At 43.0% G+C, this 61234-nt stretch overlaps 2 protein-coding genes and 1 non-coding gene across 4 annotated transcripts in view; 2 read left to right on the top strand and 1 right to left on the bottom strand.

Moving 5' to 3' along the window:
- Positions 1–3508: 3508 nt before the first annotated feature.
- On the top strand, positions 3509–53625 carry NUP133 (nucleoporin 133). Of its 2 annotated transcripts, none has more exons than XM_019754780.3 (26): positions 3509–3801; positions 6286–6404; positions 9266–9369; positions 10434–10538; positions 11968–12102; positions 12693–12863; positions 14333–14488; positions 14788–14858; positions 17834–17981; positions 19744–19891; positions 20768–20925; positions 22318–22409; positions 26771–26934; positions 27803–27900; positions 32847–33071; positions 36533–36655; positions 37810–37909; positions 38437–38688; positions 39115–39248; positions 41082–41240; positions 41858–41993; positions 45995–46113; positions 47536–47616; positions 48059–48123; positions 49358–49446; positions 53417–53625. In XM_019754780.3, exons 1-26 carry the CDS (start codon positions 3620–3622, stop codon positions 53551–53553), a joined length of 3471 nt encoding a protein of 1156 aa, XP_019610339.3. In that variant the 5' UTR covers positions 3509–3619; the 3' UTR covers positions 53554–53625. The 2 variants fall into 2 exon arrangements, with proteins under 2 accessions (XP_019610339.3, XP_019610340.3); XM_019754781.3 differs by having other exon boundaries at positions 3510–3801; positions 27806–27900.
- On the bottom strand, positions 52739–52845 carry LOC141567995 (U6 spliceosomal RNA). Its single transcript, XR_012491014.1, has one exon. It is a non-coding gene; the product is annotated as a U6 spliceosomal RNA (small nuclear RNA).
- Positions 53626–60204: 6579 nt separating the features above from the next.
- Positions 60205–61234, top strand: part of ACTA1 (actin alpha 1, skeletal muscle) — a 2802-nt gene continuing 1772 nt past the window's right edge. The window contains exons 1-2 of the mRNA XM_019754792.3: positions 60205–60333; positions 61126–61234. The exon at positions 61126–61234 is cut by the window's right edge and continues 32 nt beyond it. Coding sequence (XP_019610351.1) covers positions 61138–61234 — 97 coding nt within the window. The 5' untranslated portion in view covers positions 60205–60333; positions 61126–61137. The remainder of the gene's footprint in view (positions 60334–61125) is intronic.

Raw genomic sequence — 61234 nt, 5'->3', positions numbered from 1 at the left:
ATAGTAAAATAAGACCAGGTCTTATATTAATTTTTGCTCCATAAATCGCATAGAGCTGATTGTCCGGCTAGGTCTTATTTTGGGGGAAACACTGCTGTAACACTGGTTGACGTCACTTGTTTTTCTGAGTGTCTGCACATGTTACCACTTTTCATCTTTTGACACTCCTGTAGTTTAAACAAATACCTACTAGATCTGACAATTAAGTTTGCGAACTTGTTGCAACGATGTTGCTAACCTTTTTTGATATTAGAGGGATTATTCATTATGAATTTGTACTAACTGGACAAACAGTTAACCAAGTTTACTATTTGGAAGTGCTGAAAAGGCTGCATGAAAAAGTTAGATGAAAACGACCTGAACTTTTCACCAACAATTCATGGCTCTTGCATCACGACAATGCACCAGCTCACACGGCACTATCTGTGAGGGAGTTCTTAGCCAGTAAACAAATAACTGTATTGGAACACCCTCCCTACTCACCTGATCTGCCCCCCGCCCCCAATGACTTCTTTCTTTACCTGAAGATAAAGGAAATGTTGAAAGGAAGACATTTTGATGACATTCAGGACATCAAGGGTAATACAACACAGCTCTGATGGCCAGTCCAGAAAAAGAGTTCCAAAGTTGCTTTGAAGGGTGGGCTAGGTGCTGGGGTAGGTGCATAGCTTCCCAAGTCCCCGTCGAAGGTGACTGTAGTGATATTCAGCAGTGAGGTATGTAGCACTTTTTCTAGGATGAGTTCACGAACTTGTCAGAACTCATATATGTTCACTTAAGCAATTTAGGAAATAAGCAAAAAGACGAAAATTTAAATCATGAAAATCCTACATGTGAAGATACATTTTCACATTATGAGCTTAGCATTTTGTTGTCCACCCTCCCAGGCTCATCTTTATGTGCAAGGTCTCCTCTGACCTTGGACATGACTGGTCTGCAGGAGATAATCCCAAGTTAAACTACTATAGGCCAAACCCTTCTAAGTATACTTTTATAAAGTAGGCCTCCATTTTAGGAAGTCCATTTTATTCCATAAAAATGCCAAAGCTGTTAGAAAATAAATGAAAACAAATGTAAACATTACAAAACTTTAAGTGTATTAATAAAATACATGAAAACTACATTGTCAAAGTTCCTTTGGGGATTTTTTCTGCATGTTGTTTACATCTGAAACATTGTGATGTTTTCCTGGTAATCTCTGTTTACTCAACTCATTCAGCAAATATGTATTGTGCATCTTGTGTTTTGTTAGGTCCTGTGCTGGCTGCTGGCTCTGCCTCCCTCACAAAGCTAGTGCAGGGGTCAGCAAACTGCCACTTGCAAGTAAGGCTGGTTTTACAGCTTTAAATGGTTTTAAAAATCAAAAGCAAAATATTTCATAACACATGGAAGTTACATGAAGTTGAATTTTAGTGTCCATAAATGGAGTCACTGGAACACAGACACACTCATGAGGGCAGTGTCAAGAGGCTGCACAGCCTTCAAGCCGGGGACACTCACTCTCCGGTCCCTGACAGGTTGCTGTCCCCAGAGCTGGGATGAACAATCATCGTTCTTCAGTGTTTGGAGGAGTTTTCAACTACACTGAAATGGAGAGTTCTCTTAGGAAGTTCCATTGCCATTAGAAGAGAATGAGATGAACACCCTGGAAATGACTGGGAGTAGATAATTTCTATGAGTTCGTCATTGTCCCCTGCCTTTCGTTTCAATAATCTATTTACTGTGTTGCTGAGAATGGGATTCTAACAATTCTACCACATCTGCAGGGAATAATTTTGGCTATTTTTCTGTTGTTGATTATGGGATTAGCCCCATGTAAGTCAAAGTTTGGTCTTAACTGAAAGGGCTGTGTTTTAGGGTGTCCAGAGGGGAAGCACACCTACGAGTTCAGCATCTCACACATATCCACATGTCTATACTTGTGAGGCATTTTTATTTTAATAATACCGAAACTGCCTTTTTATTTGATAACGTAGAGAATATTTTCCTACATATTTTAAATACTCATTACACACATACATACTCTCATTAATCTACAACATTCTATGATGTGAATATGCTGTAAATCCATTGCTGGGCATTTAGCTTAGTTTCTATATTGTTTGCTACTATAAGCAATACTAGCAATATATATGATTTATTTAATGTTTTTCAAATAAACTTCCAAAAGTGAAATTGCCATTTTTAAAGAACATATACAAATTATAAATCTTTTTGATAGATTGTCATCTAAAAGATGATTAATCCCACCAGAAGCGTGTACAACAAACCTACTTCCCCACAGCCTTTCAACATGGGAAAATATTTCTGCTAATTTAACATTAGCAGAATGTTTCAAACATTACTACTGCTAATTCGATAGGCAAACAATGCCAATGGGTGATTTAATTGGCATTAATTACTAGTGAATGGAAGATCTTTTCCTGTGTTTTGGTCATTTCCAGTCTGATCTCCAGCCAGTTCACGCCTTTCAGATATTTCCATTTTTCTATTGGGGTGGCTTGCTTTGTCTTACTGATTTTCTTTAAACAGTACTGTTTCATTGGAAATATTTTTTCGTCAGCTTGCTTGCCTATTAATTTTGTGGGTTTTGACGTCCACAAATGGAGTCATATCTGTAATAACGTTATCTAATTCTCACAACTGGGTACTATTAGTAAATTTAACAGAGGTTCAAAAAGGTGACACAGTAAATAGCAGAGATGGAATTTGAAGCAAATCCCATTTAAATCCAGAGTCTAGACACTCTCAATTTCTACACCAGTGGGTATCGCAATGTGGTCCCCAGATAGCGACACAACACCTGGGAACTTGTTACAAATGCCAACTGTCCAGCCTCAGCCCCAGACACTCGGGTCCCGCTGAGCGGTGGGCTTAATAAGCCCTCCAGCCAATGCTGATGCGTACCTTTGAGAGCCTCTGCACTATGCTATCCTGTCGCCTAGATTTCTAGAGTGAGTGAATACATACAATGAGGTAGAAGATAAATACAGAAACGGCAGCCACTAGGAAAAAGTGGAACGCTGAGGGATAAAGAAGCTCTCGTACCGTCCCTAGGAACTGTTAGGAGCCTGAGGGTTTTCATCTAGATCTGGGTGGAGAGATGGACTTGTGGTCACCAGTGTGGATGAACCAGCACAGAGCTGAATGGGAAAAGGACAAACCTAGAAAAGAACGAACGTAACACTGAGCGTAGAACCAGTGTCAGCTTTACACTGTCCCTTCTCAACCTGGACCGGGGAACGACCACTTTTCATTCCCCGAGAGGCTCGGGGAAAAAGCGTGCACACAGACTCTGTGCTCCAGCGGCAGGAAAGCCAACCCCGCCGGAGAAGGCCATCAGCCTTTCCACTTCCGCTTCCCCAGGGAGCCAGGACTCGCGCAGCTCCGGACGGGGACCTGAGGCCCACGCCTCCACCGCGCCCCGCCGCTCTGCTCTACCCGTGACGTCATCACCACGCGCCCCTGATCCCCGCCTCCCGGCCACGCCCCACGGCGCTACGCTTTGACGTCGTTACAGCGCGCCTCACGCCTTTTGGGCATTCAAGTTCCGCGCGCGGGCCGAGCTCTGGTCCCACGGCCGGAACTCGCGTGCTCTTTGTCGCCTGTCTCTTCCGTCATGTTCCCGGCTGTCTCCTCTCCGCGGACTCCGGGACCCGGAGCTCGAAGGGGGCCGCTGGGCGGACTCGGGCCGGGCTCCACGCCCCGGGTGACAAGCAGGAAGGGTCTGTCCCTGGGGTCTGCAGTCAGCTCCCCAATGTTCTTCTCGCCGGTCGGCCGGCGTAGCTCGCTGAGCTCTCGGTAAGTGATGGTCCCCAGCTGGGTCTGGGAACCCACAGCGTCACGGGCCTCGGTGGGTCTGATGGGGCAGTGTCTCCAGAAGCCTCTGCCACCGGAGGCGGCGAGGGGGGTGCCAAAGTATTGGGAAAATAGACTTTCGGCGCCCTTGCGGGTTATTTCAGCCTCCTTGCATGTAATTCATCAGTTGAGGCGTCGCTTTGCACTTTTCATGGGATGCTGTTTGTTTAGACGTGAAGAACAAACTGGATTTGAGTCAGTAGTTTCCTGCGTCCCTCTTACTACCTCTGTGATCTGGTGTAAGTTACTCGTGACTCTTAATCTGCTAAATGGCGATAATATTATCTGACCTGAGCCTGCTTCGTTAATGCCAAAGAGGCAATATGAAATGCCACGATGCAGCTGTACAGTGATGGTGGGAATGAGGACCTCCAACTCTGGAAAATCATTATGGAATTACATACAGTACTAACTGCTGTTACTGTCTGCTGGTTGGAAATTATAAAAGGCTTTTAGCTAGAGAAGCTAACTTGTAGCTAAATTAGTAGGAAAAAGGCTTTCCATAAGCAGTGAGATCAGTAAGAACACTTTTGTTACCAAGTACAAGCTTGGTGCACCAGTGCACATCCAGAGCCCACCCCAACACCACTTCTAGAACTTTAGAAGAAGGTAACATGTTTCCGAGTAGTTTCCTCTGAATTCGTCTGTCAAAAATGAATTTTCCCCTGCAGGAAAATGTTAATATTGGATCTTCAACTTATTGTAAAATTTATCTAAAAAATTTTGCACTATTTTAAAGGCGAGATGATTTTTAAAGAATGCATGTATCCTTGACTTTTGCGTTTTGAAAAGTGATCTTCAAAGTGCCGATCTTGTTAGTGTTTTCTACTCCTTTGAGAAAAGACAGGAAATAAACTCGTACTTTATATAGTGTGTGTGTGTTTAAATTTCTGAACCTTCTGGTGATCATTTAAAGAAAACCTTTGTGAAAAAAAAAATGGCAGCGTGAGGTGAGCCTCTGTAAAGCTCCCCTGGAATTTACAAAGAATCAAACAACAAAAACTCCACAAAGGACTCCCTGCACAGCAGACAGGCAAGACGAAGAGGCCCACTACCGACTGAAATCACCTACAGGTTTTCACATCATACTTTTAGAAGAAAGAACAATAAGATCAGCGTCAACGGTTTAATACAAGGGAACGTTGGGCTCATCCTAAGATGGAGGTCTCTTTCCTGCATTGTTTGTTTTAGTCCATCTCTGCTCCCCTATGATGGCTGTGACCTTGGGCCATGTTGATGACAGTAATCACAGCTACAGTTCATGCAGAACCTACCTCTGGCTGCCAACAACCCTGCAAGGCAGGTGGTGGTACATTGTGCCGATGAAGAAACTGAGACGCAAAGAGGGAAAATTGTTGGCTGAAGATCACAACCCAGAAAATGGTGGAGTAAGAATTTGAACCCAGTTTGACTTACTCAGAGTGCATGCATGTAATTACCTTGGTATGCTACCCTTCAGCCTAATCAAGGTCACACAGCTGGTTGGGATCCAGACCAAGGGCTGACATACTCCAAAAGCCGCTACTCAACCTGCTTCTAGCATCGATATCCCAAAGATGCCTCTGAAACTCACCCATGTTCTCAATTAGCAAAGCAGCAGTCAGTAATACTAAGATACTTTTCAGTTTTATGTATAAAATGGGCTAGTAATGTACACTTCATATAATAGTTACCAGGATTAAAGCAGATAATAGTGTTAAAAAAAAAAAGAAAACGTTTGTTATAATACTCTGTTGGTAAACAAAGCTCTTGACCACTCTGCATGTGCATCTCCTAATTTAATCTTCATGGTAAAAGACAGAATAACTTTCATACTGGTAACTTTACATTATCTTTCTGAATGTTAAAATGAAGGTGAGAAGGAAATATAATTTCTACTGCCGTATCTACTGTTGAAGACCAGGTAATGGCAGATGCTCATGACCCATTTAATTTCTTGCTTGATTATGCAGATCTGGTAGATTCTTATAATTCTAGTGGTGATGAAGGCTTAAAGATAATCTAATTCAATGTTTGTAAAACTTTTGACCACAGTGTATGGTAAACTATTTTATATTCTATTTTGTTTTCAAAAATATCAATTGAGACCCTCAAAATGGGCTGCAATTTGAAAATCACTGAGCTACTCCAACTTTCTTATTTCATAGCTGAGGAAGCAGAGTTATAAAGACCTTAAGTGTATACATCATGCATCTAAAAACTAAAGTTTTAGGGTCTGAGGCCAAGTTTTCCTAAATCCTGTCAGTCTTTTTTCAATGAAAAATACATATACCTACACCAAATACATGAGCCAGAGTTGTTTTCATGGTTATACCTCTTCTTTCTTGTTCATCAAAGATCTTCTCTTTACTGTGAAAATATGTACATAATAATTAGGCTAAAGGAAAGTTTAAGTTGTGGTGAAGTCCTGTGGTCTCTTTTCTTTAGAGGAACGCCTACACGAATATTCCCACACCACTCTGTAACCGAGTCTATGAACTATGATGTGAAAACCTTTGGCTGTGCTCTTCCTGTTAAAGTCTTAGAAGTCCTGACATTGGCTGAAGGTGGGTGTTCTTTTCCATTTGCTTCTATTAGCAATTCACATGGAGCCTAGTTCTAGCAGGAGGTTGAAATTTGTGCTTTCTCTGATATGCCTTCACCTAAATGGAAAAAAAGAGATAACCTTTTTGGTTTTTCACTTTGAGACATATGAGGTATGATTAAACAAAACGAATGTTTAAATTAAAAAGAATTTATTACAATAAAAGAACATTGCCATTAATCCCCCTCAAAATACTCCCCCTCGCTTTGACACACTCAGTCCATTGTTCTTGCCTCTTTCTGAAGCAGTTCTGGAGTCCTCTTTCATGACAGTCTTTAGTTGCTCTGTCATGGATGCCTTGATGTCGTATATCATTTTGACTTCGGGGAAGAGCCAGAAGTCCCACAGATCCAGTAAATAAGGTGGATGAGGACACACCATAATGTTTTTATTTGACAGAAACTGCCATATACCAGAAGCGATGTGTGACACAGAGCATTGTCATGATGGAGGATGATTTACGACACACTTTAAAACACACCTCTCAACCATAGCTCACACCTGACTGACTGCACCAAACAAGTTGAAACTTGTCATACACTTACTAAGGTTCGACATGCCTCTTCCTGTGTTGAAGGTCCCTGCCTTTCCGTTGAGTGGCACTCAGCAGCAGCATTCACCATATTTTATGATCACAACGGAAAGGCTCCCTGTCACACATCGCTTCTGGTATGGCAATTGCTGTCAAATAAGGTCATTATGGTGTGTCCTCATCCACCTTATTGAACAGATCTGTCACCATGAGACTTCTGGCTCTTCCCCAAAGTCAAAATGACCATGAAAGGTAAACATTTTGAATCGATTCAGGACATCAAGGCATCCATGACAGCACAACTAAAGACATGAAAGAGGACTTCCAGAACTTCTTCAGAAAGAGGCAAGAATGATGGGATAAATGTGTTCAAAGCAAGGGGAAGTATTTTGAGGGGGATTAATGGCAATGTGTCTTATTCTGTGGTAAGTTTTGTTTTAAATTTAAACATTTACTGTATTTTTTATCACACCTTATAAAATGAATTTGAGAAGCAGAATGAGTTCATTCTAGCAAAAATTAAATCTTTGATGGTTATAAGTACTTTATATGCAACACTGTCCAATTTCAAAAGTTAATTGAGTATATGAAGTTTAGCTTCAAAAAAAACACCTAGTGCCTCACATATATTGGGTTTAATAGCACAGTACATTCAGGTCTTGGCCCCATTTCTGGGTCCTGTGCAGTGTCCCGGAGGCTGTGTGCACAATCCACAATGATATGTGGTGTGCCTTTAGAAGATTCTGGGCGGAGTTAGAGTGGAAGTTTGGAGGATGCCATCAGCATAGGTTTCAGAAAGGGGACATTAGGATGAGGGGCTGCGTGACAGGAAGAGCACAGTTCAGAGCATCCTCAGTGACCTGCCGAACTCATTTTAATGAAGGATTCAACTCTAGAGCTTTGTGATTTTCTGGAATGTTTTTCAAACTGCGGGTAGTGCCTGAAGTCAGTTTAGTGATTTATAACCAGCATTTTTTTAAAAATGGATTCAAATAGAATGCAGACTATCCGAGTGCATCTCATAGCATGTAAGTAGCGCGTTGTATTTACATTGTGTGCACACGCGTCATGACGTAGAACGTGTCTCATACTGTGAATGACAGGAAAGTGTCAAGGGCTTCGTTCTGGAAGAAGGCTCTTCCTCCCCCATCAGCTGGAACTCCGGCATCTTGCCTGTGAGTCCTTGGGAGCTTCAGCTGTGGCTCTCAACACGCGAACTTCTGCTGACCTCTGTCTCGCGTTGTCTCTGTTTGAAGTATGTGCAATACATGTTACGTTTCTTTCCCTCTAAAAACACGTGCAGTGTATAGTATACGTTAAAGTCTTTAGCATACTCCTGGGTCATGCCTGCAGGCTGTTGATCACACGTCGCACCCAGCCTCAGAGGAGAGCTCCTGGAAGTCCGGGAGTATAAACAAGCGCTGGGGAAGCTTGAAGAGCTTTCCCCACACGAAAACCTGCCAAGTGCTGTGTGTTAAGTCACAGCCCCCAAGGGCTCGGCAGTAGAGGATTTGGAGGTGCAGTAGAGGATTTGCAGTGCTTTCAGGAAAAATAAGCATATATCAGAGCAGATACTCCAACTCAGCAAAAGCCCACACTTCGCCTCGGCATGATTTGACATTTTAGCTGGTGCATTGCTCATGCCTTTTATTTTGTGCCTCTTCCCTGCCTTTAAGTAAAGAGCAAGGTCAAATTAATTAAGTGTCCTGGGCTGTTAACATGTTTGTGAAGGTTTGCCTCCAAAGCTTAAGGGAACAATATGCTAATTTAGTTTTGTCCGTATGGAATGTAACCCTGTAGATCTCCATTTAATGAAGTAATTTGTCATACTTTCAAAGAGGTCTTATTTGAAAATTGTGTTGTTTTGAAGGAATGTGATTTTTCCTTAAAATGTTTTATGTGTTTGATGACCGGGTGTGTTGTTTATGATGCTTTATCAAAATGAAATTATGAATGCTTTTAAGTATTAGAGAAAGTAAGCTATCTGTTTATAACAGAAATTAAGAAATATTAAAAAGAAGCCCAACATACACTTTTTGTCTTTAGATGTAGTTCTAAAAGTGATTTTCAAAGTTAAATGGATGTCTTCTTTTGGATAGTGATAACTCTTGGATTAGTCATGAGTATTTTTTTGTTGTGAATTAATCTGTTTCATGAGTAGTAATTTTTGTGGTGAAGAATGTGGCAGTAAAAATTTTGGTATAAGGAGATTTTAACAGTTGCTCTTGTTCATACATTAACTGTGGACCTCGTGTTTTTCTTTGTGTGTGTGTGTGTGTGTTTTTCTTTAGATGATGACACGCAGACTGTTAACATATATGGAAGTGGATGGGCTTGTCTCGTCTGCAAAGAGAAGCTCATTATTTGGAAGATTGCTCTGTCACCTATAACGAAGGTGATGGCTCTTTGGGAAGGTGGAAGGAGAGAGGACGGAAAGCCAGTTGGCTCTCATTTTACCCTGAATTTTTAGGGTTGTTGGAGGACAGTAATCTGAACCTCCTCAAGCATTATGGGTTTGCATTTTCATAGCAATGTGAAATACTGAGCGTGCATACACACTTGTGTACCGGGAAGCAGGTTTCTCCCCTTTAATGATTTTAAACAAGGTCCATGTTATTTAATAAAATTAGAGACATTGAAACTTTTAGTGACTGTCATGTTAATTGGCCTGCCTAATGAAGTCTGAGATTAAATGGTATCCACATAAGTTAATGGACTCAGTTTATGTCTAAGAAGATAGAACTGTTCTTCACTGAATCTACTGACTGATGATTAATAAAGAGCAAAAGAATGTGTCCAGTGTTTACAGTTGCTAGTTTAACTTCCATTTGTCCGTTTCTCACACAGAGGCTGTCATTTGTGTATCTAATGCCTTATCCTTGTTGCCAAGGATCAGACATACTCTCTTGCAGTCCTCACTGCTTACGGGGCCGCTGTTACGTAGGCCTCGCGACTCCTGAGTCCCTAAGCTTCTCACGTCTCCTGGCCTCGACCGCTGCCACCTAGAAAATGGGATTTGTGGTTAGGAGCACATCTGACGGCCTGATGATTCAACAGAGGGAGGCTGATACTTGACTGAGTCTAAGAAATATTTTCTAGGCAACTTGGTATAATTACTCTAGTCAGCTGATTTTAAAGGTCAAATAAACAAGACTAGGGTGGGAAAATTCAGTAGGAGCCTAGGCACTTCCCTTAACCAACAAATTGGGAAGAGATTGAGCTAGTTGATATTCAGGATGCCATCTAGCTCTTAAGGTTTCCTGATTTTAGATCTTTTACGAAAATTTTTTAGTTACTGAAAGCATAATCAAAAACGTGAGAAGAAAGAATATTTGTAGGATGATATTTCCAGCAATGAATCAAAATGTAAACTAAGCAGAGAAAGGAAATAGTGAAGTCAGATGCATTTTCAAAAAATCAGATTTGATATAAAGGTCTTGGTTTGACTTTGTTCTACAGTTACTTTGCAAAGAACTTCAGCTGCCACCTAGTGATTTCCCCTGGAGTGCTGACATGGTGGCACTCTCTTACTCTGCCACTTCAGGTGACGCACATTCTACTCAGGTAGGTGACTTAATGCTTATTGAAATAAAGTGTTTTTAAAATGAGGGAGTTGGAGTAAACGGGAAATGAGACCCTGTGGTATTGGAAAGAGGTAGACAGACAGGACAGTGGACAGAACAGAGCAGAGTACACAGGCTCTGACAGGTGCCAGAGCAACTCCATGGAGTCGGGATGGTCTTTTCAGTAAATGGCGTTGGAACCATGGGTCAACCTTCTGCAAAGAAAACAAATTTCCCTCTAAACCTCATACAGAGATAAATTCAAAATGGATCACAGATCTAAATGTAAAACATAAAACTATAAAACTTTGAGAATAAAATAGGAGAAAATTATCATGACCTGGGGTTAGGAGAAGAGTTCTCGGAAATCACCAAAAGCATGTTTCATGAAAGAGAAAAATGGATTGGACTTCATCAAAATTAAAAGCTATAGACTGGGAGAAAATATTGGTAAATTGTATATTCAACAAAAGACTTCTCCAGAACATAAGAAGAAGTCTCAATGCTAAAGTAGACAACAAACAACCCAGTTTAAAACGGCGGAGGACTGGAGCAGATGCCTTGCCAGAGAGGCCATGAGGGGTCCGATAAGCACATGAAGAGATGCCCACATCGTGCCATCAGGGAATACAACTCAGAACGGCAACGAGGGACCGCTCACACCTCTTCCAGCGGCTGAACTAGCACATACTGTCCCAGCCGAGTGCCGACATGGGTGGGGAGCCGCTGGGCTCACGCACTGCGGGCGCTCAGTGCTGCGGCCACTGCACTGGCCTGTCCTTGGGGACTTAGCTGTGTGACCCGACATTTCCCTTCCTGCCGATTTTCCTTCGAGTGGTTAAAACAGGTTCACACAGAAGCAGTACGTGAATTCATAGCAGCTTTATTTGTGATAGACAGAGGTGGTCATGCACGTCCTTCAGCAAGTGACTGGATGAACAAACTGGCTCACCCATAGGACGGGAGCCCACTCAGCAATGACAGACGGATGAAGGCCAGACATTGTGCCGAGTGAAATAATCGAGTGGCAGAGGTTGTGTTCTACACGACTGCATCTGTTTAACATTCTTGGAAAGAGGAAACGAGGACGATGGAAACGGTGGTTGCCAGGAGTTAGGGTGGGGAGGCTGTGACTATAAAGGGGTAGGTCTAGGGAGTTGGGCCAGTGGAACTGTCATGCATCCTGACTGTGTGCTGGTGGTTACATGAGTCTACATGTGGTAAAAGTCGTGGAGCTGTACAACCAAAGAGAAAAGGCAGTTTTTACTGTAGGATCATTTTTAAAACAGAATGGAATTTTTATTTCTCATTTTTCTTAATCAAATAGTAACTTTGATTTGAAACTGGTTTCTTTATATCAGTTTAATCAGACTCCCAGGTACCAGGTCCTCTGTTACTGTGATCGCTGACGGTTTTGCTCTTGTTTTGAGGCTGTTGCTGTCATGGCTGCCACCAGAGAAGGTTCCATCCGCTATTGGCCAAGTCTCGCTGGTGAAGACACCTATACAGAGACTTTCGTAGATTCAGGAGGTGATAAGACTTACAATTTCCTGACTGCAGTGCAGGTATCTATGATGGATGTTCCTTTACATTTATTGCACAGCTGTGATGTGGCCTGGAAGTGGGATTTGAGTGACTGAATGTGCAGGGTTTTGAGCAGGCCACACAGGCCACGGAGGGGTCAGCAAGGGACGGGAAGGAAGGAAGGGCCTAGGGTTTGAGGAAGTCCTTCTCCTCTCCTAGGGCCATAAAACACCAGCAATGGACAATAGCGAGTGGCAGTCACTTCTTTCAGAGCGACTTAAAAGCTCTTAACCACTGTGAAGAATGGTTTGCTAACATAGATTGCCGGTTTCCCGAAGAAATAAAACCTGATGCTTGATTTGTTGAACCTGCAATATGGTGAACTTATAATTTAAAAATCAGAATTAAAAAAATATGTAATTGAAAACCAGAACTACAACAAGAGTTTTTCTGTGTAGAATTAATTATACTAAGAGAATGGATTCATAAGTGAATTATCTTAATAAAATAGCACTGCTTTTTAATTTTAAATTTGAGGTACAGATGATTTTTCTCGGTATCAGAGCATTTTGTGTTGATTGTCTTACTGTCAGATGCTTAACTGGACTAATTTCACAATCTTTGGTCACAGGGAGGAAGCTTTATTCTGTCCTCCTCGGGAGGCCAGCTGGTTCGGCTGACACCGGAAAGCTTAGGGAAGATCCATCAGCACGCTCTGCCTCACGGCCAAGGTGTGCTTTCAGGGATCAGCCGGAAGGTGTCTTCTCTTCTGGGAATTTTATCTCCTAATAGCGACCTAATAGTAAGTTGATAAAATAACTTTGTTTTACCAGTTTGTTTCTAAGTGAAATCAATAAGTTGGATGTTTCCTAGGAAGTTGGTATTGCCTCCTACATGCGTAGTGTTTGTGAAACAAAATCTTTAATCTTTTCAGTGAAACATTTTTATTATGATCAAATGAGTTTATACTAACCCCCTCGCACTTTGCTTTCTAGATTTAGCCAAAAGTGTATCCTCCACTGCCATGACTGCAGCTGTCTGTGTGGGGCAGTCACATCTGTCTGTCACCTAGGCTTCCTCGCTGTGCTTGGGAATAGTGAAGGGACCGTTCTGGTGACGTTTACGGAGTACCCTCTCTGTCAGTGCTCCGTATTTGTTATCTCCTGTGATTTTATGACCACCCATAACTGAAAGAGCTTCCTCTCCAATGGGCAGACGAGGAGATGGCTCCCATGAGGCTCTGTGAACTGGCAAGATCCCAGAACTAGTCAGTGGCAGACCCGTGCCCAGCATGGTTGAATTGGGCGCATGTCGTCTTTACTGAGCCATCGCCCTCTCATCTGAGCTTGCTGTCAGTTTCGGGCTTTGAACCGAAACTTCACATGTCTAAAAGCACGCTGCTCAGATTCCCTCTCCTCTTCTATTGACTACACGTTAGCCTGCAAAACTCGTTTCTCTTTTACCTGTCTGTTTCTGTTAACACACTGTCACTATTTGCAGTGACCCAGGTATAAAACCTGGATTGGGGCGGGGGGGTGTCTCTACCTCCTTTAGCAGATTCGTTAGGTCCCAGATGCTGTAGGTTTCACTTCTGTCATATCTCATTTCCACCCCCATCTTTCTGCTTCCACTATATGCCCTAACCTGCACTCTGGGAATATTTCCCTGGGTTTTTGGTGCCAGTCCAGTTCCCTCACTGCTGACCCTCTATCCCATTAGTGGTTGGAGTCACAGTGCAGGAGAATCGGAAACAGTCACTTAAACACACCTGTACTTAAAAGGCAAAAGAGCATACCCACATGTAACCAAGCGCACACAAGCCTGGCACATTCGCTTTCCTGTAACACAGCTCTTGTCTTCAAAGGCCGTTGCTCATACCTCCCTTGCTTACCAGGTTTACAAACTCACATTCAGAAGAACCCTCTGCTTGTCCGTATTGAACCTTATTTCCATTTGAACCTTATTTTTGCTTTTCTACTTGTAATCTGCATTCCAATTAACAGGACTGCTTCTCATTCTTTGCAACTGCCTGAATGGTCCCCGCTCCCAGCGCTGCTCTCTGTGGGCCCAGCCTGTGTGTTCCCTCCTGAAATCCCACCTGGCCACAAGGGCTGCTTCAGGGTCATTCCCTCCTTTGAGTCCTAAATAAAGACTTCTGCTAGGGCTACTAATCAAATAGTCACCAAGTAGATGCAGGTTGAATTTCAGAAAAAACAGTTCATTAACATGAGAATTTCATCTATAAACTTGACTTTTTTCTCCTCCATACAGCTTTCAGGTGTCCTTTGGGATAAAGAGAGATCAAGCTTTTATACCCTGACAAATGTGAACATCAGTAAATGGGAATTGGATGAGTGTTCAGAGAAACAAGCGCTCAACTGGGAGATAAGCAGAGTCCTGAAGGAGAATGTTGCAGATGCCGTCTGGGTAAGGAGCGGCAACACCGTGCCCATGGCACGCTGATGGCACAGGAGGACGCTGCTGTACTCGGGAGAGCAGAGTTCAGTGTCACATAGACACACAGGTTTCAGCCACCCAAGAACAGAAACGGGGAAGTCAGTCTCTAGACTTTGGAACCTGCTGACTGACTTAATTTCTAAAATTCAGGCATTATTCGTTCAGTAACTGAGCTCCTGCAGATAAGGCCCTTTGGGCGGGGCTGGGGACACAAAGGTGAAAAATCATGCCTGTGCTCTGGAGCTGATGTTGCTGGTGTTTTCCTTCAGGGATCTGAAAGTAACTACGAAGCCATTAAGGAAGGGGTCAACGTTCGCTATTTGGATTTGAACCAAAACTGGTAAGCAGTCTATCTGTCATATAGAGCGTAGGTAGTTGTCTGAAAGAATAAACTGATGTCTGTTATAAAATGACGAGCAGTCTCGCTGTTCAGATGCCAGTATTCCCACATTAACTGAGACCTCCCTAAATGGTTTGCGTTCTGTATCCAGAGGTGCTAGTTCACTGGAGGAGTAAGGCAGTTCTCACCTCCAGCTGTTGTTCTTGCTCGTACACGTGTCCTTTGCCGCAGAGTCCCGTCCTCTCTGCTCTCAGCTGCGGCTTCTCTTCCCACTGCTAAGAGATGCCTTTCCCGCCGCCGTGGGTGCTCCATGCTGTCGTCTGTCTCCTGGGGGGACTGGCCCCACTTCTCCAGGCTGTGTGCACGACTGGATTGAGGGAAGGAAGGATGGGGCGAGGCTTTGTCTTGGCACGCCCGCTAGCACTCGAGGCTGCCTCATACTCAGTACATTTGCTCTTAGAAACGGTGTTCTGACCAGTGCCTGGGATTCCAGGGTAGTCTGACAAAGCTGACTTTTCCAGTTAGTACTTAGTTTCAATACCAACGGTGATTCAGAACTTGAAAACCATTTGTAATGTGCTTTCTGTGAAGAAGTTCAGAAGGAATGCAAGTATACGATTTGTAATCCTTCAAAACACAACTTCCCAGAAGTTGAGGACTCTTTTTAGGTGTTTTAGAGTAACTTAGTTTAATGGAGTGAGTTCTACTTATTTCTTAGAAGGACATTACAGTTCCGCTGTATAATTTTTCTCTCTTGGGCTATTGAGACTCTCAGTAGGATCCGTCTATAAACTACCAAAGAAGTAAAAATAACAGTGTCTATTTGATTTCCATAAACACGTTAAATAAATACAGTTGACCTATTTTTGTTTATTTTTACTGGACTTTCAGAAATTTCCAAGTGCTGCTAGGACACAGCCCACTGTGAGCACAGGATGAGAACATTTTCACCTTCAGTTTTCAGAACGGGTTAGAGACCCATGCTGAGGAGGTGCTCTGCTGGGCAGAGCAGGGCTGTCCTCCCCCCGTGTTGTCATGCCAACGAGGTCCATTGTCCCCTTGACCCACCTTTACTCCACATTGTCCCGCCCCCACTCCCTTACGTCCTCGATCCAGTGACCTGTACAGGGTGTTTCTTCTGAGACTGTTTGTCTTCCTGGTGCTCATTCCGGCCACGGCTTCAACCTGGGCTTGTGTTTTCAGTCGCTAGGCTTAGCAATTCTTTCACTAGATTACTCCCAACACAAAGTTGAGAGCTTCATTTTAGATGTAAAGTTTGGATTTTTTAAATCTTAAATGTATTACCTAATATATATACTCCCATAAACATTTGTCAAATTTTTACTGATGGGCAAAATTGTGATTATCTTCCTAACATCTTTACCACCTAAAATAGTTTCAAGGGTTTTCAAACATGAAGTTGTTTATAAGATGTCAAATAAATCTGGTCCTAGCACCACTCCCTCAGGAATCGTAGCTGTCAGATGGTGTCTGTGACTCCATGGGCACTTTTCAGCTCATATGCTGCAGTCTTTAGAGGGACATCAATGTAAAGGCTGACTGGAGGTGTGACCCAGTGTCCCTCCCCACTTGGCACAGAGAGGGCGCGCTCAGCGCTGCATTCTCTGGGACCTCACTCAGCTCCTCCCTATGTGTAATGTTCTTACATGTCATCTGTTAGCTCTTTAGGTCACTGCCAGGATGTCACAGATTGGGCCAGCTGCGAGAGGAGAACAGGAGAAGGAAGCTGAGAGCCATGTTGGGATTGCGTAATTGGAAATGGCATGTTAGTCATGAGCTTGGTTTCTTTCTTCTAGTTGTCAGTAGAAGGTGCTTGCCACCCTGTTATTATTTCTGAGACTTGAAGGAAAGTTGCTAATAATGCTAGTAAATGTTTTGGAAGGGCTGAGATTAGAGACCATTTAATTCATTTCATGCTTTGTGGGTACAACCACCTTGATACACTTAAGAGAAGTATAGAAGCTTTAAGATGGAAAAAGGTTTGTTTTTACATGTACAGCAGCTTAAATTTCTGTAACTGATTGTTAAAATTAAAAACAAAATGTTTTTACACTGGAAAAAAGTAAGCTTTGAAGAACAGGTTAGATCAGGGTTTGGCAGCCTTTTCAGTGAAGGGTTCAAAACTACCTTTTTTAGGCTTTGGGGGCCATGTGGTCTTCATTCCAGCTAGTCTACCCCACCAGTGGCAACATGAAAGCACCCACAGACAGTACACAGGTGGGCATGGCTGTGACCAATAAAGCTTCATTCACAAAAATTCGCCTGGGCACAGTTTGGCCTGAGGGGTGCACTTAGCCACATCCTGCAGTAGCTCATTGGTTGATCTTTTTTTAAAGTCAGATTTATTGAGTTACATTTTACATACAGTAAAATTCAATCATAAGGAAGAGAAAAATACATTTACAGTACCATCTTTATCAATACCATAAATTTTTGTCCGAGTTTTTACAAATGCAGTTATTTAACCATAACTATAATCAAGGTATGAATGGTTCCATCACCCCCCAGATTGCCTCGTTCCCTTTTGTAACCTACTTCCACCCCTGGCAGCCGCTGAAGTGTTTTCTGTCCCTACAGTTTTGCCCTTTTTGGAATACCATATAAATGGAACTATCCAGTTTAGAACCTTTTGAGTCTGCCTTCTTTCACCTAGCGTTTCATGTTTCTTCAGTAGTTTCTTCCTTTCTACTGCTTAGTCCATTGTATAGATTTATTAGAGTTTATCTGTTTAGCAGTTGAAGACTGCTCGATTGTTACCACTTTGGGGCAGTTACCAGTGAAGGCACTACAAACATTCACATGTGAGTTTTTGTGTGGACATAGTTTTTACTTCTCGTGGGTAAATATCTAGGAGTGGCATTGCTAGGTCAGACGGTAAGTGTATTTTTACCTGCATAAGAAACCACAAGGCCGTTTTCCAAAGAGACTATAGGTTTTTCTTTTGCATTGATTAGCGATGGGCTCCTGATTTTGGCGGCAGCGTGGCACCCAGCAGACACTCCATGTCTCATCTATTACTCTGTGATAACAGTGGAAGATAATGGCTCCCAAATGTCAGATGCAGTAACTGTAGAAGTTACTCAGTATAATCCACCTTTTCAGGTAAGATTTCTATCTGTAAGTTAAAACATACTGAGTTTTCTTTCCCTAACCATTGCAAGGTCAAAATCTTTGAGCACATCATTGGCAGGGTTTGGGTATACTTTTAAAAAGCTACTTTTTAAACACTGCATTATATTTGCCATCTCAGACTTGTTCCTTTGCTCAACCGTAGTTCAAGAGAAATGAGAGGCAAAGCAACTGACAGCAAGCAGTTTGTTTCTTCTGCTCTAGCTCTGTGAAGGGATTATCATTTCTACATTATTGAGTAGAAAGAAAATATTGATGAAGAGCTGCAGAGTGAAAATCAGGAAGAAACTTGATAGGAATTGGGGTTTGGTTTTGAGCCTGTATAATACAGAACAATTCCCTTTCTGCTCAAAGTAGGATTATATTTGTAGGCATTATATGCTCATCAAAGTTCATGTAAACGATTAAAAGATGTCTAATTCGAAGCTTGGTAACAATCAGATGTGTTGTTTAATAACTATAATCAGGAGGAAAAACCTGATTGTGCAAGAAAAACATGCTCTGCGTTAAAATTTCAGACAGTGCAAACGGGTATAAACAATATAATTTGACAATAAAAAAAACGGTACCACTTTTAATGTTTTATTTGTAAAATTTCTTCATTAATAAACAGTATATCATTTTCAGCATTTGCTAATTTTATTTATAGTTGACCTTTGGAACAACGTGGGAGTTGGGGGCCTCAACCCCCATTTCGGCACCCCTCCCCCATGTTAGTCATGTATAACTTTTGACTCCCAAAAACTGAACTAGTAGTAGTAGCCTACCGTTGACTGGAAGCCTTCCTGATCACAGAAATGGTCTGTTATCACATATTCTGTATGTTGTATGCATTATACACTGTATTCTTATAAAGTGAACTTCAGAAAAATGTTATTAAGAAAAATCCTAAGGAAGAGAAAATATATTCACAGTACTGTACTCTATTAATATAGTAAATTTGTTATCTGGTCGCAGGATGAATTATCTGTCAGGACCTACAAAAATATTCTTATGTGATTCAAAACCCTGTAGATGTGACACGTATTACTAACACTAGACATTGAAATGAAAAGATAATATGAAAAATAAATTCGTATTTATTTATAGGTTTATGCATTGGTAATGATGAGGCAGCAACATGATTGCTTTATGGCAGCTTAGTGTTATACAGACGATTGCTTGCTTCACGGTAGTAAGGAAATCTGCAAACGTCTTCCAATATATTTACTGAAAAAAATCCACAAATAAGTGGACCTGCAGTTCCAGCCTGTGTTATTCAAGGGTCAACTATAATTAGATCTTATTTCTATTTCTGCTTCTGATTTTATATCTGAGCAAATTGACTCAATTTTCTTGTGCTTGATATGTTGACAGTGAAATCAGAACCACAGTGTTTATCAGGGATCATTTATAAAGGTCCAGCCAATTCTAAAATAAATACAATGAATTAATCCTTGTATTTTCTAACACTTAATCGGCTTCTGGTTAAAATCTTATCACCATGGAAATGGTTTCAAAATGTGCTAATTATTTGCAGCTCAACAAATGAATTTCTCTAATTGATGTTTATAAACTGATTTTATCATATTTTGTCAGTCATCTCGTGGGTAGCATTTAGGTTTTCATAAGGACAGTCAGTGAATTATTTTATCATTTTTATGAGGTAGTGTATAAAAGTATGAATTCTGAAATCACACAAACAAGCATTTTTGTTTCAGTTCTCCTTAAATATCATGTTAAATTGAATTTTCAGTCTGAAGATTCGGTTGCATGTCGGTTGATGGTCCCCGACTTTTCAGTGCGGACCGCCTGTCTGTACACCGAAAGCGCCATCTATGTGTGCTCCACGGGGACCGGGAAGTTTTCTGTCCCTCAGGAGAAGATTGTCTTTAACTCACAAGGTACAGTGCCAGTTTCGGAAAGCAGGGTTAGTGAGCTCCTTAGTCATGCTTGTCCTGTAAGGGTTGCTTCAAGCACGATGCTGCCAGGTGTTAGAGACATTCTGTACCACACCTGTAGTAGCTGAAGTCACAACTCGACTGAAAAACCAACGGGATAATAGAATTCCCAGACTGTTACATGTATGGGCAAAAAATAGTAACGTTTTTCCCAGCAGAGGCCAAAAAGAAAGGGACTGATGCTGAGGTAAATGGCTTATTCCTAGTGGGAGTGACTTACTCTGAGCTGTCCTTAAGTAAGTGTGTCCAGACCCCTTGGGAAGAAGAATTGTCAGCGGCTGAAATAGGGGCTGGGGTGGGGAGAGCCATCCAGGAGTGACACAAAGCCACGCGGATGGTTCCGGGAGGCTGTTTACCTAAAAGTCGGGCAGCAGGCTGGCTGGAAGTAGATTTTGTAGCCCCTGCACGGGAGCCTTGCTGGGAGGTGGGTGCCAGGGCACTAAGGTACCGAGCAGGCGTGGCTTCTTCCCCCACTGGCTTTCGTAATAAGCCAAGACAGAACTGGGCCAGAGGACTGCATCAGACTGACGAAGCTGCTTTTCTGAACCGTGCAGAATGAGTTGTTTTAGTTTTCTGCTCACTAAACTTGCTGCTGTCTTGCAAGCCTAGTTTTTATTGTCCAAAAGCTAAAGGACGCAGCCTGCTGCTTCCAGTAGCAACAGGTTCTGGACGTGTGATCTGGAATCCAGAGAGGGAGTTCAAAGGAGGAGGAAAATTGTAAAGGAAAAGAAAATGTTCTCAGTCTCTCAGAATGGTTTCTGTTTAGGGTGGTAAAGCATTGATCTGTTCTGTGTAATTGTGTGTTTTCCTTTCTTTTAGGAGATAGGATTTTAGGAGCTGGTTCCTGTGGTGGTGTTCCTATCCTTTTTTCTAGAAACAGTGGGTTGGTGTCTATTACTCCACGGGAAAATGTGTCCATGTTAGCAGAAGACCTCGAAGATTCATTAGCATCATCAGTTGCTGGACCAAGCAATGAGGTAATGTGGTTCGGTATGATTTTACAGTTTTTTTCAGAGTATTTCCCACAAATGTTTTAAAAAGTCAGCCAGTTTTAAAAGAGTTGTGATGAAAACATTAGTTCTTTTATCTCCCTCACCCTCTTTGTCCTCTTTCCCAAAAGCAACTACTTTTAAGTCTTTTAGCTGTTTCTTCTGGTTTTGTCCTCTGTATTTCTAAGTAACATGCATATGTTGCTGTGTCCTAATTCACCAATATTAGACATCTGTTGATCTCCTATTACAAAAGATGAGAATTTGGGGTAACTTTATTCCTTTCTCTGCCTCGATCATCCCAGTATAATTTTTTTCCATTAGGTGATAATATGAATATTGTTTACAGCTCACTGAGTCAAGTTATGTGCTGATTACATTTACTTTATTACACAATGTCGTGTGGTCTTGGAGTGTGTAATGCACTCATTTTATATTTGCTTATGTGTATCTGGCGTAATCTTCCCACACCCACCAGCATCTCTGTAAATGCCTTTCAGTGCACTTTTCCCCAGAGTCCATTCTCTAGAAACTCTACATGTCCTGTCGTCTTGTCTCTCCTCATTGCCCTCAGCGCCCCAGCAGGATCTGTCCTCACACCACAGACAGAGGTCTCTGTGCCCTGTCACTTGCCATTCCTTCTTCTGCTTTCCGTCTTCTTGTGTTCTGGTTCGAATCACCAATGTTTGGGTGGTGGTGTTTCTTGTTATTCTGGGATGATTTTTAAGGGGGCAGGGGGGACGGGGCTAAAAACCATCAAGTTTTTTCTGTTGTCTTGAAACCTAAAATCCCCTGATCCGTAAGGTTTTATCATTCTTTTATAGGAGACTGAAAATAATACTGTTTGGGGCCATTTCCATTTGAATAGTATATGAAAGATATAGACTATTTCTCTAATTCAAAATTAAAATGATTTGGTAGTTTCAACAAAAAGTAATGATTTTTTTTTTGTTTTATTCTTTTGTAATCATGGATTTATGATACTGCTGCTGTGCTGAAACAGTATTTCATTCTTTAAAATTTTTCCAAATCCTTGTTTAAGTTTGAAATCAACCATTATGCTTAGTAACATACATTGTGATGAGTTGTATAAGAGCAAACCCATAAAAAGTTTGCACTGGTTATGAGGAAATCCCCAAATCATTTTTCACAATATAATCCCTCAATTATATATACCTTTTTTGTAGGACTCTGGTTGTTCGCATGGTACATTTTGTCTTGTTTCATTAAGTGTCTTATGTATGTGAACTATCAGTATAGAGAGTACGGTAAACAGCTTGTGTACCTGTGTTGTTGCTGTCATAGGTGGGTCGTTTTTAGTCCAATAATTAAGAATTTGCTGATACCTGCACCTCTAAATTGTCGTTTGTTACTTTACAGAGTGTGATTTTTGAGAGCTCTCCAAAGAATGAAGCCAGAGCCCAGGAAGATACAACCAAATTGCTAAAAGCTGCTTTTCTGCAATATTGCAGGTATAACGAGGTTCTTCAATGTTAGCTTCTTTTAAGTCTGAGGACACATTTACTGACCTGTGCTCCTTATTTGTTGACTGGCGGGAGCAAGTTGGAGGAATGGCGCCGTTAAGAAGGAACGTTTCTCTGAACTTCAGCACTTCCTCCGGCCAGGCTGGGGGAACATGGTGCACCTTGCCCCGTCCACTGCCATTCACAGTGGTGGCCCTGAGGGCAGCGTGAGCTGGCACACATCATGTGAAAGCACAAGGTTGCATACAAGGTTTTGTTGGTGCCGTAAAGGACGGCGATTGGCCCGTTAGTGCGGTCTACTGTGTAGATAATCCCCACAGAACTTGGTGGCTTATGTAATACAGCTGATGGTTCTGCCATCCGGCTGTTTGGGGTTGGGCTTAGGTGGCTGTTTTACTGGTCCCGTGTGTGGCCAGCTGCCCGCTGTCCCAGCTAGACTTCCTCACGTTTGGGGCTGTGGCTGGTCGCGTCTGTCTGCACCACCTGGCTCCTCCAGCAGCTCCCCTAGCCTTGTTCACGTATCGGGGTTCCCGAATTGGCGAGAGAGGAAGCCTCGGTGCACACGCGCTCTTGTCTCTGCATGGGTCCCATCTGCCCCTGTCCCACGGGCAAGGGCAAATCTCGGGGGAGCCCCGTGGGAGGACACTCACAGGGAGTGTACGTGCAGAGGGAGAGTGTCTGTCATACCTGCTGACTAATCCCTGTGGTTTTCAGATGACTTCAGTCATTTCACTTTGTCCTCGACATGTATCCTGCAGACCATGTACTCTGGTGCCTGCCTAACGAGGTGCAGTACGTTCATATTTGAATAAACACACACTCGGGAAAGTTGTGATCCAGCCATGCTCCGCCCCTAACTAGCTGCGTGAGACTGGACAGAAGCCCTAACTTTCTGACCTGTTTCTCTGGGAGCGATGAGTGGACAGAGCTGAGTGCATGAAGGGTCATTAGCTTCTCCAGCAGATCTTTATTTCAAAGGAACATTCAGGAGTGGCCACCTCCACGTCCCCAGTTCTCGGCTGCTGATCCCCTCGTCCCACTCAGAGTGGTTGGTATCTGACCCCTAGTGGCTCATTGTCACAGGAGGGATGGCAGTTACACTCTACAGAGCTGTCACCACTTGAACATGCTGTGCCGTCTGGTCTGCTGAGCTGAGTTTCTTACCCAGGAGATGGCGCACGTACACAGGGTCTTCGCTTCTGTTTCCAAATAGTTTTCTTCAACCTCGTTCTGTCGTGTGGTGTTCAGTCCAACTGCCAAGATTTGCGTTAAAATACCATGATCTTGTCTTGCAGGTTTTCCTTTAATTAACAATTCTTGCCAGATTTGTGGCATCTGAAAATGTAAGTGCTAATGCAGCAAGACTCAGTGGTCGTTGCAGTCATTTCCTGTGGCCTCTGTAAGAAGATACAATCTGGGTGGCTTAAAACAACAGACATTTATTCTGTCATAGTTCTGGAGACTAGAAGTCTGAAGTGAAGGTGGCAGCAGGGCCACACTCCCTGTGAAGGCTCCAGGGACACTGCCTCTCTCCCAGCTTCTGGTGTTTGCTGGCATTCTTTGGTATTCCTTGACTTGTGGACACATCATTCCAGTTGTCTCCATTGTCACTTTGTCACATTGGCTTTCTTCCCTGTATATCTGCCTTCATGTGTGCTACTAATAATGACACCAGTAATTGGATTAGGACCCACCGTAATCCAGGGTGACCTCATCATTATTTAACTCATCACGTCTGCAAAGATCCTGTTTGCAAATGAGGTCACTTCCTGAGGTTCTAGGGGACGAGTTTTGAGGGGACACCATTCAACGCAGTATAGCCATTTCTAAATGTTTCCTAGGAGACGACTAAGCATGGAAAGGGGTCCTTGACTTTGAGTCCTGAGCATAGTGACCTGAGGGATGGTGGGTTACTGTGGCCCCACCATAGCTGAGCATCTGATCACCGGGTTAGCACGGTTGAAGTCCTGGGAGGCTGCCAGTAGTCATTTCTGAGGGAGTGTCTGCCAGTAGTCTTAAAGAATTAGGATGAAATTGTAATAGTTTAGGCAGGATTTCTCAACCTCGTCACTGTTGACATTTGAGGACAGATAATTTTTTGTCGTGGGGCCATCCTGTGGATTATAGAGTGTTCAGCACCATCTCTGCCTTCTCCCCTTGATGCTAGTAGCATCCTTCCCCCCAACTTCTGACAACCAAAGTTGTCCTCAGGCATTGTCAGATGCTCTGCGGGGGTCAAAATTGGAAGACAGCGCCCTGAGATGCTATCTGTTTAGCTTTTTGCTGAGGTCATATTACTGTTTTTATAGCATTGTTTCTTTGAAATTAATTTTTGTATTTGATTTTCATTTTACTTAACTAAATATACATACAAAATCTTCTGCTCATGAGAGTTTAAGAGACTAGTTCTATTGATTAAAATAGTTGATTATCTATTGAACTTGCCATAGTCAACATTGTATCCTATAACCTGTAGCTCCCACCCAGCCTTTCACACTTCTAAGCAGTTTCTCTGTTACTCTAGTCAGCTTCGTCTCCTGGTCTACCAAGAAACCGTTGAAGCCCTGTCCTAATGTCCTCCACCTGCCATTTCCCTCCCTCCTCCCTCCTCAGCAGCTGACTGAGCCTTATGCTTCACAGAGGTAATAGAGGCCCTCAGAGCCCTGCGCCCCACCCCACCCCAGCAGAGGGCTCCCTACAGACTCACCTGCCTCCTCTCCCTACCCTGTGAACAACCTATTTTGTCGTGTATAATGCGCACCCACGGTTTTGGTCCAAACTTTCAAGAACTAAATCTTTCCATTTTTTAATTCAAATCTTTATTTGTTTACATTTAGGTACTTGTATTTTGTATTATAAAGGAATTTTAGCATTTATTTTTTAACAGATTATGGTACAAGAAATGTTATATAACAAATAATTACAAAATACAAGAACACAGAAAAGGTACCGGGAATTTTCTGTAACGGTAACAAATTTATGGTATTTATGCATCATAGATGGCCTAGAACTGTTCCATCATTATTGTATTCCAGGATATTATTTTGCATACGGATATCGTTACTGATTTCTAGAGTTACACTTTCAGCATATGAACATAAAAGAATTAAAAATATTTGTATACATACGAAATTAGTACTACCCATGTATAACACACATCTTTATTTTTCCCTCACAAATTTGAGCAAAAAAAGTGCATTATACACGGCAAAATACAGTAGGAGGGAGTGTGCTGTCTGTCCCCAAAGCCACTATTTCCTGCCCCTTGACCCTACTCTCCAGTTCTTCCTCTCTGTCCTCGACCCTTCTTTTGCTGGCTCCTCCTGGGACATAGGTCGTGTTTAATCTGCCATTTTTAAAAAGACAAGTCTGTGTCCTCCTTTGAGCTACCACCCCCATCTCTTTGTTCCTGTTATAGCTAAGCTACTGGAAGGTTGTCTGGTGGATGATGGGCTGTCGCCCCCCCAGACTCCCCACTGCTCCCTGCTTAGTCTCTCCTCCTCCTTTGGCTCCATGTGCCGAGGACACCAGAGCCCGTGGGGCTCCGGCCATACACGGGGGAGTGTTTGAAGGCAGCTCATGTCCCACGGGCGCCTGGGATCCAGCTCTGTGCTTGTCTCCAAAGCTTGTCCTCCCACTTCTGCCCCATCCCAGCACCAAGTGCCACCGTCCACGCGTTTACTCAGAGTACGGTGAGGGGGTGGGGGGATCATCCTTGTTTGTCAGGTCCAGCCAGTTGTCAGTTACCTCACAAACCCACGTGTCTTTGTCCCACCTGTCTGCTTGTCCCCATCCTCCCCACAGCCACTGATGTGATGGTGCAGGCCGTCTTCTCTTCCTGGATTTCCACAGTGACAATCTACCTGGACTGTACCACCTCCTGTCTGACCCCCATCTAATGCCTTCTCAATGTGATGGTTACAATGACCTTTTGGAAAACTAGAGCTGATGGTGACGTCTCCTCTCAGTGCCTGTCCGCTGTTGGTTCTCTGATGTGTGCCTCAGCCCTTCCGTCGCAGCGCACGTCCTCCCCAGAGCGGCACTCGTCTGCACCCTGGCTCCCCTGCCTGTAACTGGTGGTGTCCCCCACGGTCGGCCTTGGGAGCTGTCCCCCTTCCCGCTCCCGGGTGGTCTACCGTCCTCAGTGGCGTCAGTGCCGTATTTTTTGGTCACACTGCGTATGTTTTTTGAATATGAATACATAAAAATTGTCTCCCTTTTAGATAAATGTTACTAAAAATAATGAACTTTGGGCTAAAACATGGTACTTTAATTTCATAATTAGCCTTTTCCTGGTGAGTTAAAATTGTTTTGCTTCCTTTAATACTTTGTTTTGCATTTTATTTCAGAAAAGATTTAGGTCATGCTCAAATGACGGTCGACGAATTGCTTTCCTCCCACTCTGGTCGTGACACCGACGGTGACCTTGATGGAGCCGTTGTGCAGATCAGTGTGGACCTCATGGACGACTACCCCGCGTCGGACCCGCGGTGGGTTGCGTCTGTCCCCGAGGGTGAGCACACCGACTAACATCCCGGCACGATCAGCCCCCTGTGAAGAGCATCTGGTTCTTTCATTAAAGCGTATCAAAGCATAGTTTTTATATTCTGAAACAATTACTATTCAGTATTTTTAAAAGGTTGCAACGTTCCTAGTAGTAGATTTTGAAAAGGGCTCAGAACAGACACTGAGGGAAGATTGGAGCAAATCCTACTTGTTCTGGCTGAAGCTGAGGCATTAGCCCTCGTTGGCTAGCTCAACATTTTATTTCTAAAAGGAAACTGTGGTGTAGGTAGCATTTGGCATTTACTAGCCCCCAATTAAATGATCATTTTGGCTTCACTGTATTTGGCTGATAGAAATTGTGCATTTCCCTGAGAGCTGCAGTGTGCACATCTCAGCGTGTAGGCCGGCATGTCACGTGCCTGAGGCTTCCTGCCTCCCGCCGACTGTCCTTCCTACCCTTCCCTGCAGCTCCAGGGCACTCTGGGCTCCCAAGTACCAGGGAACTGACTCAAACAGCCATTTGTCTCCCTAATTTCCTACTTAGCAAGTTGGCTAAGCCTCCTTAGAGATTTAGGAAGAAAACCTCAGTGTTTACCTTCTTTCTTTGACTATTTCTTTTGAGCTGTCAAGCCTAGAATGATATAAATGATTAAACTAGTAATAACATTTTATTTTGAATGAATATGGTATGAATTGTATCAAACTTCCACAATTTTTCTCTTAAATTTTTTAAACTCTTGGGTAATGTTATAAATGATTGCATTGAAAGGTTGGTGTTTTCCTTTTGCATAGATTTTTCTTAAGTTTTCATTTTAATAGCAGTAATTACTGTAAAGCCAGTATGTTATGTGTTTAAGTTTGTTACTGTGTTTCAGCAGAACCACCTGGGTTTAGCAAAGCATCACTGATTATTCTTCACCAGTTGGATGACAAGATGAAGGCCCATTCTCTCTTCATGGACTTTATTCACCAAGTAAGCTTCCCTGTTGCTATGAACAGGGGTCCCAGGACACTTGGCTCTGCTATCCCTTTGTCAGCTCTTTCCAGGACACTGGGAGATCCTTTCTGTCTTGTTCTGGGGTGTTTCATTGCAAGGGGCATGACTACTATTTTGCATTTTCTTTGCTGACTTAAAAGTAAGTAAGTCCAGGGCTGAGTGGAGGCCTATTGAAGTATAAAAGCTGCATTGATAATAAGATAAAAAGAAGAAAACTAGTGTATTTCAAGAAAAGTGATGTTTTAGCTTTTCTTCTAATGTCCTGCTTTTTAGTCAGATTACCTGTGTGCTTTTATGTAAAAGTTTTCATGAGTTGATTTTGTATTATTAGAAAGACAGTGTAAAGATAGTGTAAGGTGAGAAAAATAAGATTTTTATCTGTGGATTTTTAATTTTGAAATGCCGTTATAATCAAATTCTCATTTAAAGTATTTTTTTTTTAAGGGTATCCCTATTTTTTAAAATTGCAGTTGACATTCAATATTATATTAGTTTCAGGTGTACAGCATAGTGATTAGACATTTATATCCCTTCCGAGGTGATCCCTCCAATTAGTCTAGGACCTACCTGACACCATGCACGGTTATTACAGTGTTATTGACTGTATTGTAATACACTTTCTATGCTGTAGTTTACATCCTTGTGACTATTTTATAACTACCAATTTGTACATCTTAGTCCCTTGTTCTTTGTCACCCGGCCCCCCAAACCCCTCCTATCTAATAATCGTTTCTGTTTTGTTGTTCATTTTGTTCTTTATATTCCGCACATAAGTGAGATCATACGGTATTTGTCTTTCTCTGATTTACTTCACTTAGCATGATGCCCTCTAGATTCATCCATGTTGTTGCTGATGGCAAGATTTCCTTCTGTTCTATGGTCCAGTAATACAGAGGATGCAAAAAAAATGTAGACACATTTTAAGACAGGCAAATTGTATTAAAATTGTAATACTCACTATATACCGATAACAAAACATGAATACAAGTCATGTTTGACTTCTGCAATTACAAGAGATGCTCAAAGTGGTTACCATCAGCGTCCAGACACTTCTGATTACAGCAAATACTGCTTGAGCAACGTTGACCAAAGTGTCCACTTGTGTACATTTTTTTGGTACCCCTGGTATGTACTGTATCTTCTTTATCCATTCATCCATCGATAGGCACTTAGGTTGCGTCCATATCTTGGCTATTGTAAATAATGCTGCAGTGAACATAGGGGTATGTATATCTTTTCAAATTAGTGCTTTGAATTTCTTCAGATAAATACCCAGAAGTGAGGTTGCTGGGTCGTAAGACAGTTCTATTTTTAATTTTTTGAGGAACCTCCATATTGTTTTCCATAGTGGCTCCACCAATTTACAATCCCACCAACAGTGCACAAAGATTCCCTTTTCTCCACATCCTTGCTAGCACTTGTTATTTGTTGATTTATTGATGATAGCCATTCTGCCAGGTGTGAGGTGATATCTCATTGTGGTTTTTATTTGCATTTCTCTGATGATTAGTGAGGTTGAGCATTTTTTCATATGTCTATTGGCCATCCGTATGTCCTCTTTGGAGAAATGTCTCTTCAGGTCCTCCGCCCATTTTTTAATTGGATTGTCTTTTTTGCTTTTTTGGTGTTAAGTTGTATGAGTTCCTTACATATTTTGGATATTAACCCCTTATCAGATGTATCATTGACAAATATCTTCTCCCATTCAGTAAGCTGACTTTTTGTTTTATTGATGTTTGCCTTCCATGGACAAAAACTCTTTAATTTGATATAGTCCCACTGGTTTATTTTTTCTTTTGTTTCTCTTGCCCGAGGACATGTATCAGAAAAAAATATTACTACGAGCAGTGTTAGAGAGTTTACTGCTTATGTTTTCTTCTAGGAGTTTTATGGTTTTAGGTCTTACATTTAAGTCTTTAATCAACATTTTGAGTTTATTCCTGTATGTGGTGTAAGAAAGGGTCAGGTTTCATTGTTTTGCATGTATCTGTCCAGTTTTCCCAAAACCATTTATTGAGGAGACTATCTTTACCCCATTGTATATTCTTGCCCCCTTTGCCATAGATTAATTGACCAGATAGGCATGGGTTTATTTCTGAGCTTTCCATTCTGTTCCATTTGATTTATGTGTCTGTTTTTATCCCGGTACCATGCTGTTTTGATTACTATAGCCTTGTAGAATAATTTCATATAAGGTAGCTTGATGCCAGCTTTGTTCTTCTTTCTGAGGATTGCCATGGCTATTTGGGGTCTTGTGGTTCCTAAAGGAACATCCATGTTTATGTTGAGCCCAAATTAGGAAATATTTTTGCTGCTAGACAGAATTGTTACACAAAATCACCCATTTTTGCCATCAGCAACAGCTCCCAGCATATTATCTATCCAAATGAATGGATTTTATCCCATTTTTGCTTGTCTTTTTCAAAGTCAGTAATGCCTTCATGTTAAAGAAATTCTAGTCAATGCTGCCTGACAGAACGTCCTGTGGTGACAGGAATGATCTGTATCTGTGCTCCTGACATGTGGCTGGTGTAACTGAGGGACTAAAGCTTTTAAATTTAGTTTTAATTCACTTAAATTTAAATCTCCATTCTGGTGGTTAGCGGCTGCCCTATTGGACGATTTCAGAAACACCTCGACCAACCATGAGCCCGCATACACTCTGCTTCCTTGTTGCCGCCGGCTGGCCTGGCTGCCGTCTGCCCTCACGGTCTTGCTGAGAAAGCGCCACGTGTTCACTGAGGCCCAGATTAATGGGGAGAACACCGCGTTTCTCCTGATGGAATTGTTTAATTACTAAAGCGTCAGTGTTAACTACTAATAGTCAATATTGACTGTTATAACAAACCACCCCAGAATGTGGTGGATTAAAATAGTTTTGTGGGCTGGGCGGCTCCTCTGCTCACTTCCCCTGGGACCACTCTGTGAGCTGTGTTAGGCGGACTGAGCCAAAAGGCCCCAAACTTCGTGCCCTACTGGGAGCAAGGCTGCTTGGTTCTCCTCCACTTACTCTCTCGTTGTCCTTTAGGCTGGACTGACTTCCTTTGGTGTGAGGGCAGCACCCAAGGGGATGGTCTCAGAAGCTGCAGGCTTCTTCATGTCTCAGTTCAGGTGTCTTATAATGGCACTCCCACCAAAGTGACATTGGGCAAAGCAAGTCACTAGTCCAGCCCAGATGAAAGGGGTTGAGAAATTGATTCTACGTCTTACTGCGAGGAGTGACAAAGTCACATGGCAGAGGGTGTGCATCCTGGAGCGGGAGGAGTCAGTGGCCCTGACATGCCATGCTGCGGACACACGAATTATCAGAGGTGACAGACACGTGTGGCATGAGCAGTTGCAGCGGCCCTTGTGCAGACTTTATGGGCTTCAGAAACCCCAGTGGAGTCACAGCGCTGTTGGTGGTAGTATTGCAAGGTAATGTCCAGCGAGATCTGAAAACCCCATTCGGCTCTGCCTTTATGTTCGCTGATTTCACTGGAGAATTTACATGAATAAGCAGGAAGCATGTGTCCCCAGGTGCTGGTGTCTGAGACTGCAGTTCCGAGTGTGAGCCTCTCCCCTTGGAGCACACTCAGCAACTGTGGGGCCATGGTGGTGCCGGCGGGTCCTCGTGGAGCATTCCAGCTTCTGGTTGCTGGTGTTGGGGCAGCCTGTGTCCCCTCACTTCATAGGGAGGAGCAGGAGCAGGGCCTCCTGTGACCCACTTGTCGTGTGACTGTAGTACTGGGAGTGCCTGGTCCTCCTTCACTGCAGCAGTGCAGTGGCGGCTGGGGGACCTCGCCTAAAACTGCACTGCAGGTCTTATGAGGGGCCCAAGAGCTACTCAGACAGGAAGGCTCTGTCACTCTTATTTTAAAATGACCGCTGCACAGGTTGAATATGTTAAGATTGATTCGTTGGAATATTCCGTAGTCATTCAAAGTGATGAGGGATGTCTAAACATACAGTGAAAAAGCAGGATGCTGTCAAAGAAGGAGCAGAGCAGTAGACGTAGCAGGGCGCTTGTATTTAGAAGAGGGGACTCCTAACACGAGGTGCCAGAAAAGCACGTCAGGTTCTGCAGGAGACTTAGCTGCAGCTGCACTTGGAGAACAAAGGGCCGGGGCTCCGGCTTTTCCTCCGCCAGGGCTTTCTCACCACACAGTTATTGCTTGCAGCAATAGCCTTCTCTGGGGATTTAATTATTGTGCCCTTGTTTTCTGTGTACTTTTTTGTATTTACAGTTAACCTCAATATACAAAAATCAGGGACTGTGAGAAGGAAATGGATTATACATAAATGTGGGAGAGTGTTTATTGTTTACGTCTGCTTGGCTCCTGAGTACAGGTTACTGGAATGCTTTATCAAATAGAGAGCTTAGGAGTGCTGGGACCTCGTAACCCACCAAAAAGGGGCTGCAAGCCAATCAGGCAGGAGACGCGACGGTTCAAGACTCCCACCCTCCCCGAGGCCTTAGGGTTCTGGAAATCAGTTGAAGACGGAGACTGCCAACTGCTAGTTCACAAAGGTCCAGAACCTCGGGGAGTTAGTGGGCGCAGATAGGGAAGTGATTTTATCATTTTGATGACCATAGACAGCAATGTGACAAATAAGGGAGGTAGAGACAGCAGCATTAGACAGAAACCTGGAGTGACCCTTGTCTTAGAACAGGACTGTCTAGCCGAAGTGTGTGTGTGGAGGGGAGAGGTGTGTGTGTGTGTGTGTGTGTGTGTGTGTGTGTGTGTGTGTGTGTGACAAACAGCCAGAAGGAGAGATACCTGGAGGTACTTTCTGGGAAGAGCAGGGCAGTGCTCTGTACCCAGCATGCTTCTGGTGGAAACATGGCTGCAGTATTTTGTGTTACTCTGAATACTCATCCGACTGCACTATTTGTGTTACCGTAAATGCTTTCCAAGAACATGTATGTTTTGTCTCCACAGGTTGGCTTATTCGAGCGTCTGGGCACCTTCCCAGTCAGAGGGGCGCCCATGGCAACCCGACTGTTGCTCTGTGAGCACGCAGAGAAGTTGGCGGCGGCTGTCGTTCTCAAGAACCACCACTCGCGGCTGCCTGACGTCATGAACACGGCCATCCTGACCGCTTTAAACAGGAGGGCCTGTGAAATCCCACCCAGCCTGACCCCTGCGGACGTCTTCTTCAGAGAGGTAAGGCGAGTGTCTTTGTCTCCTGATGCGGCTTCTTGGAGAGCCCTGCAGTTTGTTTAGGTAGAGACCACGCCCCCAGCAGGGCAAGGACTGACAAAAGAGCTGGGTGGAATTTTAAATTGGACTCCATGTTTTCTGGGTAAACTGCCCCTCAGAAAGTATCACTCACGTGCCGCCTCCCTTATAAGTGAGAGCTTGCAAAGCTGACCGAGAAGGCCTCCCTGTTGGGTGCTGGCTGGTTTCCCTTAGTCTCCAAATCCACTTGACTCTGCTCCAGGAGGGCACCTTTGCTAGTGGGCTCCTTGCCTCTGGCTTCCCATTGGGTTTGCTGAAGGGAAGGCACTGTCGGGTGGGTGGCCGTCCCCCAGCTTCCTTCCTGCCTGCTGCCACCACAGTTTGCTGTGCCCTCTCGGTCCCAAGGCTCCTGTCTGGTCTGTCTGCGTGCCCCTCCGGCCTGGGCTTCATCGTGGCCCCTGCTACCAGCCCTGCGTGCTGCACCACCTGTGTGGTCCCCTTACTCCTGCCTACGCATGCCTGTCTTAACAGTCCCTTCATTGAACTCCCCTCAGCTACCTGCCAGGATCCTGCTGTACACCTCACTTTGAAAACCAGACTTATTCTCAGAGGAAAGGAAAACCTGTAAACTTTGGGGAGAAAAGATTAAGATGCCGACGCATCGGTGACAGCCGGGCGTTGCCATTGCAGCAGAAACACAGCCCTACCTTCAGGTGCTGCCCCCTGACCTAGGAAGGAGGCAGGGGCTTGACTCGCTCACAAAAGGATGCTGACGTGAAGACTCAGAGAGGCCCTGGTCCTGAGCCAGCCATGCCAGGTGGTGGTCCTGCCATCCTGAATTAGGACTGTCCCTTCTCACTTTGTGGCATTATCTGAGTTTAGAAACAGTGTCAGCTCTTCCCCCTGCTATGTGAAATTTGGAATCATTTTCTGCATTTGAGGAACTTTGAACTGTATTTGGCGCCTCTACTTTTACTTCCTTCTTCCTACAGTCTAGCTGTAATCTAGCACCTAACAGGTTGTGCCAAGGAGTCTCTTTTTTCCTTAATATTTGATGTACTGTAACCTAAAAATAATTTAAGAACTGAACCATGTTTAGGTTTTCTGTTGATTTCCATAAGCGCAGTTTGATGACTGCCTTGTTTTCCTACCTTGCGGTTGGTTGTTTTCCTAGGGAATGTAAGGCAAAGCATTTTTTTGTTTTGTTTTGTAATCTAGGAAATATGCCCCAACTCTGAATAAAGGAAAGAAAACTAATTCACCTTAAATTTTATGATCTAACCAACCAAACTGTCTTAATTTTTGTGTTCTTTTTTTGGTCTTTATTCATATATATTTTACATGGTGAAACAAAGATTTTTTTTTTTTTTTTTTTTAATTGTTAATGACAAATTATTTGAAAGAATTGAGCAAGAGCCTGGTTCCTTTTTCTGCATTCGGATCGAAGTGCAAAGCATACTAGTTGATTCAATATATGTACATTTTCACATGAACTGAAGAAAAAGGAAAAGCCAAGAAATTATCAGTTGGATACTTAATTCCTAAGTAGTATGTTAGGAATATGATAGAACAAAACTGAAAATGTGATTGGTTCCGAAGGAATGTTCCATATGGAAATGGAATGTTGAAGACTTTGTATCACCATTGATCTTACTTTCTCGTGATGTTTACTGGTCCCTGGTCCTTTTGGGTGTAGTTCTAAAGGTCCTCCCATAACTGTAATAAAGAGAGCTGGAAAGAGGGTGTGCATGAACAGAATGAAAATGCATATGTAAATAATTGCCTTTCTCTTTACCTGTCTATTCACTTGGGAGTGGCAATTACATTACCAACATTTTAAGAGAAGAGCAGGTAACCCAGGTCAGTCTGATTGGTGGGGTGTTAGGGGCGATGTGATCTGGCAGCCCTGATACCTGTAGGAAGTGAATAATACAGAATCTGCTCAAAGGTGCACTTCCCGCCTTCTGTGCAGTCTGGGACACCCCAGGGCTCTATAGAATAGAGGTAACTAACTGCTTAAGGAACAGTCCGCGTTGTTGGCACAGCATATGAGCAGTATTTGAAGCTGCTGAATATGCCACTCACATGATCAGAGTGGTTAGCAAGTGTTGGGGCATTTTATCTGCTTTTATGTTAGTTTCTGCCTTTTATAGCATATATGTTTCATTATCCTCACATTAGCAATACAGGAAATTCTTGCATTTGATCTTGCAAATTACACGTGCCAAGGGCTTCTTGCTAGAACTGTTAGGGTGCCTCGGACTGACAGCAGGAATATAAAGGAGAACAAGGTTTGTAAGACAGCATGTTTTGTGTGGGCCGCATTCTGTGTGTGCATCTTGTTGCTTCATCTGGTTTATAAGCGCCTTACAGGCAGTGGGTGTGATTTCTGTATTTCTTAGCCCATGAGTGTCCCGTGCTTTGTAAACTCTAAACACTAGGTAAATGCCACCTAGTAAGTAAAGGGGAAAAGCTTAACCATGACCTGAACCTGCAAACCAGTGTTTCAGTGCTTACAAACATTTTGTACCCGGACCTTCATGTGTTAAGGACAAAAAAAAAGAGCAGTTTGAAGTTACATATTTAGTTATTTTCTGTAGAGCTATTACTATTCTACAGACACTTCTATTATATCTAAAGAAGAGGTATTCCTCAAAGAAAGAAATCAGCAAGTTCATTAGTTTGGGTCATTATTTAATCTATTAGTTTAATTCATTAGTTTGGGGTCTTACATTGTAATGTGACATCATCTGTAACCTAGTTCTATTTAAAAGTGGCATTGAGCACTAATGGCTATAAGAAATAAATATGTCAGTTATGGTCGCTCCTTGGTGTCTGTAGGGGATGGTTCCAGGAACCCCCCCACCCCCAGTACCAAAATTCACAGATGCTCAAGTCCCTTATATAAAATAGTGTAGTGTTCGCTTCTAACCTGTGCTTCTCCTCCTGTGTACTTTAAATCATCTCTAGATGACTTGTAATAGTAATGTAATTATTTATAATACCTAATGCTCTGTAAATGGTCGTCACACTGTATTGTTTAGGAAGTAATGACGAGAAAGAAGTCTGTACATGTTCAGACCTAACTACACAGTGCACGTCCGTGACAAGGTGACATTTTTTTCTGAATATTTTGTATCTGCAGTTGGTTGAACTCATGGATGCTGAACCGCAGATAGGGAGGGCCAGCCGTACTTGGTATTTAAATGAAAAATCTACTTGCTAACAATCCAGATTTGCTAATTGATAAGACTTAGTTATTCAAAAGTGAGGCGATTCTCCCTTTTCTTGGTTTTTACGTTTATTTCCACTATGAACTGCTTTCTTCTGACGAATGAGCTGAGGGTCTGACTCCTGAGGACGGCCATTGAGTAGAATCGGAGCTGTACGTGCTCCCGTCACCATCGCTTCCGTGACGAGGAGCTGACATGTGTGTGCTCCCTCAGGTGTCCCAGGTGGACAGCGTGTGTGAGTGTTTGCTGGAGCACGAGGAGCAGGTCCTGCAGGACACGGCGGTGGAGGCGGCACAGTGGGCCGACATCGTGGTCAACGTCAGCAACATCCTCAAGGTACCACCGCGCGGCACCACTGCCGCACATCACAGCCCGGGGTGTGGGCAGGAGAGTGAGTGCTCTCTGTTCCTGCTCAGTCTCAGCAGTAATTCATAAGACTTCAGCTGTTTGTTAGTTCCAAACAGAATAATTCAGTCATTTTACCAATCGGTTAAAAACCGTTTTGAATGTTTGCCTTGTGCATGTTACAGGTTTCTGTAATCCTGAGTGCTATTTGGTAGAATGAACCTTTTATTGAGAGAAGGATATGTACGTATATATATTTATATATATATATGTATGTATATGTATGTGTGTGTGTCTGTGTGTGTATTAACACATCGTAACTGTCTAAATAAGTCTCTTTTTTAATTACTCAAAAGCTCACTACTTAACAAGGTTGGACAATTAAGTTCGTGAACTTGTTGCAATGATGTTGCTCACCTCTTTTGATACCAGAGGGATTATTCATTATGAATTTGTACCAACTGGACACACAGTGAACGACATTTACTATTTGGAAGTGCTGAAAAGGCTGCATGAAAAAGTTAGACGACCTGAGCTTTTCGCCAACAATTCATGCCTCTTGCATCACGACAGTGCACCAGCTCACACCACACTGTCTATGAGGGAGTTTTTAGCCAGTAAGCAAATAACTCTATTCAAACACCTTCCCTACTCACCTGATCTGGCCCCCAATGACTTCTTTCTTTACCCGAAGATAAAGGAAATTTTGAAAAGAAGACATTCATGACATCAAGGGTAATACGATGACAGCTCTGATGGACATTCCAGAAAAAGAGTTCCAGGATTGCTTTGAAGGGTGGACTAGGCGCTGGCATTGGTGCACAGCTTCCCAAGGGGAGTACTTCAGTGGTGACTGTAGTGATATTCAGCAATGAGGTATGGAACACTTTTTCCAAGGGTGAGTTCACGAACTTAATGGTCCAACCTCGTTTTACTGATTAAAATGTTCCATTAATTTTAGCTAATGTACTTTATAATAATGATTTTCCTACTTTGGTTACTTTAGTTTTCCAAAATTGAAGTTAAAGTATGGAGTTAAATTTCAAATACAGAAAGCAAAAAGTAATCCTACAAACCTGATTATCTTCAAAAACACTGGAATTTGTCACTTTCTGCATACGGTAACGCATTTGCTTTTTCTCTAGGACATGCTGCAAGCTGCTTCTCATTATCGACAAAACAGAAACTCCTTATATAGAAAAGAAGAAATGCTGGGAAACGACCCTGAATATATTCCATGGACAGGTGAGATTGCAAGCACTGAGCCCAAAATACCAATTTACTAGCAGTTCTTCAAAATACATTTCTAATACATTTTTGGAAGCTGTATTATTCCCCTAGCGCAGGTCTGTAAGTAAAATGAAAAATAACGTAAGTGCCATCTGCAAACTGAGCAGTTCTTGTGCAAATCACTTTATTCCTCTGAATACCTTATAGGTCTCCGATTTATTCCTTTAAGCAGCACTTACAGTGCACCCACTAGGTCTCAGTACAGACTGTTATTCATAGAAGCAGGTCCTGGCCCTGGAGGGACTGGCTGTATCTTATGCTGACGTAATACAAGAAAGTCAGTGAGTGGAGTAGCATGAAAGGGACGTAGAAGGAAAAGGGTCGTGTTGACCTGGAGAAGACAGAGCGCTATCAGCTGAACCCGTATTCGATTTATTTTTCTAGCAGTGGTGAAGTGATCTAATTTTTAGGCAGTTGGTCTTTTCTGGAACCATTCTATTAATAGAACTCTTACTTACATGTTATTTTGTATGATTTCACAGCAACGAGTGGGCCTGCTGGCATCAGAACAGCAATACTACGCCAGCATGAAGTTGTCCTGAAAGTGGTTTACCCTCAGGCTGACAGCAGCCTCCGCAACATTCTGACAGAGCAGCTCGTAGCTCTGATGGATTGCTTCCTGGATGGTTATGTGTCGCAGCTTAAGTCTCTAGACAAGTCCAGTGATCAGGAACGATACAACAGTCTGGAGCTAGAGTACCAGCAGAAGAGAACGGATCTCCTATCTCCGCTTCGTGAGTACATGGCTTTCCGCAAGGGCTGTGGGTCTTGGAGTTTGTGGAGTGGATGTAGGAGTCGCAGCAGTCATGCGGTCTAATGTCGTTCGCCCAGGGCCAAGGACGTAAAGCAGCTGAGTACAGCCGGCTGTGCTCGTGTACTCAGCCTGTTCTCATTAGAACCAGGAGTAGCTTGTTCTTCTTGTACCTGAAGGGAATAGCATCGCAGGTAGGCAGCAATGAAACAAGAGCCCAAGTTTGCATCTTTAATGATTTTATATGGATTGTGAAACCAAATGCCAGTAACTGGAAAGGTTTCTATTCCATTAATTAATTTTAGTATATAATAGGAATAAGGGCAAAATTGCAAGTAACATTTTTAATTACACTTTAAGTTTTCTCTAACAGGATTTTTTTTTTTCCCATCTGTTCTCATTTCCACAGTCACACTAGGCCAGTACCCGTGGGCTGCTTCATTAGCAGAAAAATACTGTGACTTTGATATCCTGGTCCAGATGTGCGAGCAGACTGACAACCAGACCAGACTCCAGCGCTACATGACCCAGTTTGCTGATCAGGTAACGACGCTGGGGACATAGGTGGCAGGTCCTGTAGTAAGCTTTACCATTTCAGAGCTTATTGGGATTTTCGGATGATACAATCTTTTTGTAGTTCATGTAGATACTTATTGATACCTTATGGTTCTTTGTAAATGGTGGGCAATTCTTTATATATAAATATTACTGAAAGATTCTTTGACCTTTGGAAAATATGTTGAAACTTTCATTTCTATTCTTACATTTTCATTTATAATTAAAAGTACTTAGGTATATGAATATTGGTAGTTTTAGAATTTAGAATACAAAATCATGGGACCTAGGATACTACTTTTAAAGAGCTCAGGTTTCCATGCACCTAATATTTTTGTTTTCCTCATTTGAAATCATGATTCCTATTTTTTTAAAAAGTTCCCATTGGAACTCTAGGTTTATTCAGTTGATTTTTATGTAAAAACTGACTTTTTTCTTACTATAAAAGTGATATTATATAAAATTCAGAAAACCCCTATAAACAAAAAAGATAAAAAAAATCACTTATAATTCTATCACACAGAGAGAACCCTTTTTTTAAACATGTGGTTTATATTCTTCTAATTTTTTTACTCTATATTATTGTAGACAAACAACTTTCGTCAACTGCTTATTTCAGTTAATACATAACAAACATTTATCCATCACATTAAATATTCCCCAACAATGTTTTTAATGGTCTTATAATTTCATGGACTTGGATATAAATTACTGTATTTGATCAGTCCCTGATTTTTGAATGTGGCTCACCTAAATATTTAATACTTTTGTGCTCATCATTTTTATTCTTCTTGTGGATTCTAGTTGCTCATTGACATTTTCCATCCTTTTTTGCATTTTTTCTTTTATTTTCCTTAACATGCTTAGTAGTTATTTTAAAGTCCTATTATAGTACAAAATCTGGTCATTCTTAGGTCTGCTTCTATTGCCTGCTATTAGTCGTATTTTTCTGCTTATGTCCTGTGATTTTTTTTACTGTATTTTGGACATTGTGTATAAAAGAACCATAGAGCTGGAAATCAGTGCTGTTTCCCCTGGGAGGCAGATCACTGAGTTCATCAAAAGTAGAGGTAAGCCAGGGCTTAGTTGAAGCTTTTTTTGTTACATTCATTTCCATTCTGGTTTCAGAAGTCTTGTGGGTCTGGTGTGATCCTTGTAGAATTCCCCCTCTAGGGCGAGTATCTCTTAGGTACTGTGAGGCTGTAGGACATTTCTGTCTTCCTTTCCAGCCCAGCGTCCCATAGCACCCCAGCATTCAGCAGACATGCTGCAGGGGAAACTGGCTGGGCGTACGGGCCTCTGCGGACTTGGACTCATCATGCAGCCCACATGGCCGTTTCATACAGACTCTACCCCTGAGACTCATTCCTTCTGGGATGGTGGCATCTCGGTGCTGTGCAGCAGGACTTTCTGGGCTAATGGAGATCTGCTCATACGTGCTGTCCAAAGTGGGCGTCTAGCCACATATGGCAGTGGAGCACTTGGGATGTGACTAGTGTGACCGAGGTGTTCAGCCTTTAAAGTTCAGTCAGGATAAGCAGCTGCATGTGGTGGGGCTTCCGTGCTGACAGCACATCTACAGCCTGCGTGATCCTAAGCAAGACCGCACCCCCACCCTGAATCTGAGTGTCCTCGTCTGTCAGATGCGGTGATTGGATTAGGTGGTTTCTGAGGACCCTACAATATATAGGAAGTTGGTGTTTAAAAACAAGATTTCTGTTTTGGAGTATAAGACCTTTGGAAGACATTTGTTATTATCAGAAATGTATTTTTTAAAATTATTACTAAATATTATTGGACTCTTGGCTCTGTTATTTATAGAATTTTTCAGACTTTCTCTTCCGTTGGTATCTGGAGAAAGGAAAGAGAGGCAAATTACTATCCCAGCCCATTTCTCAGCATGGAGAGCTCGCAAATTTTTTGCAAGCTCATGAGCACCTCAGCTGGTTACATGAAATTAACAGCCAAGAACTAGAAAAGGTAAGGATTCAGTTATATGGAGCACATTTAAGCAGTTTTTTATTTAGTTTTAATTAGTTTAGTTTTTAGTAATTAAAATACTACTGATAGATTATAGATTATTTTCAATGTGTATCTCCTGTTCTCTCATAATTTGAGTATTCTTTTTGATTTATGATATTGTTGCCATTACTGCTAATATCTCAATTAAAAAATGTAGTCCATTTTGAGTTAGCTACTATTATAGTAAAATGCACATAAATTTTATAAATATGTAAATAACAGTTGACCTATTTTTGTAATGAGTATTTTCTTACAATAAATATGTTCAAATTATGACTAAAAATGGTATACAAACTAATTTTAACGTTCTTGACAGGATGCTGAAGTGAATATATAATTGTTGTAGAGCAAATGTTTCATATATGTCTCTTTTTCCCATAATTAGTGTGGGTGGTTGATATTTTATTGTGTAATTACTTTTTAATATATGGTACTCATGAGTTTTTAGGTTTGCTCATATTGACCTTTCATTGCTGTAGCTTGGCGTGGGAAAGTTTGGGTTGTATTTAACCTTTATTTCAACTTGAATTAGTAACCAGGATCTTACCAAAGCGTTCATATTTTGTTTCTCGTAGGCTCATGCAACACTTCTGGGTTTGGCAAATATGGAAACTCGTTACTTTGCAAAGAAAAAAACCCTTCTTGGCTTGAGTAAATTGGCTGCATTAGCTTCAGACTTTTCAGAGGATATACTGCAAGAAAAAATCGAAGGTAAAAGAAAGAATTTGAACAAGACATACAAGTCAGTCAGGCTATCAAGGAATTCTCATGTGTTCCTACTATCATTTAATGGGATCCACTAGAAATAGGACCCATCTTTCCTTTAAGAGGAATGCTTTCTAATCATTGTCCTTAAATAATAATTACTCAGTTACGTACTTGGAATTCTCTTTCTAGAGAAAAGTAATTTGTATTTTAAATAAGAATTCCTAAAGAACAAATCCCAAGGAGTCTTCTGATTCTCTCCCCGCTCCCCCTTAGTGACTCATATTCTACAAAGAAATCTGACCTTTGCTCCGGGGTCTGTAGTAGGCAGTGGCCCTTCTGAAGCTATTGGTTTCAGAATTCAAAACATTTGGTGTCATAATTGTGAAACTATTTTGTGCATATTGTACCCTGAGAAAAGGATCGAATATATTGTTATTTTTGCAAACCAGGAGAGATATATATATAGAAGGAAGAACCCTGCATTATTGTATTTGAATTTCAGGTACAAGATGGAATCATGATTGTTTAAAAAATGCTTGGCTTCATCCACTGCAAAAGCCTAACAGGAGCAACACCCAGGAGCATGAGTGTACCTAGTGCCATAGTTTGGTTTCTAACACTACCGTTTCTCAGTAAAAGGAAATGAAAGTTATTGAAGAAATGATCCTGGGGAGTCTTGTTAGGCCAGAAAGCAAGGGTTATGAAGAGATGTCAACATGACAGCTCCCACTGGCCTGGCCAAGTTTGGGGATAATTTGAACACCAAAAAGAATGATTTAAAGGATTGTATTTCAGTTTAAAAAAGAAAAATCCATAAATCCACAGTGATATCCCAAAGGGGAGAGGTCAGTGAAATGCTCCTTTACCATAAAGTAATGCCAAAAACCAATTAATGTGGAAAGAATGACTTACTTGGGAAGTCACTATTTTGCAACCATGGTTAATAATTGGTCATCAAAGGACACTAAAATCGTTGAGTTTAGGGGTTAGTTCAGCATCTCGTTGCAGAGATCTAACAGATCTCATCACCAACAGTGAGACAAACTCAAAAAAGCTCTACACACTTCCTGGAGGGATGTAATGTGGCAGCATATGACACCACCTGTCTTGTATTCTTGCCAGAAATGTTCAGCCTGAATCTCGAGCAAGTTAGATCTGTCCATGTGGGAGGCATTTTACAGTACAGTCAGCCGGAGACTTCAAAATTCAGCAACATTAATGGCAGCAAGAGACAGGGGCCCTTTTAGATTAAAGGAGCCCAGCGCAGTGTGAAATTCTCGATTGGCTCCTGAATCATCTCCCAAATAACCAGAACGACTATGACAAACATTTTGGGGACGACTGGGGAACTTTGAACATACTTACTATTAGATGATGTTACGATATTGGTGTTAAGTTCTTTAGGCCCAATAAGGATACTGTGGTTGACTGTCCTTGTTCTTAGGAGACACATGTGAAGTATTGAGAAATGAAATGTCATGATGTCTACAACTTTCATATGATTTAGTGGGAAGAGTGGGTGAGTGGATGGATTGGTGGTAGATAGATAGATAGATAGATAGATAGATAGATAGATAGATAGATAGATAGATAGATAGACAGACACATACATACATACATACATACATACATATGTACATACATACACAGACAGAGCAAGGTTGGAAAAATGTTAACTGCAGGTTTCTCTAGGTATACAGTGCACATTGTATTCTTTAAATTTTTTCTGTAGGTTTGGAATTTTTCAAAATAAAAATTGGAGGGGGAATCTCCAATGTGGTTGGGTGAAGTATATGCAAATATGGGTATTTGGTTGTAAGGCTTAGCAACAGAGTCTAGCCTCTGATGTCTGAATTCAGATTATACTGCTGTCATTTATTTCCTCTGAGTTGTGGATGTAGTGGAAAGAATCTGGAAAGAAATTGGATGGATCTGGTTTCAAATATTTTCTCCACCTCAGTAGTTGCTTTGTGACCTTGGGTAGCTGATTTACTCTCCTAAGCCTCAGTTTCCTCACCTATAAAAATGGGTGGTTGTGGGGGCGTCCGGTTAGCTCAGTTGGTTCAACCACAGTGCTCTTAACAACAAGGTTGCCAGTTCGATCCCCACATCGGCCACTGTGAGCTGTGCCCTCCACAGCTAGATTGAAACAAATACTTGCCTTGAAGCTGATAGGTCCTGGAAAAACACACTTAAAGTAAAGTTTAAAAAAAAAAAAATGAGTGGTTGTGAGGATCAGAGACACTGTGTTCCTTGAAAAATAATGTCTCAATAAACCATAGGATTAGCATTTAACTTTTATTATTAAAATTGTTTTTCACTTTTCGAGAGAATCTTTCTTCAGTCTTTTATTTAAGTACAGTAGTGCCCGTTCTAGAGATTTTTGTGTGTGTGCTGCACGGCTGGCTGATAGTCTGAAAGGGGAAGCCACATTTTAGCCCGGCCACCAGAAATAGATCATGTTAATCAAAATATTTTAACACAAGGTGTTATCATTTCTTGTGTGGTCACCCCCTCCCCCCCGCTCCAGGTATCATTGGAATTCTGGGCATCATTTTGCATTTGATCAGTTCCTAGCTTTTGTTGTCTTAACACAAGGGGAGTATTTTTAGGTCTCAGTAATTTCCTACAGATTATTATCACAATGTGTCTAATCATAGGGAGTTTTTAAAAATAACTTTCTTTCTAGCTATATCAATAATTCTGTGTGGAAATTTGTAAATCACAGAAAAAAAAACGCCACAAAGATAACTTGTCTATAAGCCCACTGCCTTGAGATATCCACTGTTACTGTTGTGTGTATCTGCCTAGTCTGTTTTCCTAGGTATGGAAATTGCACAGAAACGTTTTGTTTACCTGTTTGCAAACTTCGGATTGTTTGGGATGATGCCAGTGTCTGAATGAACATGTCTGTGCTTTGGCCACTCCATTTTGCTGCGATCGCTGTGTTTGAGGCTGCACAGCTGTTCTCAACCCTTTCTCCCTACAAGCTGGCACATTCTCCTGGGCCAAGTGAGGTTATGGGCTGCAGCCTGGGTAGTTCATGGCAAGGGCAGGCCCCTGTCTCCTCATCCTGCAGAAGTCAACCTGGGCTCGGTAAGAAGTTGGGCTCATAATCGTCCAGGTTTTGTTTTTCCTGGAATATATTCATGTTGGTTTTTAAGATCATTTCCTTTAGTGAATGAAACTACACTAGAACGTCTGGTGGGAAGAAGGACTTCACTGAATTACCATAAAATGGGCCTGAGACCCCAGATTTGGGGGGCTGTGCTTCACAAAATAGCCTTCTGCTCTGCCGCTTCAGGCAGTAGGGTGTATTTCCTTACCTCTTCTCTCCCCTCGGAACCACTTCTGGTTGCTGTGATAATTCATACAACTTGGGTCAAACCATGAATATGTTCTAACATAATCAAGAATCAAGAATAAGCAGAATTATTTTTTTATTAGTTTCAGGTATATAAAACAGTGTAATAGTTAGACATTTACACCCCTCACAAAGTGATAACCCCTCTCCCTCAATCTACTACCCCTCTGACATCATATATAGCTGTTACAATTCCATTGACTCTATTCCCTATGCTGTGCTCCACATCCTGTGACTATATATATTAAATAATAGCTGACATTCAATATTATTCAGCTTCAGGTGTACACTGCAGTGGTCAGGCATCTACACCATCTATGCAGTGGCCTCCCTAAAAAGACAAGTGTCCATCTGATCCCCTACAAAATCTTTACAACATTATTGATTATATTCCCCAAACTGCCATTCATATCCCCGTGGCAATATTGTGGCTACCAATTTGTGCTTCCTAATCTTCTCACCTCCCTCACCCCCACCCTTAAAAAAAAAAAAAGTAAGCAGAATTAATAACACTCTTTAAGATTACTGAATTGTGATGAGATTCCCTTCAGAGATACTCCTTTTTTTTTTTTAATTCAGATTTGTTTTATGACAGCAGGAGTGAAGGTTAACTCCCCCCGCCCCCGATTTTGAATTCTAGAAATGGCCGAGCAAGAACGCTTCCTCCTGCACCAGGAGACGCTGCCTGAGGCACTGCTAGAGGAGAAGCAGCTAAGCCTGAGCGCAATGCCGGTCCTGACTGCGCCTCAGCTCATCAGCGTAAGTGCGTCCCAACTCTTGCACCCTTCCTTAGCCGCACGACAACCTCAGTGTTTCTGGGCCATGTAGTGCAGCTCCTACTTCCCGGTAACTCCCCCGGAATGAGTGTTTGGAAGCTGCTTGGGAGCTGGACGCCAGTTACCAGAAGCCCCGCCTCCCCAGGCCTCCACCTGTTCCTAAAGATGCTTATATGCACCATGAAATGCATTTCAGGCTCTTTAAGAAAAATGACTTAAGGACCTGGATCTAATAGCCTGTAAGTGCCAACCTTACCCTTCTCCTCTGCCACGTAACCCACTCCTGAGGGCACCACTGGGCTGTGGGCTGCAGCCGGACGAGACAGCTCTGCTTGTGTGTGTACTTGTGGCTGCAACCCTACTCTCCTTTCCAGAAAACATTTCAAATGCAAGAGTTCTGCCATCGCATCACCTTGGGTTTGCTCTAATTGTGCTAAAAAGAGTGGGAATGATTCCAAACCCCCAGTATTTTAGCTGTTATCAGTAGCAGATTCCCATAATTGAGCTCACAACAGCCTCTCCTGATATAGCACATGCATTTTAAAATCAAAGATGCCATTTGGAAGACTCACCGTTATTTTATGTGTCAGAAAGAAGGAGAAAGTAGTGCCAAGTTTATTCTGATACATCACCAATTTTACCCCATTCCAAGTTCAGAGATGTGAGCATTGTGGAGAAAAAGGATGCTCAGAAGCAATGAAATAAAGTGTTGTAAGTGTTGTAAGACAACGAAAACAAGTAGATAGCTTTTTTCTGAAATGGTTTGAGTATTATCTTTGCTGTTAAAGGATTATATAGTCTTTTAAAATGAAATGTGTTATAAATAGTCACGAAAAGATGATAGGAAAAATTCAAATTGATATTTTTACTAAGCCAAGTATTTTTCTGATTACAAAATCACATGAAATTTGAAGCACACAGAAATGAGTATACAGTCAGCTATGATCTAACAACCAGGATAGCTATTGATGTGTGTTTTCTTACCTTTTAAGCAAACTGTAGACCAACTCATGCTTTATCATCTGTCTCAATTTTTGAAACTGTTTGAAAGGGCAGCATTTCAAAAGCATTCTAGCCAGCTTTAAAAATGCAAGAGCAGCAATTTATTGCAAAGAGTACCCTTATAAGAATACTGAAATGTGTATACTATCTTGAACATAAGAATATAAATTTGCTGTCATTTTAAAAGTATGTATACCAAGTTATTCAAATTAATTAGTGATTGGACATATGCATCTTTCAAAAGAGAGTTCATTGTAAGGTAGACGGCCGGTAATTTCCCTATGTGATACTGTTCTTTACTACAAAAGTACCTACAACTTACTTGAAAGACAATGACTTCTTTTCTCCATAAATTTCTCTGGTCTTGCTTCTGTCTGTACTTAAGTATCTTTACTTGCCATAGCTGTATATCTGTGAAGAAAACAGAAGAGCTAATGAATATGATTTCAAGAAGGCTTTGGACTTGCTGGAATACATTGATGAGGTAAGAAAACTCACTTGAGATGATCACAGCAAGTACCAGAGTCACGTAGTTTTCTGTAGACCCGAATACAGAAACAGTCACTCTGTTAGCCAGTCATGAATATGGTCATTAAAAAAGCCTGTCTGGTTCAGACACCCCTAACTCTTGGGTTACGTACAGCTCTTCAGAAAAGCTGTCAAGCGATTTCATTTCCAGATGTGTCAAGCGACACATTCCCAGATGTCTTTTCCATGCACATATAACAAGTGTTGGCTTTTACATTATCTCGTTTAAAATCTTAACTCTCCCAAGGTTCCTGACAAAATTGGATTATCAAAGAAGAACCAGAAACTAATTCATGGCTATTAACTGGCTTACTCTTCTGTGTAGTGTTAACGTTTTAAAGAAAGGGAAGTTTTATTAAAATCAGGACTTAATAAGGATTTTTTGTTTTGTTGTGAAGGAGGAAGCTGTAAATATCAATGATCTAAAACTGGAAATCCTTTGCAAAGCACTTCAGAGAGATAAGTAAGTTCCAAGAGCGGGAATCTAAGGTATGGTTTGGGGAAGATGTGCCTGAGAAATGCTGTCGGATACTCCAGGTGGCTTTGTAACCTCATAGTGTTGTGACACACTGATATGTTGTGACAGCTGTAGTGGTTTGTGTTACTAACCTTAAATTTTTCATTCAGTAATGAAGGAATAGCTTAAGTTTTAGGACCACTGGTATAATAAATCTCTATTTTTGATTTTAAAATTTAGACTGTCAGTTTTTACAGAAATACCTATGTTCCTATTTTCACAGAAGTCGGGCCAGTTCTGCCAAACAAGACTTGAGGCTACGTTGTGTTACGTCTGTTTTTCATAAACAGTCGTTACACTGTGAGGATCAGCCCGCTCTGGGTTATCGAGACCTCTTCTCCATGTTCCCCTCCTTCCTGCAGAGGAGGTTTTTTATCCACGGGAATGGTGTGTTAGGCGGTGGCAGAGAAAGACGAGAATAGTCAGTTCTCGGGGTGGATTGTTTCCAGGAAATGAATTTTAAAGAGAGCATGACTTGAGTGCTCCAAGCCTTCTCTGCTCAGTTATCCTTTTTCCTGTGGTGGTGAGCAGTGACAGTAGGACTATTTTTACTCAAGCATTTCTTCCTCTGCTCACTCCCAGATAGTTCAAATTGTTACATTTGCTCTCGGAGGGCACCCTCTCAGGCATCCGGCTCTGCCTACTTGATTCTCCTTCTTGATCATAAAAATGTGTGCTGTCGTCTGACTAGAGCTCCTGGCGTTTTGTTGATCGTGTGGGATATGCCCACTGGTTACTACAGAGCAGTGGTTCTGTGTGTTTGTGTTTCAGCAGTAGGTCATGGCAATTAGATGAAGAAAACTTACGTTGCACCAGATACTGGTTGCCATTTTACTTTCATGAAAACAGAATGCGCTCTGAAAAATCATGCTTTGGGGTCCTTGCTGGATTTATTACTTATAGATAGAATTTTGTTGGGAAATATACCTCCCTACTTGGTTTTGACATCAAATGCATGCTGGTTATATTTGGTGAAATGTAGCATCTAGTATCTAAGATAATGATTATAAGTACCGTCAATATTTAAAGCTACTTATTTAAATAACATGAAACAGAATCACGAAACTCAGATTGGTCATGCCTACCCCTATCAAAACAAAAACCAGAATAGGAAATAGACGTCATTTTTTTCAGTATGTCCATGATTTCACTTTCACATCAGAATGATTTTGTTTTCTAGTTGGTCCAGTTCAGACGGTAAAGATGATCCAATTGAAGTCTCTAAAGACAGTATATTTGTGAAAATCTTACAGAAACTTTTAAAAGATGGTAAGTGGTGTGTAAATATTGAAACTTACAACATCGCACCTCAGTTTTAGAAATCTTAGAATAATGGGTCGAATGCTGGGCAGATTAAGATTCAACAGTGTCATACTCAGAATTAGAGAGATTTGTTTAAAATAAAGGGAGGGCTTTTTCCCTCCCCTCCAGCTGGGGGGTTGTGAGGGGAGGGGGGACGGGGAATCTCCATCCACTTGGTCCTGGGGGCCTGCCCTGGGCAGAGCCTGACTCAGGCAGATGGGGTGGATCCACATGTTGGTCGTGACACTGAAAATATATGATAGAAGTAACCATTTCCTTTGATTTTTTCAATGAACTTTTGTGAAGATGGAAAACTTGAAATGAGATGTAAACTTTTTGGGTATATTCCTACTAAACTGACCATACCACACGTAAGAAGAAATTACAGATTCTTTTTTACAAATCCATTGTGGACATTAACGTTCTAAAATCTCTTTAGGAACAAAATAAAAAGAGAAAAGAAGGGAGTGTTTTGCATTTGTTTTGTACCTAACACAGTGAGCAAAATTCCATTTACTGATCAAGACACAAATAGACAAAAAAGCTTTTACCGATAAAATGCTTATTCTCAAGGAAAGGTGAATTAGACAGTACTTCCCTCACCTCTTTTCATATTAAGAGCTTGACATATGGACAGTGTTAGACCAGAGGTGGGAGATTGTGCATGTTTTATACATGAAAACAAGTGTGACTCATATTTATCACAGAATTACTAGATATGTGATGCAAAATCCAGGCAGTGTGCAAAGCCGGCCAACCTAGTGTTTACCTAGCTTTTCAAATGTAGGGACACTCTCTTAATACCAATGAAAAAGCCATTGTAATTTCAGCAGTTCTTCTAGTGGAATTTTATTCATCGTGCTGCCATTTACACAATTTGAAACTTTTCTACCTATACATATAACTACAAGATACATTATTTAATCTACACAAAATGTGCCCAACCCAGTGCCTGATACATGGTAGCCACTCAATAAACACTTGGTCTTTGAATGTTCAGAATTATTTCACAGCTTCGTGGTCCCAGGCTCCTCTTGTAATAGATTCTGCTCTGCAGTCCTCCATTTTAGCGTCACGGCTTAACCAAGGGAAGTGAAGGGGCCCTCAGGGAAGCACCGTGGAACTCACACCCCAGCCAGTGTTCTGAGTTGAACACAAGCCAATTCTGCGTTTGTGTTCCAGAAACTCCCATTTGGATCCCATCTACTTTGACTTCTTCCATACTTTCCAGATTTTTAGTCTCCTGGAAATGCAGTTCTTTTGACTAGATTACTTTGAACATGCTCAGAATTGACCGGGACTTTCATTGATGAAAAATGATACTTGATCACCCCACATTGACAGCCGTTTCATTGTCAAAAAATAAGTGAAAATTAAATATAAAATAATGATAGGGATATAGCAAAAGAAAATACCTTTTGCTTGAAAATATGTGAAATTCAGAAAGAGCTAAGATACATCTATAAGAGTTTCTATTTTCTGTATTTGGAATTTGAAGAAATAACTAGATATGCTTGATTTCTCTGTGCTGTTGGAGATTCTCCATTTGAACTTAAGAGATGGTTAGAAAGCATTTGGACCCAGGTCTGATGCTTTCCATGAAGTTAGTTCTCGGAAAAGTGCTACAGAACTGAATTGTGGCTAATTATTTAGTGCTATTTAAAGGTGACTTTGCAGCTTTTGCTGTTCTTAGATTATAAATTATGGGTGGGAAGGAATCAGATACTTTTTTAAAAATATCTATAAGATACTTTCAAAAAAGAGTTATTATTACTTTACAAAAAAGAGTTATTGAATTTGGACAAAAGGACAAATACAAGTAGAAATCATTTTATAAATAAATAAGTATATATTCATCATAACAAGCCAGAACATTTATTTCTGGAACCTTCTTAATAACAAGACTTCCCTTTACAATAGTAAATGTTTTTTTGGGTTTCTTTTAGATTTTATTGGGGAAGGGGAACAGGACTTTATTGGGGAACGGTGTGTACTTCCAGGACTTTTTTCCAAGTCAAGTTGTCCTTTCAATCTTAGTTGTGGAGAGTGCAGTTCAGCTTCAAGTTGTTGTCCGTTCAGTCTTAGTTGTGGAGGGCGCAACTCAGCTCCAGGTCCAGTTGCTGTGGCTAGTTGCTAGTTGCAGGGGGCGCTGCCCACCATCCCTTGCGGGAGTCGAACCGGCAACCTTGTGGTTAAGAGGATGCGCTCCAACCAACTGAGCCATCTGGGAGCTCAGCGGCAGCTCAGCTCAAGGTGCCGTGTTCAATCTTAGTTGCAGGGGGCGCTGCCCACCATACCTTGCGGGACTCGAGGAATTGAACTGGCAACCTTGTGGTTAAGAGCCCACTGGCCCATGTGGGAATCAAACCGGCAGCCTTCGGAGTTGGCCCCAATAGTAAATTTTTTTTTTTTTTAATAAATGTTTTTAAAGGATAGTTTCTGAAGCTGGAGAGATAGGTACCCTCACATTCTATTTCATAGGCCTTGTCAGCTGACAGTTACTTCAGCCGATGGAATAAATCCAGCATGCAGATATATTAAAATTGTCCATAGGGAGCGTTTCGGTTTGTTTTCTCATATGTTATTGATGTACATACTGAGTAAAATGGACATATCATTACCTGGAGCTTAAAATTCTTCTAATTAGTCACCAGCATTTAATAGTTGAGAAGAGTTCTTACAAAAGTATTATTTTCTGACATCTCTTAAAAATCAAAAGTTTGCCTACCTCAGACTGAAATCTTTACTAACAAACAGTTGGCGGAGCTGAGGGCTGCCCCCTTTGGATGGGTTATAGGTGTAAGTTCACCACGACCCCAGGCCCTGTCCTCATGCTACACCTGCCAGACCTGCACAGGCATTTGACCTTTGCTCTAAAGAAGAGAAAGGAACCATCAAACATTAGGTCCACACAGAAGGTCTGGACTGTACAAATAGAAGCCAAATAAGCTCTTAATTTCTTTTAGAGAATAGATCTTTTAGAAATTAATGTGATATTTTCACAAGTAATAACATAGAGAAAGTCTGTTGAAAGTGTGTTAATTGTCATAAATGATATATCATTTTGATTTAGCCTTGTAACATTTATTAATCCAGATTTTTATTGTATTACAGTTAAGTACAAAAAATGGTGTTAAGCATTTTGAGAGTGTTAAAAAAAATAACCCAGTATTTGATTTTGAGAACGTTATGGTAATGTAACAAATTATAAAATGTTACCTTATTAATTTAAAATTTTTCTTCCAGTTTTCTTTTGTTTTAAAATATGAAACGCTTCACGAATTTGCGTGTCATCCTTGTGCAGGGGCCATGCTAATCTTCTCTGTATCGTTCCAATTTTAGTATATGTGCTGCCGAAGCGAGCACTCCAGTTTTCTTTATCAAATGAGAATTGTGCACAGCCTTTTGTAACAGCCCGGCTCTCATTTGAAACAACCCATTTAATCAGTGCTCACTGGCTTCCTGGCACCGTAGAGAACTGATGAAATGATTCCCCCACATCCCTAATTGTAGATTTAAACTTCAATGAGTTTGGAGATATTGTAGCTAGTTTTCATGAAAGTATTTCTCCTAAATCATTTCCCAGGTAGGAGAATATATAATTGTTTGAAATACTTGTTTTCATTTAAAAATTTGCACGTTGGATGAATGACTTATGCAGTGGAGAAAAATGAAATATTTCAGGTCTTACCGGTATTAAAGACTTTAAATAGATTGGCTGTTTTCACCACTAGGGGGAAAAGCACTCAAGCAGCCTGTGCTAAGAATGTCCGAGTGTTAGACTGCGCGTGTGTAATACATGGAAGGAATGTAAAAGTGTTTCCCAATAGCAGAGTGACATTATGGTTTAAATAGCAGCACAGGTGTTCTTACCATCAATCATCCAAATGCATCTGATAGTTTCATGAACATAAAACCTGACTCTGTTTGTTTGTAGGCATTCAGCTCAGTGACTACCTGCCAGAGGTGAAAGCCCTTCTTCATGCAGATCAGCTGGGGAGCCTGACGTCCAATCCTTACTTTGAGTTTGTTTTGAAAGCAACTTATGAGTATTACGTCCAGAGACAAATGTAACTTTTTCTAGAACTCGTCATAGTTCCTGAAAATTTGTATAAGCGTGTCCTTATAAAAACTTTAGGCCTTAAACATCTAGAAGTCTGTACAGTTTTATAACGTGTTGCCGAGTTTTTATTCTTTATTTGGAAGCTGCTCTGGTTTATGGCAGTGGTCTGGGGTTTTAGTTACGTGGTATTTTCTGCTCCTTTTTTCCATGTGAAATTCATTAGTTGTCACCGTACTCAGCACCCTGTCACTCTCACTGTACCCAGGGTTCTGGAGTGCTTGTCCCAGTTCTGGCTCCTTGTGTGCACGTGTCACTTGTAGGCCTCAGTTTCTGCAACTACAATGACGGGATTGCCCTGGGTTGTCTCTGTAGTTGCCGTGACTGAATATCATACGCTGACGGGATCTGGAGCGTTTGGGGTCTGTTTTGATGAGGGCTAGTGGGAGGTGTCTGCTGAGGTTTTGCTAAATTATGGGACTAAAGGACAAAACAGAGTGGGCCTAGATCATGTGAGCTTGGTGACTGATTCATTCACTGGGAAAATTTTAAACTTCTGCATAAACCATAGAGTAGTAATGAAAGTATTTTAGTAAATAAAACATTTATGTGGCTTTCTAGCCTACCCATAAGTTGCCATATAATAAGTTTGTAGTATTAACGTTAGTTACCATCATTAGTGTGGGGTTCAGTCAGCTTACTATACTTCCAGGATGATTTACACCGAACTCCAGCTTTGTGGAGAGCTAACATAAAGCATGTGTAATGCTAGAAAGCACTGCATGTTTTCTCACTATTGCAGCTGGTTTCACTAAAAAGTAGTGGTTCTCAGTGCTTCCTTGCCTTGACCAGCGTCGTTACCCAGTTTTATCCAGCTTTAAATAAAGACCGGAGTGTGGACAGAGAGCTGCTGGCACTGCCATCTTCGCCCAGTTGAGAGGGCACTCATCATCTTGCTCCAGCAGCTGAAGGTCAAAGTTAAATACTGCACCACGGGCCCAGACTCTGGTCTCAGATCCAGCCGGCGCCGTCTCCCTCTGCTCCTTCGAAGTGGCCTCTGTTCACAAGTCAGTGAGGACGCTGCTTCCACGGGTCACCAGGGAGGGGAACTGCCAGCCTGCTCCCTTCTGTTTGCAGCCTGCGTGTTGGCATAGCTTAGGAATATAGTGAGGACTTCTAAGGAGCCAGACAGCCGGGAAGAAGGAGGAAAAGCGAAATTAGGACCAAGATTTTAAATAATTTTCTCTCCAAAATTTTTAAAAATTTGCTTTACAATATAGCCTTTATCAGACAGTCATTGATTTCTAGATAAATGGAGTGTTGATCATGACAAGTTTTAAAGGTGAGCATTTCTAAGAAAGGGGCATTTCTGTCTTGCAAAGGTCTTTGTTTTCACTTGTCTGAATGTTGTTCAGAAAGACAGTTTGTGGCTCCGAGTCGAAGACTATGGCTGTGTCAGAGAGAGGAGCCGGCGGGTGTACCTATGTGTCAGAGAGGAATGGGCGGGTGTACCTGTGTGTCAGAGAGAGGAGCCAGCGGGTGTACCTGTGTGTCAGAGAGGAATGGGCGGGTGTACCTGTGTGTCAGAGAGAGGAGCCAGCGGGTGTACCTGTGTGTCAGAGAGGAGCCGGCGGGTGTACCTGTGTGTCAGAGAGGAGCCGGCGGGTGTACCTGTGTGTCAGAGAGGAGCCGGTGGGTGTACCTGTGTGTCAGAGGAGTGGGCGGGTGTACCTGTGTGTCAGAGAGGAGCCGGCGGGTGTACCTGTGTGTCAGAGAGAGGAGCCGGTGGGTGTACCTGTGTGTCAGAGAGAGGAGCAGGTGGGTGTACCTGTGTGTCAGAGAGGAGCAGGCAGGTGTACCTGTGTGTCAGAGAGAGGAGTGGATGGGGTGTACCTGTCTGTCAGGTAGAGAGGAGTGGGCGAGTGTACCTGTGTGTCAGGTAGAGGAGTGGGTGGGGTATACCTGTGTGTCAGGTAGAGAGAGGAGCGGACGGGTGTACCTGTGTGTCAGGTAGTAGAGCGGGTGGGGTGTACCTGTGTGTCAGGTAGTGGAGCGGGCGGGTGTACCTGTGTGTCAGGTAGTGGAGCGGGCGGGTGTACCTGTGTGTCAGGTAGAGAGGAGTGGGTGGGATGTACCTGTGTGTCAGGTAGAGAAAGGAGCGGGTGGATGTACTTGTATCAAAGGGAGGAGTGAGCAGGTGTTCTTGTGTCAGGAGCAGGCGGGTGTACCTGTGTATCAGGTAGAGAGGAGCGGGCGGGTGTACTTGTATCAGAGGGAGGAGCGGGCGGGTATTCTTGTGTCAGAGAGGAGTGGGCGGGTGTACCGGTGTGTGACAGATGTTGAGACACACAGAACCAAGGTGAGAAGCCACTGGTACCTCTTTGTAGGGACTCTGTTTTTAAAGGAAGCTTTACAAACTGGATTGTGGTTCATTTTTCCTCGGGAGAGCATGCAGGGTGGGTGGAAGTTGGCGTGCCGCCAGGGCTTCCAAGCGCACATCCTGCCATCAGACCTGCTTCTGACTCTGTTCTAATCCAACACACTGCACGTTTTCAGGCTGACAGCTACAAATACACAAATATTTAAATCGTTTAGCCTCACCTGATCATTACTGGATATTTTATTGGGCATTTAGTAGCTTTACTATTCCGATGTAAATCTACTCACTAAATACCAAAGTACATTTTTAAAAAACAATCTGTGTAATTATAAAATTTAAAAATTCTACAGAAAATGTTAAACCTTAAAAAAAAAAAAAAAAAAAAAAAAGTATATGAAAGAAAAGAAAGCCATTTAATCCCCGCAGCCCGGAGTAGCTTCAGCTGCCATTTTGAAACAACGCAGAGTGGGAATGTGCATGCTCTTATATTTTGTGACCTCCTACTGATGTGACACTGAGCATATCTGTGTACCTTAATCCAGGATGATCAGTCCTCACTCACCGTTGACAGGTCCTTGGCACTACCGTGAAATAATGTGTAAGGAAACCAATTTTGACAGAGGCTAATTGATACTAGTAACAGTTCAGTTACTTTGGGATCTCGTCGACGTCATAAATGTCATTCGAGGACCTGCTGTGTTCCTGAGCCATTGTTATCATTCTTCCTTTTTAGATGTTGTTTTCCTGACGGCTCTGCCCCCCCCCCCCACCTCCTGTAAAAATTTAATACCACAGGTAGACTGTATCTTTGTATGGACCGTGGCCTTTGGAGGCCACAAATCATTGTGATATTTAAGATTTTTTTACCCCGAGACCCCCTTTGAGGATGCATGCTTTCAATATTCAAGGTACAATTTTTTAATGGCTGCGTGGCACTTGGCCATATGGCTGTACCATAATTTATTTAACAGCCCCGTCTCTCTATTAACAATCTTAAAACACTTGGGTTAATGGTTTTGGATTGGTTTGGGTTTGGGGTTTTTTCTTTTAATACTAGAATCAACCTTCGTGCGCTCCAAATACATTTAAAATGACATTAACTCTTCCGGTTTGTGATGTTGTGTGTTCGGTGAAGTTATAATGGTTTTTAATGTCCTTTACTAACCACTCCTACCACCTCACCACTCAGCAACTCCAAACACTTAGAAGAAAGACACTGCGCCATTCATGGAGAGTTTCTTCCACGCCAGGACTTACCTAGTTTTCACCTTCAAATCAATCTTAAGGAGTAGATGGCGTCCTCAGCTGAGAATGCTGTCTTCCTGCCCAAGGTCACAGCCAGTCCGAGGGGAGGTACACCAGACAGGCAAGCTTATCACAAGCTCGTCATATGGGTGTGAGAAGGTGGTGGGGACAGGGATGGTCAGGCCCCTAGCGGTGGCCCGGAGGCCCAGCGAGAAGCCCGCAGCAGGAGATCTCAGCCCTCTCCTGACTGCCTGGGGCCACCTGACCGAGGTGTGTGGCTCAGAACAAGGAGGACAGCTGTCCTGTGTGCACCTGGGCCTGGGTGCTGCCAGCCAGCGCCCTCACTGCCCTGTTTGAGAGGGTACTTACAGGTGAAGCCATGACTTTGTTGCAGGTGCCTTTGCCTTCCGTTGGAAAAGCTCCCTTGGGGATGTTTCCAGAACTGCAGCAAGTGTTGGGAAAATTAAAAGAAGAGAGGAGCAGCCCTTCCCGCCCTGACCACTGGAGAGGAGGGCTGCCAGGAGGCCTTCCTCATTGCTACGGGCTGAGTCTTGGCCTTCTCACCTTTAAAAGTGGAATGAATAGGACCCATCTTACTTACCTCCGGAGAGTTAGAAGTTTAATGGGAACAACATGAAAGCATATCAAGTGTTTTACTGATTCATATTTAAGTTACTAGGCAACTTGATAGAAGGCTTAGACTGAGCAAGACGAGTGTACAGCTATGAGGATGGAGGGGACAACGACACAGCAGGCATGTGCACACTGCTGCCTCATAGCAAAGGGCCCTGTCAGTATCAAGAGCGGAGGCTGCACCTGAAAACTTAGAAGCAGGAGCTCCTGCAGGCATTCCCTTCACAGTGACCTTTGATAGTGACAGGTCCCAGAAGGATATGCAGGCAGTAACCTATTTATGGGGCGAGAGCACTGGTGTGTTCCCCAAAGGCCGAGGCCAATGGAGATGGCTTTTCCACCTGCTTGTTGGGTCTGCTCCCTAAGCCAGTGGGAATTCAAGACCAGACCTGACTGGAAGCAGCCACATGGCTACAGCTCTGAGGAAGCGAGCCCCTGCTGCCAGGAGGGAGTGGATGTCTGCACCTTTCTCAGGGCCCATCTTCCCAAGGTTTGCACATGAAACTTAGCTGTCAGTTTTTCATTCACAGCTTTTAGCGTGTGTTTGAATTTAATAGACTCTGAGCTTAGAAAAACTTGCTATAGCAGAAGAGTCACACAGAGCAAGAGTTGTGCAAAATAGTAACAGTCCCATTCCCTTTAAAATGTCAACAAATTGTTAGGTATTGAGTGAATGACAGCACATTTCTTCCTATCTTTAAGACCACATTATAAGCTTATATTGTTACCTCTGGTGCATTTGCCAGGTTTTTTCTAGTGTCTCCACTACCGACTGACAGGGCGGGACACCAGGTACTAAAAATAAGAGGTAGCTCTCTGAATTATTGAAATAATTGTAAAGGCTAAATGTGAAAGCATGGTAGCTTTTACCTGAGCCTTCATAACTCACTGTGGGCCCTATACTGACCTCATTTTGTCATTGACTTGGGTCACTTTTAGGAAATGCTGCCATGATGTGGGCTACAGAGGAGGGTTGCGTATGCCTTTCTATTGCTCAGATCCCACACCTGTCCTAGGTACCAAGTTCCACTACAAATGGGAATTGCAACTATTGGGGGAACACTTAAGCACATAGAAAGATGAATGATTCTATTGTGGCTCCTACCACCTCACTGACGTACCCCCCACCCCCGAAACCATGTCACTCAGCTCATCCCAGAAAAGGGTTTCTCCTGGTGCCTTCCACAGCAAGGTTACAACTGTTCTTGTCCCGGGGGAAATGGGAGGCAGGCACCAACTGGATGACCTGCTGTGACCCCCACTCCACCTTACCACGAGAAGATCCAAATGCTTCTAGAAAATGTGAAAGGCATATGGCATGTGTCAGGGGTATAAATAGCAGGGCTCCCAGGCTCTGAGGGGCGGTGTCTCCCGGGTGGACTAGGACGCAGCCTTGGCGAGGGGTCACCCTCTAAGCACAGAGACGAGTTTGTTCAGCCTTCGCAGAAGGAAAAACTGTCCGTCCTAGTCCTAGAGCGTAATGTCCTTGTCCTCTTCTTATTGAGAGGAAAGACGAGCAAGGAAGGCTTCATCTAGTAAGGGCACCTCACCTCCATGTCGTGGGTTCTGTGTGACACTCGCCTTTCAGCTGCAGGGGGAGGACACTCAGTGACCCCACCAAGGACGTGGGGGTAGGGCCCTCAGCTCGGCCCACTGAAAGCCCGGCTGCTCAGACCGGCAGGAAGAGAACGACCGATACAATCCACTCCCTTCACGAACCCCCGCCCCAGAACGCACCGCGCGTCACCTGGGCCGACAGCTCCGGTGCCCTGGCTTAATGCCCGGCGCTGCCAGAGCCACCGCCGGGGCCTGTCCCCGGGAGCCCGCGCCTCCTCCCCGCCACTCCGCCCTCTGCCAGTTGTCTGCCCCGCGACAGCTGCGCGCCGCCCCGCCGCCGGCGGCCCTCTCGGCAGTGGGGGTGGGGGCTGACTTGGATCAACCCTCTGGGCCCCGGGAGCTCAAGGGTGGCGAGGGAGAAATGAGGTTCCCTAGGGGCACACCGGGTGTGACTGCTCCAACCCTCTCAGGCCCCCCACTTGGACACGGCTCCCTCCAACCTGTAGTCGCATGTGAGGGTTTGGTGTCTGAGTGAAGAACCAGGAGAAGGGGTGAAATGTAGGCGGCGCAGTCCGGAGCGTCCAGTGCGCTCAGAGCGGACAGGTGCAGCGCCGGGATCGCAGGCGCACAGTCCACTGGGCCGGGTAGGGAGGGGCCGACCCGCCCGGGAAACGCTCCATATACGGCCCGGCCCGCGTTACCTGGGTCCCGGCCAGGCCGCTCCTTCTTTGGTCAGCATAGGGGCCCCGGGCCGCGAACCGGCCGGAGGAGGGGTCTCTAGTGTCCAACACCCAAATATGGCTCGACAAGGGGAGAGACATTCCTGCGGGCCGGCGTGGGGGTAGCGCCCACGGGCTATATAAAACCTGAACGGGGGACCATAGGCCACCGCAGCGGACAGCGCCGAGAGAAGCCTCGCTTCCCTCCCGCGGCGACCAGGGCCCAACCCGGAGAGCAGCAGGTGTAGCCACCCGCCCAGGTAGGGCGGGAGTTGGGAGGTGATAGGGGAACAGGGTCCAACTGACTCACTTGATCAGCTCCACGTCTGCGCCCTGCGCTTGGGTCCCCAGAGCCACACGCGCCTTAAAGAGGCGGCACCAGACAACGGGCTTTTGAAAACGTCTTGAAATATATCCTGCCTTTAGGCTGTTCTACCTGGCATTTAGTATATGCCCAGGTACATGAAAGGTTTTGTTTTAGTCCTCCCGAGTGCAATTCTCTCCCAACTGAGCGCCAGAGCCAAGCGACAGCCAGGGCCACTACTCCCTCGGTTGTGAGTCTGGAATGTCGTGGGGCTCCAGAATAAGCCATTCCTCCCTGGATGGCGCCCACAGCCCTTCCCACGGGCTCCTTCCACCCTCACACTCACCCAGCGAGTCGGTACCCAGGCCCTATATCTCTAGGTGAGGCCCCCAGGGTGCGGAGGGGTGGGCGCTAGCACCTGGCTCTTGCAGCGGGTGGACTGCAGCGAAGGACACGATCTTGCGTTCAACCGTCTCAGGGGACACTGTGCCCCTGGGTTCCCGGGGTGGAAAAATTCTCAGTGGGGTCTCGACGACCCTGAGCCCCTCTCCCAGGCACAGCACAGCCCTGAGTCTGGGGAGCGAAGCTTGGGAAGCTAGGAAACGGCCCCTTTGGCCGCTCCCCTGCCCTGATGCTCACGTCTTGGACTGGGGGTGTCCATAAGTCCCGGGGCACGGAGAGCGCTGAAGCCCGCGGGGCCTCCTGAGCTGACGCAGGGTGCGTCTTCACCGCCTTTCTGTCCTTGCAGAAACCAAACACCATGTGTGACGAAGACGAGACCACCGCCCTCGTGTGCGACAATGGCTCCGGCCTGGTGAAAGCCGGCTTCGCCGGCGATGACGCCCCTAGAGCTGTGT

Source organism: Rhinolophus sinicus, chromosome 6 (genome assembly GCF_057876585.1).
Source record: "Rhinolophus sinicus isolate RSI-liver-muscle chromosome 6, RSI-T2T, whole genome shotgun sequence".
NCBI classification, from domain to species: domain Eukaryota; kingdom Metazoa; phylum Chordata; class Mammalia; order Chiroptera; family Rhinolophidae; genus Rhinolophus; species Rhinolophus sinicus.
The sequence above is the reverse complement of the archived record's forward strand: the minus strand, read 5'-3'. Positions and strand labels throughout refer to the sequence as shown.

Bases quoted from the DNA above. Each gene is read 5' to 3' on its own strand.
- NUP133 (XM_019754780.3), top strand. From the start codon at position 3,620: ATGTTCCCGGCTGTCTCCTCTCCGCGGACTCCGGGACCCGGAGCTCGA. The intron at 27,901-32,846 runs GTAAGCTTCCCT...TTGTCTCCACAG, and splicing joins TCATGGACTTTATTCACCAA to GTTGGCTTATTCGAGCGTCT. The intron at 46,114-47,535 runs GTAAGTGCGTCC...TACTTGCCATAG, and splicing joins CTGCGCCTCAGCTCATCAGC to CTGTATATCTGTGAAGAAAA.